A 72,089-nucleotide genomic window follows, 5' to 3' on the forward strand; every position below is an offset into this window, starting at 1 on the left:
GTCTCTCACTCTGACGATAAAACAGCGTGTTGCATTTAATTTTGTGGTGTGATATTTCTGACACCGTTCCATATAAGATTAGTGAAGGTCAAGGCAGCCAGACGTTTGGGAAGCAGAAGCAACTTGCGCATGAAAGCTGTCTCAAGCGGTACTCGAAATCACAATAGCACAGCTAAAGAACTGGAGTGTGTACAATAAAACATTCAAGTGTGTAAGTGCATGGCAAATAACCTGTCAAGTAGGCATGGACAGGAGAGCAATGTTAGAATCTTGCTATATAGATGCATCTGTTGAGTAATGCAAATTACAACCCATCATCACACTTTAATTTCAATATAATTCAGAGCACATACATTTGTCACGTCTTTTCACAATATAATCACCTGTAATATTTAAAATTTAAAAGCACACTTTTGCAATTTCACTGGAAATGCCAATGATTACACTACTGAGGGAATAAAGCACTGATGGAAATCTTGCCCAATGGCAGATTATACAAACTATAAATAAAATAATCTATTCTTTAGGCCTGGCTATAGGAAGGATTTCCTTTTTCAAAAAAGTGGCTAATCGAAATCACCCAAACAAATCACTCAATTTCAGGAGACTGGTGTGAATATAAACATTTCCATTATTTTCTCACACATTTTTGTGTGAGGATAAATCACAGCAATTAACTAATAGTTAACAGGGCAGGAACACTGTCAACCTGAAAAAAAAGGAAAGTAGAAATGCAAGTCAGTCTTAATGGCCTATATTTACTTACCGTCGATGTTGGAGATAACGGGACATATGTACAAGCCCCTATCGCCACGGGAGCGTCACTTTTTGTGACGTTCCCATGGCGATAGGGGCCTTGCCTTATGTACTAGGCAGCGTTAAGCCCCTTAACGTGGCTTAACACTGCTTGTACATAAGGCACCCTTTCATGCTAACTTAGCATGAAAGGTGGGTGTTGTGGTGGGCGTTCCACCGCAACACCCATTGTATTTGATGCTGCCCCTATTTACAAGGATCGCGTACATAGGAGGCAGCACCAAAATTGAGACCAGGAAAACTCTGGTCTTAAGTTGGCGAAACGAGGAGAAGTTAATTATTTCTCCTCATTTTTGCTTTTTCCATGTGTGCTGCCTTGTGCTAAACACATGTAAAAAGCAAAAAGCCATGGTTTGTTTATGTACAGGAAGGTGTCCCTTCCTGTACATGAACAAACTTTTAAAATAAATGCCATTTTGTAACTTTCATGTGTATTTCACAAAGCAGCACACATGAAAGTTACAAAATGGCATTTTAGGATTGTTTATGTGCAGGAAGGGACACCTTCCTACACATAAAAAATCCTCCCCTGCACACAGACACCCTTGCACTCTGCTGTAAGGGTGCCTGCGTTGGCACCATGGAGCTTAATATCAAGCAGCAGCGATAGTTATCGCTGGCCCCGCATAGAGTGACATTTTTTATCGCCGGCTATTGCTGTAAATTATGGCCATGCTAGCGCTGTATTAACAAAGCATAGCACAATGGCGATAAGTAATCCAGCGATAGCGGTGTTTTCCATGGAACACGGCGATAACCTTGCTGATACAACCCTGTGGTAGTATCAACATAATCCACCCCACTGTTAAGTATACGTAAGTCAGCATTTTAGCAGACATTACTTTTAGGCAAAAACTGCGGTTTTGGCCAAAAACTAACATCTGCTAAAATGCGTGGGCCTGCTTGTAGTATCGCGATGTGCACATCAGCGATAATTTACATGCAGTACTCCCCTGTGACGCCCACTATGCATCTCATTAGAGAGGCAAAGCGAGGCGTCGGGGAAGCGGGCGCTAACATGCGCTAATGCATGTTAGCACCCACTTGTAAATAGAGCAATAGTTTTATCTCCGCTTTTATGGCTTTTAGAGCCAAAAAAGCGGAGATAAGGCGCTTGTTGATATGCCCCTAAGTTGTTAAACTTCGCGCCATTGCAGGGGGAAACGCAAGGCTGCACCAATTTATTGAAAATATGGTGCAGCCTTGCGTTTCCGAAGTGGCATAGTGTGTCGTTAAGCCAAGGAGGCTAACGACACGCTCTGCCACTTCATTGTACTTATCCCCCTTTGTCTCTTAAACTCACAAAGTCATCTGATTTTATTTGACTCATTGGAGCAGCCAGGGTTTCTGTGGTGTGTTTTGTACAAGTAAGGTGAAACAAAATCAGAGCTAAGATCACCAGTACAAAAGAGCAAAGGACAACAACCAGCACATTGGACAACAACCATGGAGAAAGTTATTTTGTGAAACAGTCAGTGACTGTATTAACTTGGCCAGAGAAGAAGACAGAAAACGATGAGGCAGAGAGTCACACTACTGGATGGAATGCTGGATCAAATATTAAAAATTCAATGAGCATTAAACATTTTTGCATAGTTTTGTATTGAAAAAACAATATTTTATAGCAATCACACATTGTAACAAAAGTGTTTCTTTGTATGTGACCTAGGAGAAACAAGATAGATCTTCAAATAAAAAACAATATTAATAAATGTTTCTATAAATGTTTTACAGGTAGAACAAAGACATTCCTCAGTTTAATTTGGAACAGGATTTCAAGTCTGTCGCCTTGAGATTTATACTCCATCTTTGCTGACCACAGAGAAGACTAGAGTTGAGTGCTTTTTTCCAGTGGACCAGCCACTTTTCTCTAAAATGAAGATTCGAAAGAAGTGTGTTTAAAAGTATCCAAGCGTCAAAAATGGTACATTACTTCAGAGAAGAAATAGTTAATTATATAAATGAGTGACCATCATTTTCAATTGATTTAAAGCAGACGTATCCGTTCCGTAATTTATTTATTTATTTTATTTATTTATGTAAAAGGTTTTATACAGCGCTGGCTTGACCCGGGGGTATCAGAGCGCTTCACATGTGGACAAAAAAATTACAAGAACAAAGAAACAGTTATTAAATAGCACTGCATTGACAGATGAAATTAAAACAAAATGTTGAAACAAAAATGGGCAAAGAGCAATATACATGGAAAGCCGCTACAGCGGACTATTTTACACAGTAACAAGAAGAGCAGGTAACTTCGGTAAAGGTTGAAGGTGGGAGAAAAAAACGCAAAAAGCGACAACATTATGGCTCAAGAGTTTGTCAAACTCTGGAAAGTGTATGAGAATAAAAGTTGCCAGGCATGCTTAGACAAAGACATGTATTCCAACATTAGGGTCATTAGTCATTAGTCATTCTACTGCAAAAGTAATAATGTTTTTTTTTAAATTTAATTAGTAGAAATGAAAGTCACAAACCAAACCATTATGTGTATTTATTCGACTATTTAGTATTTTATATAATAAAGTTTACAATACATGTGAAAATATATATTTTTCAAAATTGTTCACAATATCTGTACCCCTTCTTTGTACCGTTTGTCTGTCCAAGTCAAACATGTGATGTGAATTGCAATCATTATTTATCATTGACTATTTCACAGTCATCATTAACTGGAAGTGACCTTCTCATAGTAGCAATATGTAGTATAGAGCACACAATGACCATCTTGCAAATTACTGTAGGACTATACAGTCGCCTTTCACCACACTGATCGAGGCAACAAAATCGTGACTTCAGTATAACAAGTGGGATTTTTTAGATAGATTTAGTTATTTTATGGAAGAATTGTATTTCTCTTCTGCCAACATTTTTGGATTCCCAACTGTAGTCATTAGGCATCCTCAAACATCATTGTCCTTGTCAACTATGGTTGTTTTTCTATAAATAATATTAAAGTAGACATTTGATGTTAAAGACATTCACATTTTAACATATGCGGTGCAATGAAAGCACACACCAAAACATGCACATTGAACAGCTTTCTATGCCTGTTTATTATGGAAATGCATAATTTTACAAATTAATTAAGATTTATCCATACATATATGTAAACATGCAGGTGGATATGTAACAACGTGTTTATGAATCATCAGCCACTACATGTTTATGTTGTTAATTCGTTATGTTGAGTAAACGAAAGCATGCCATCACATGTAGATAATAAAACATATGTTATTATAATGAAAGACTTAAGTGACTTACCTGTCAAATTCAGTTATATCATAATTAAGTTTATTTATCATGTGATCCTGTCTAAAAATCAACCAGGGCATAGTAATATTTGTCAAAATACTTCTATTTAAAAACACATTTTATTGTATTAATATAAGCCAGATTATAAATAAATATGCAACATAATCTTTTATAAAATTACAAGAGTAATTTTGGAGTAAATTTGAAGAATGGAACAAAATATTAAACTGACACATTTATAATCATTTTACTCAATAGCTGCAATGTTTAAACCATATGTTTATAATAATAAACATTATTCTAGACACACACCTTATGCTGATACAGAGATACATGATATGCTTTTATATAATAAGGAATTACCTTTGTTATGTTTTACAATAACAATCTATTCATAAATGTTTTTTTCTGAAAAAAGTTCTAAATAAAAAACAGTAAACCATCACTAAAAAATTAAATTCAAGCTTGTGATTAATGTTGGAGTTGAGGAAGATGCATCAGATGTGCACTTCAAAGGTACATAGCTACAAAATTAGTGAAGCAGGAGCTAGAATCAAATATGGACTGCACACTGAAAGAGTAGGTCTACTTCCAATTGTGGTAGAGGTTAGTAGTGTCTGTTTGTAAAACTTGTATGAAGTCTTTTTGCATCCGGTACATTTGGAAATTGTGTTATTCGGTAGAATCCTGCTTTACCTGCACTAGTTCAGATCCAGGATTAGGAAACAGAGGTGCTGAGGTAGGATTTTGTGTATTATGTTCTGTCCAGATGGTGGACATGATGAGAATACATTCTGTGCAATACCTAGAACTTTCAGAACTTTAGTACATGTGCACTAAAAGGACCTAGAGCCTAGTAAGTGTACCCCCCCCCCAATAGCTTCAAATGATGTGTTATGGCATGTGACCAGTCAGTGTTAGGGTCCAAAGCATACCCAATTTTATCCTTCAGAGTCATTATAATGTTTTTAAGTGTGCAAAATTTGATGATATTTTCAAGGTGACCTTATTCGCTGCCCTGCACTACTTTTTCATTATTTTGGCCCAAAGGCTGAAGGTAAAATCTTTGAATGGGACATCCAGCTTTGGATATCTGACCTCTGCTTCATTGCGGTTGGCATGAAATCATGCGTGGCCAACTGCGCACAGTGATTTCTGATTGACACTTTAATTTTTCTTGCCACTATTTTCCCTAAAGCATTAACATTTCTCTGGTCCTTTTTCTTGCATTGTTGAAAACCCCAGTGACTTGTTAAATATGCTTTTCAACAATGGATTGTTCTTGCCTGTTGGGAATTTAAATGAGTCAAATATTTCTTTCTCATGCCATGTTATTTGTTTGTAATTGAATTCCACCTCTACTGCATTTAGCTCACCTTTTGGATTCTATTATCTGCTGTCTTGTACTGATCTATAATTATTAAATTATTATTTATTGCATTATTTTCATATACTTTTTATTCACCCACTTATCATTAAAATATTTAGAACGTATTATCTTTGTGTTTCTTTATTATTTGGCAATTAACCAACATCTTTTTAAGGCCTCTTTGAAGGATTAAATGGAGATCTTCAATTCAGTAAAGGGTGAATTTTAAGTCACAGAAAAGTTGAATGTCTCTTCAGTGTTAACCATAACATCAATATCCTCATTCAGTGTTGTCTAAGTACTCAAATACTATTGAGGTAACTATGTGTGTCTTTGCTGTCCCTTCAGTGCTAAAAGCTTTAACTAGTTCTACATGTGCACCTGACCCATCTTGATGGGACATTTTCTCGTTTACATTAGAGCATTGTCCCATTTAAATAAGTGAACACTTTGCCTTCACACCTAGACTATATTATAGGCACAGGTGCAAATGCAAATGAGCTATCAGGTGCTCAAAGACTATACACCAAAATGATTTGGTGCACAACCAGTGCGTTACCTAAAGGCAACTCTTGAAAGGGAAGAAAATACGGTCTCCTGAACTGCCAGGCATCCACTTGTAAGCAGGTGCCATCACTCACTGCACCTGCTTTCAGGACAACTCCACCCATCTTTGAAAGGCAGGCCACACTGACACCTGAAAGTGAAGGAAGGACCAGTTACAAAGCGGGAGCAGAAAAGCGGGAGCAGTGCTTACCAGCTAACAACCCACTCCCCTCCCGTTCCCTGGACCGGTGGAGAAGCAACCTGCCAGGGCTGGTTGTTGTTGCCAGTCCGGCCCTGTCAACAACACAACACCAGAAATGTTATACAGATTTAAAAAGTGCATTATCACCAGGGAAGGGATCATGGCACTGAGCAGGTGTAAGTCTAGCCAAACATTGGTCTCGTTGGACAATTTAAAAAAGTCTTGTTACTCCTTATACTATTTTACGAGTTGAAATTCCCTCTAACACAGATATTTGTTGACAGCATCCTGTCGCCCTTTCCAACCATCATAGAGTAGAAGGTTCTTAGGCGACTGCTTTACGGAGAAAACGTGTTATCCTAAGTACAATGATACTTCTTGTTCTTGCACCATGCTGCTCAAGATGATATTTTGGCACATAGTAGGTAGAAGACGGAACTGACATCCCTTAGTATGTGCAGTAATGAGGCGGACTGAAGATTCTTGTCACCCCAGGCAAATTTCTTTTGGCTTCGAGTTTGTAAAGGTATCTCTCTCTCTCTCTCTCTCTCTCTCTCTCCTTCTCTCTCTCTCTCATTCTCTCTCTCTCTCTCTATCTATCTATGTATCTATCTATCTATCTATCTATCTATCTATCTATCTATCTATCTATCTATCTATCTATCTATCTATCTATCTATCTATAGTATTTGCCTGCACATCTGTCTACACTGTGTCTGTTAGTCTGCCTGTCTGAATGTATGTATGCAGATGTTCAATAATTTCATTTGATATACACTATCTATATGTTTCTATCTTTGAAAAGGGAGCTTTATCAAGAAGGGCTTTAAACATGTCTCAGAGCCAAAAGAAAGAAAGTTAATGGCAAAATAGATAACTAATTTAGCCTTATTATGTTACCCATCAAATCACAAGCTATTACTGTTTTACTAAAACCATGTTATAATTTGATAACATCGACAGACTTGAGTAACATCAATGCAGGTAAACACATGCCTCTGTTAACAATCGTATTTCCCTGTTGTAAGAAGGTGCCTCTTTTTGTATGGTCACCCTAGGTTTTTTACATGATGCTGCTGGTTTTTCCATTCTAAGAATGCACGGAGGCCTGCTGATCAGACCTCACTGCCAGTGCCCTGACCCCAAAACATGAATGTTACATTGTTGCTACCCAATTGGAATAGGCTAACTTACCTGTGAGTCCCTAGCAGATGGTACCCAAGGAACCCAGGGTCTATAAATTAGAGAATCCCCCTCCCAGGGATTGCAGCACTGGTTGTGCTATATTGGGGGTGACCAGAGTAAAACGAGGCACTCAGTCTGCTATTGGAGACTAGAAGAGCAGTTTTAAACTGCTTGTCTGACTTTGCCATTTAAAAGCCTACTGAGACCCAAGGGAGGGTGCCTGCATATTTCATGGCAGAACATGTGTTTTACATGTTTTGACTGTAAAAACGCAAAGCTGTTGTTTTTACTATGGATAGACTTGGGTTATACGCTGATCTCCCAGTTGCCCTAACTCCTTAATGGTGCGATCAAAGTTGATACTCCAAGATATTAAACAACTTGTTACATTAACATCAATTTGGTTCTCTTTTTAAATTTTTTTTAATTATGTTTCTCAGAAAAACAGTAATTTTAATTAATCGAAAAAAAGAAAAATAACCAATACACACTTTTCTATATATAATTCATTTATCATTTCGACCAAATAATTCCTAACAAAATGTACCATACTTAGATCTTATAAAAGAAAAAAAATGAGAAGAGAAAAATGGGAAAAAGAAAAGAAAAGGCCAATTTTAGCAGAATACCATCCTCATTAAATAGAAGAACAATACACCAAAATATCATACTTTCTAGTGATCCATCAATGGACCCCAAACTTGACTGCCCCTTCTCTTCCCTCTCTGACCTTTACATATATATACAAAGCCATCTCCAAGTTATATACATGAAAGAGTCTAGTGTACCAAGCTTGAAATATTGGAGGATCCACATCCTTCCATTTTGATGCAATCATTATAAGAGTTATTGGTGTTAGCATGAAACAAAAACATACTTGAGTCAATTCCAGCTGTAAGGTCTCATCACAACCTAGTAGCATCATGGTTGATGCTAGAGACACAGCCCGCCCTAAAGCTTGATACAAAAAGGTTTCGATCCCCTGTTTCAATGCATTTAGTTTGGTTGCAGTCGGAGAACATATGGACCACATCTGCAGGGATCTGTCCACACCTTGGGCAATGATCATTTTCTCTTTTTCCCCACGCAAATAATTTTGTCTGTGTAAAGTATAAACTAAACATTGTTTCAAAATGTTGGGCTTTCAGATTGGCGGATATGAACACCTTCGTTCATATAACATTAAAGATCTACTTAGATCAACATCCTGATTCTCCAGTTTGCATGCCCAGGCACTTTTGATCCTGACTATGTCATCAGAGTTGGCACATATCAGGATGGAATATAAGTCCTTGATTCGAGGCTGCTTATACACAATACACTCTAACAACCAGATGCAAGCCATATTGATGATTTGTGATACAACAGGTCTAATTGTCTCCCTCAGTTGAACATACTTAAAGAGCAATCTGGAGTCCACACTGTATAGCTCCTGAAGTTATGCAAATGACATAACTCCATTCAGATCAGTGACATATCCTAAATTACTAAATCCAGCCTGTTCCTAGGTTTTGCCTGTTTTGTTATAGAGTGAGGCCGAAAAAACTGGTGTTCGCCATAATAATAAGAATCTCTGAAACTTGATGATTACTAGAAGCTTACACACTTTTGTGCCAGACATTCCAGGCTGCTCTTAGAGGCTTAAAGCGTGTTTTATTGTAAAAGCTACCCTCCAGCTGACTCAAAAAAAACCCTGGCGTTGCACCACCTATGGCTAACTCAAAGGTGGAAGGGGGGGGTTTCACATTCCTGTCCTCCTGGGTTTGTTTATGCCCACATTTTTGGTTTAAATATTATAACTATTTCTGCAGCGTTATGGCCCAGTAATAATATAAAAGGTTGGGAGCTGCCAGCCCCCCATCTTGTGGTAGAGTCAGGAATTTCATCGATCTCCTAGTCTTCTTTTAGCTCCAAATAAATTGTGAAAAAATCCTGTCTAATTTCTTAAATAAAGCATTTGCTGGTTCCAGCAGGATGCAACGGAATAGATAAAAGACCTTAGGAAACATTGTCATTTCAAGCACATTGCATCTTCCTATAATAGACCAATGTAAATTATACATTCTATCCACAACACAACCTAACCCTACAACCTTTGAAGAAATTGTAATTTCCCCAGAAATGAGCGTAACACACAGTAATGAAAAATTTGTACTTTTTGACAATGAAAGCCTCACCTACAGAATTATCATGTTTGCAACTACTACAAACTTAAGGAAAATACAACAATGCGACCAATGGATGATGGATGGGACTTTTAAACCGTGTCCCAAACCATTTTATCAGCTATATACCATACATGGATTATACCATCACTACAATATCCCTTTTATTTACTGTTTGTTACCTAACAAACAACAAAATACATATAATGAAATATTAAATGTAATCAAAAATGAAATCAATAATTATTTCCCCCAGAAAATAATTATTGATTTTGAGCTAGCTATGATCAATAGCATTTTGAAAACATTTCCCCACACAGCAATCCAAGGTTGCTACTATCACTTCAATCAAAGTATATGGAGACATCTCCAAAAATCCACCTTAAGCATTCAATACTCAACTGATAGCAACTTTGCCTACCAAATCAAAAAATTAATAGCACTAGCCTATGTTCCAGTTACTGATGTAGCGGAACACTATAACTTAATAATTGACAGCACATACTACAAAAAGTATGAAGAAAAACTTGCCCCACTACTAGACTATTTTGAGGATACTTGGGTGGGAAGGTTACATAGATCTGGGCACCGACTCCAACCTAAATTCCACATACCTTGGTGGAATGTATATCTAAGTACATTAAACCAAGAGTCAAAAACTAATAACAGTGTTGAAGGATGGCACAATGCATTCAAAGCTACCACTAACAAAGCCAAACCCACATTCCAAAATCTATTAGAAGCTTTACTAAAAGAACAAAACTACCAAGAGCTAAGAATAGAACAATCTGTTACACAAATTGGACCTAAACTAACAAAACAAACCAAACAAATGTTCAGACTCCTGCAAAGCCAAGTGACACTATATCCTTCAACCAGAGGTCTAGAATACTTATCACTAATAGCTAAAAGCCTACTATAAAATATCAGACCAAAATTAACAATAGCTTCTGATAATTACTTAAAAGGAAAAAAATTCACCATTTGGAATTAAAAATAAATGATACATATTTGTGTAACATATTTAAAAAAATGTATATAACATTTTGTTGAAAAATATGCAATATTTATAATAACATCAAACATGGCAATGACATTTAAATCAACATTTCATACCCAAAGAAAATAAATTACAAACACTTACAATTTATGTAGCAGAAGAAGACGTCTTCCAGTCACAAAAAATCCATGCAATCCCTTACAATCCAGTACAAATTCAATTGTCGAAACCCTCAAAAACCCGAAAATAAATTACATTGGTAAAAAACGCTCCAGGAAATCCCAAAAAAACAAGTGTGGACACTTTTTAATCTACAGTGATATACACACACACTGTAAAAAATATCCAACGCATATTCTTCTCCCAATCCAATGCGACACCCTACAAAAACCCGAAAATTAGTAAAATATATTAAAATTCGCTCCAGGAAACGCGAACTAAACTAAGGGCCCCATTAGGATGCCGGGCGGGCTTTGCCCGCCCGCCATCCTATCGGAAATCGTGACCGCCCGCCCTAAGGGCGGGGGTCCCGCACGCACCATTAGGATGTGCCCGCCACAGTGGCGGGCACATCCTGTTTTTATAGTATTGTGATGGGCGGAGCTCTCCGCTCCACCCGCCACAATACTAAAAATGCTTAGCAGCATTTACGTAATCAAAGCGGCAGGCACCGCGCTGTGCCTGCCGCTTTGATTATGCAAATGCAGGGGGGTACCACAGGTACCCCCCGTGTGCCACCCTCCTTTGGCCTTCACTCCGGGGGCCCACAGGGGGCCCCCAGAGTGAACACCGCCTGCCTTTCCATAGCGGCATTGCCGCCGCAGAAAGGCATTGCACACTTGCCATTGTAATATGGCTGGCGGTGTCTCATAGACACCGCCACCATATTCATCATTTTCCGCCCCGGCCGCAATGCGACCGGGGCGGAAAAGTGGTGGGCGGTGTTTCCCTCCGTTGCGGTCCCCCCCGCCATTGTAATGTGGCGGGGGAAAAGGGTGGAAGGCGGTCATTTCTGTCGGGCGGATCGCCACTGCCACCTTGGCGGTGGCGATATGCCCGACATCCTAATGGAGACCTAAGTGTGTTGAATTCATTTAAAATATGAACATACACACACTTATGTTTAAAAAAAGCGCACTATGTTCTCCTAATCCATTCCAAATGAACAACCATAAAAACCTGAAAAATAGTGAAAAAGAAGAAAAATCGCTCCAGGAAATCACGAAAAAAAGGAGAGAGATGTTAAAATAATACATTTATGAGTAATACACTCTCCCCCCCCCCCCAAAACGCATCCTTCCATGGAATTATACAGCGAAGTTCCGGAACCTGTAAAAAATGCATACATAAAGTAACCCACCCACACAAACCCCCAAACATTTTCAAATACACATTAAAATTAATGTAAAACATTTAAAAACACATATCCTAAGCATAACATAACACTAGGGGGCCCATTAGGATGGCGGGCGGATTGCCTCCGCCAGGGTAGCGGTGGCCACCGCCACCCTGGCGGAGGCAATCCGCCCGCCATCCTTCCCTGCATTTCCCCCGCCATATTACGATGGCGGAGGGGACCGCAGTGGTCGGAAAGACCGCCCGCCTGTTTTCCGCCCCGGTCGCATAGCGGCCGGGGCGGAAAAGGGATAACATGGTGGCGGTGTCTATCAGACACCGCCAGCCATATTAGATTAGGCATTTCTCAATGCCTTTCCGTGGCGGCAATGCCGCCACGCAAAGGCATGCAGTGTTCACTCTGGGGGGCCCCTGTGGGCCCCCAGAGTGACGGGCAAAGGGGGGTGGCACACGGGGGGTACCTGTGGTACCCCTCTGCATTTGCATAATCGCAGCGGCAGGCACCGCGCGGTGCCTGCCGCTTCGAGTATGCAAATGCGTGCATTTCTTTTTAACATTGTGGCGGGCGGTGCAGTGAGCACCGCCCGCCACAATGTTACTTTGAGGAATGCGCCCGCCACAGTGGCGGGCGCATCCTAATGCCAATGTCGGGACCCCCGCCATTTAGCCGGGCGGTCCCGATCTCCGTTAGGGTGGCGGGCGGACTGTTTCCGCCCGCCATCCTAATGGACCCCTAGGTCTCAAACATACACGACGCTTTGGTGCCTACGATGTTTCACCTAAAACTTCCAAAAACAACGACTACATATACACAATAACACTACAAACTTCTAATATACCCTCAAACACTACTACTCTGTAAGAAATATTAGTTAAAATTCACCTTACCTTTCTCAACGCGAAGCACGTTCCAACTGCAAGCTTCTCAAGTCCTGAATGAAGCAAAATAACCTTACGCGGTAAAAAAATAGTCCCCTTAAACCGTATTAGAACGGTAACCATACTAAATACAATGTTCTAATAAGAAATAAAATACATACACACACTTATAATTTCTAAGTACATTTTGTAACACAAATTACGATTTAATTACCTTAAATATCATTTCATAATTAATATTAAATAATATTTTTCGGAATATTAATTAATATTAATATTACAAAAAATATATAAACATTATAATAAATATATATTAAAAATTTAATGTTAATGTATATTTATTAAAAATAATTATTCCTTTATTTAAGTGAATGTAGATTTTTATTGCATTTGTAAATTAATAATATAAATAAATATTAAATATTATTTATTTTTATTATTAATATCATTTAAATATGTCAATAGAAAATAAATGCAATTACAACTATAACATAGAGTTACTATTAGCAGAATTTATTTTTTTTAATTTGTAAAAAATGTTATTTTTAGTAAACAATTGTAAATTACTTTTAATAATTAATATAAAATATTAATTATTATTATTAATTATTCTAACCATATATGTACAAAATAAAAATGTAATCATAAACATTATATCCAACTAAGTCATTGTTTTACTATTTGATATAGTATTAGGAATAATGTTTTTTGCCAAAATCATTGTATACATATAACAATAATTAATGTTTATTTATTGTTTATTAAGAACATTGTATTTAATATCTAACAAAGTATTTTACATTGTTTTTTGTATTAAATCTTAAAAACATATATTTACTTTCTTATTAGTTTATAATAATTTATATATCAAACATGTATATTTAATAATATTAATATATAATATATTAACATTATTAAATAAAGATTCAACATGCTGTTAAAAAATGTGATTATAATTTATTAAAAATATTACTTATTGTTACCCAAATATAATTATGAAAACTATTCATTTTTTTCGTAAAAATACAGTGAAAAATATAATTTTTGAAAATGTACATTTATAAATCAAAATACATGTAATTCAATACATCCTATTTTCCTAACTACTTATATTAAATGCAAATTATTTCAAAAATTGTACTGTACATGTTATAAATACAAGTTGACAATAAACATTTTAAAAAAATCCATGTGTACTTATTTTCCTAAGATTATGACACAGTTATGTTAAAATTTCTTGGAGGGTGCTGGACAGTGACCAATTATAATGTAATATTCCAACTCCAGTCAAGCAAATATCAGGGAAGGTGCTGGACACTGAACAGTTATAATTTACTATTCCAACTCTAGTCAGGCAAATATCAAGGAAGATGCTGGACACTGACCAATTATAATTAACTATTCAAACTCCAGTCAGGCAAATATCAGGGAAAGTGCTGGACACTGACCAATTATAATTTACTATTCCAACTCCAGTCAGGCAAATATCAGGGAAGGTGCTGGACACTGAACAATTATAATTTACTGTTCCAACTCCATTCAAACAAATATCAGGGAAGGTGCTGGACACTGAACAATTATAATTTACTATTCCAACTCCATTCAGGAAAATATCAGGGAAGGTGCTGGACACTGACCAGTTATAATTTAATATTCCAACTCCAGTCAAGCAAATATCAGGGAAGGTGCTGGACACTGACCAATTATAATTTACTATTCCAACTCCAGTCAGGCAAATATCAGGGAAGGTGCTGGACACTGACCAAATATAATTTACTATTCGAACTCCAGTCAGGTAAATATCAGGGAAGGTGCTGGACACTGACCAATTTTAAATTACTATTCCAACACCAAGGCGTCGATTCTGATCCGGTAAAATGCGCTCCGAATCGTCGTACGGAGCAATTTTCCCTGTACGAATCGTCCCCGTACACGTCCCCGTACGTACGACGAAGTACGATCCGTACCAGGAGCCAAAGACCGTACGAGTCGTACAGGACTCCGTACGACTAAAATATCCGTACGAGTCTCACTCGGAACCCGCTGTACGTGACATCGCTACGGTTCGCGGCTGGTTTTTACGACCCAGCAAGTACGATTCGTGTCGGGTACGCAACGTACGAGCCTTTTTTTTATGGGAGCTGGAAACAGCCGTAAACGCATAGTTTGTGCCGAAACAAGTACAGAACGCCCCCCCCGGGGACGCCGCGTACCCCCCATGATCGCCGGGGTACGCGCCGTACCCCTGCGATCATGTGGGGTACGCGCCGTACACCCAGCGTACATGAGGTACGCACCGTACCCCATGTACGGTGGGTGTATGGTGCGCTCCCCATGTACGCTGGGTGTACGGCGCGTACCCCCCATGATCGCAGGGGTACGGCGCGTACCCCGGCGATCATGGGGGGTACGCCGCGTACGGTGTGTATGTGATTGAGCGCTTTTCCGTACGAATCGCCCTTATTTAACGCGGACCGTACGAATAGCGTCCTGATCACCCGGTCCGGATCGTACTCGCCGGGTCGTACGGTGTGTTTACGAGTCGTACGGAAACGGCTCCGGATACGAATCGTACGGGGGATTTTTTTTACCGGATCGGAATCGAGCCCCAAGCAGGCAAATATCAGGGAAGGTGCAGGACACTGACCAATTATAATTTTGTATTCAAACTCCAGGCAAGCAAATATAATGGAGGGTGCTAGACACTGACCAATTATAATTTACTATTCCTAATCCAGTCAGGCATATATCAAAGTAGGTGGTGAACACAGATCCAATATAAATGTTAGAAACATTATTTTTTTTAACCTTTTTTTAATTAAATTATTATTTATTTATATATATTTATATCAATTATTTAATAAAATTATACATTTTAATGTTTATGTTTAATAACGAATATAATTTTTAAATAACAATTCTAAATATGTGTTAAATATTGTAAAAAATATTTCAAATTTTATTAATTACGAAATTAAAATTGTAAATATGATTTTTAATTTGAATTTTTTGTTTTATTTAAAAACAAAATTACATTTTCCATAAAAAATGTATATATTTATATATTTTTTAAAATATATTTGTGTATTGGTCTATACTTTAAATAAAAATAAAATGTGATATTTTTTTGTATATGTATTTATTTATTTAAAAAAATTTAAAATAATTATAACATTTTGTAATATTATTTTTATAATCTACATTTTATAAAAATTAATAAAAGAATTTAATATTAAATGTTTAACATTTTTAAATTTTAATTTTGTTATTATTTTTTATGATGTAAATTTTTTTTTGAATTTAATATTTTTAACTCATTTTTTCCATTTTCTTTTATTTTTTATTTCTAAATTTGTATTAATTGAAAAAAACTTTTATTTCATAAATTGAAGTACTAAAAGATTATTTTTTTTTTCAAATTTTTTTTGGGGTGGAAATATCAAATTATTAGTATAATTATTTGAAATGTTATATCATATTTTTAATTTACTCCCCACCCTTATCCCCCATTAACCCAAAATCCAGCTCCTAACATAGCAATACATTTAATTTCACATTATTTTTTTAATTTTATTTCAACATTTCTGTTAATTTTTGATTAATTTATGTCCTAAATTTAAAAACTAAAAACATTTTTTTTTTATAAAAAATTCTTTTTTTAGCAAATATCTAAATATTTAAAATATATTTTAAAAATGTATATCATATTTTTAAATTACTCCCCACCCTTATCCCCTATTAACCCAACATCCCGCTCCTAAAACATATACATAAATTTCAATATTTATATAATTAATATACTGAACAAATATTAATACAATATTATTATTTATTATTTTTTTACATTTTTAACATTTATTAGAATTTTTTTTACCTATTATTTACATTTTATATCTACATTATCGATATTTCATCCTATTACTAAAACCCGATATTAATACTACTCAATATTTTTGACTCGATATTTTTGTTCTCTATATTTTTTTACCATTAAATATGACGATATTTTCTACCTCGATATTCTTACTGTCGATATTTACCTATACTCGATATTGTTTACTCGATATTTTACCCATTCGATATTTTGGATTCGATATTATGACTAGTTACCATTGGGGACATCTGTTCCCCTGAGGCTTCCACTATTACCTGACGAACATGATCCGTGGTCCCTCTCCCTGGGATAAAGCCATGTTGCCATGGACTCACCAGAGAGACGATAATTCTTGCTAATCTTAGCGCAATGATCTTAGAGTATAGTTTCTCATCTGCGTTTATCAGTCTGTATGAAGCTGGATCCTCTGCAACCGTACCCTTCTTCAAGAAAATAACAATGTTAGTCTCTTGCCAGAATTGAGGCGGGATCCCCTTCTGCTGTACGGCCAGGAACAAGTCTAAAAGAAGAGGGGCTAACTCTACCTGTAGAGCTTTATAGACTTCCTTTGGGGTCCCGTCAGGGTCTGCCACCTTACCCGATGGCATTGCCTGGAGTGCCTCAATAACCTTGTTGATTGCAATATCTTCCTCTAGCTCTTGCAAGATTGGGGAAGTTGTAGCAGTTTCCGAGCATACTACCATTAGCATTTCAAACCTAGTCCGATACAAATCCAAATAGAAATCTATAAATATTTTAAGTATATATGGGATGTCTGTCGCCATATTCCCGTTCTTCCCTTTTAGTCTCATTATGTTATTTACTGCAGCCCTTTGTCTTAGCTGAAGTGCCAGGTGTTTCCCTGTGGTCTTGCCATATTAATAATTATCTTTATGCAGGAGTTTGAAATGCTCCCGCCACTGATTTATTATAAAACCCATTAATTATAACCTTAATTCTTATAAATTCTAGTTCTAGCTGGGTTTGCCATTCCACCTGTTTTTGAGCAATAAATACTGTATGCTCTTCCTCACATTTGGACAAATCATCCGTTAGTTTGGTATATTTCCTCTCTCTGTCTTTTTGTACGTTGCCCAATGAAACTGACTATCTCCCCCCTTAACTCTGCATTAAACACAACCCAAACAATTTCTCTACAGGTACTGAACCTATTTATATCAAAGAACTGCCAGGTCCACCCCCTGATGTGTTCTATGAATTCTTCAGTAACCAATATTTTCCTATCTAAGGTCCATTTTGTACATGGTCGATCGTGGCCCTGTACCATGATTTCCAACTTCAGAGGGTTATGATCCGACAGTACTTTAAGCAGTTTCCTAATGTTGAGACCCTCGATAAGAGAGGCGGAGGCATAAACGTAATCGAGCCTAACATATTTTCTATGTGGACAAGAAAAATATTTGTAGCCTAAGGGCTCCATTATGATGTCGGGCGGATCGCCACCGCCATGGTGGCGGTGGCGATCCGCCCGACAGAAATGCCCGCCCGCCACCCTTTTCCCCCCGCCACATTACAATGGCGGGAGGGACCGCAGCGGAGGCAAACACCGCCCGCCAATTTTCCGTTCCGGTCGCCTTGCGGCCGGAGCGGAAAACGAGTAACATGCAGGCGGTGTCTGTCAGACACCGCCCGCAATATTACAAGGGGCATTATTCAATGCCTTTCCGTGGCGGCATGTGGGCCCCCAGAGTGACGGCTATAGGGGGGTGGCACACGGGGGGTACCTGTGGTACCCCCTTCATTTGCATATACAATGCGGCAGGCACCGCGCGGTGCCTGCTGCTTTATATATGCAAATGCAAACATGCATTTTTAGCATTGTGGCGGGCGGTGCAGAGTGCACCGCCCGCCACAATGCTAAAAATGAAGGATGTGCCCGCCACTGTGGCCGGCGCATCCTAATGCCAATATCAGGACCCCCGCCCTTTAGGCGGGCGGTCCCGATCTCCGTTAGGGTGGCGGGCGGACTTATTCCGCCCGCCATCCTAATGGACCCTAAGGGCCCCATTAGGATCCCGCCATCCTATCGGAAATCTGGACCGCCCGCCCTAAGGGGGGGGTCCCGCACGCACCATTAGGATGTGCCCGCCACTGTGGCGGGCACATCCTATATTTTTAGTATTGTGGCGGGCGGAGCTCTGTGCTCCGCCTGCCACAATACTAAAAATGCTTTGCAGCATTTACATAATCAAAGCGGCAGACACCGTGCGGTGCCTACCGCTTTGATTATGTAAATGCAGGGGGGTACCACAGGTACCCCCGTGTGCCACCCCCCTTTGGCCTTCACTCTGGGGGCCCACAGGGGGCCCCCAGAGTGAACACCGCATGCCTTTTTGTGGCGGCATTGCCGCCACGGAAAGGCATTGAAAAATGCCCATTGTAATATTGTGGGCGGTGTCTGACAGACACCGCCTGCATGTTACTCGTTTTCCGCCCCGGCCGCAAGGCGACCGGGGCGGAAAAGTGGCGGGCGGTATTTTGCTCCGCCGTGGTCCCCCCCGCCATTCTAATATGGCGGGGGGGAATACAGGGAAGGATGGCGGGCGGATTTCCGCCCGCCATCCTAATGGGGCCCTAAGTCTCCAGGCTTTCTAAGGGACCATATATCAACTAGCCCATGGCTAGCCACCCGAACTTTTAGCTTGGAAACCTGTGGCTTTCTCCCCTGATACTCCTCCCTAAAGGACCATTTGCATCCAAATGGATATTAAAATCACCACAGCTAATAAGGGGGATGGCCAGGAAGCCAGCTCTAGTTCTTGTTCTTCCAGCAAACCTGGGTCATCTAAATTCAACTCACAGAACGTGCATAGTGTTAAACCACTTGATACTGAGGCGATTGCCCACCGGCCTCAGTATCAACTTACAATGGATAGTATACGTTTTATAGGCGGCATCCGATTGGAAATGTGAATTGCGACACCTCTAATCATGGTAGTCTGGGATGAGCATATTACCTGGGTATACCCCGGGATAGTGTTGAGCCTTCTCTTTTGCCAAGGGATGTGGGTTTCTTGTTGGCAGATAATATCTGACCCCAAGGATTGTAATACCTCACTTACCCTACCTCTCTTACTCATTCAAGCCCCTGATGTTTACAGAACAAATAGTCAGCCTACCCATCCCTAAAGCTATCTAGGCACCGAATTTAATATCGTACCATTTAAACTTGCTTACTCTTGCCTTCCTACTTACGTTACACCACCATTCTGTTTTTCTGATTTTTTTTCCACACCCTCTACCTCAAATCTCCCCCCACCCTTTCCCACTCCTGCTCCTTACCCCCCCACCCCGCTCTGTGAAGAAACAGACTTATACCGGTATGTAAATGATAGTAGGTGGTGCCCTCCCAAATAGTGGCATCTATTATATTAAATATATATGTGACTTATGTAGAACCCCCCCAAGTGATTCCAATATCACTTCAAACTTTTTTTTAGTGCCTGACTGAGCTTGCTGGAGACCTTATTGTTCCCCTTAAATCTCCAAAATAAAAGTAGTAACACGGGAAGAAAGAAAAGACTTGGAAAGACAAGCAAAAGACTTGACACTTAAACAAGCGAGAGCCAATTAGTCAGAGCTTATCCTAGCTAATCATATAAATCTTAAAGTCATAGTCAAAGCCATAATCACAAGATCCTATCCCCCCTGCATTTAAAAACTCTTTTGCTTTAATCTCTGAAGTGAAGAATCTAGTATGATCATTCCAGATTACTTTCAATTAGGCTGGGTTTAAAAGAAAGGCCTGTGAACCTTTCTCCTGAAAGGGTTTAATCATTTGGCTCCGGCGCCAACGGGGGTCAAATGTGATATGGCAGAAATCTGGTCTAGAAAAGAATGAAACCCCATCCGCAGAACGCTGAGCTTCAGGTCTTGCCTTTTCAAACACATTTTGCCTCAGCAAAAAGTTTCCAAAGTAAACCAAAAATGCCTGTGGCTTGGCATCTGGGCTGACTGGTTGCCGGAAAGTAAACGGAACTCAATGTGCCCTTTGGATTTCATGAGACAAGCTCCAGCTTTCTAGTTCCAGTCAGGAATTCTGCAACAGTTGAACCATGTACATTTGCTCTTTTACCCCTCCTTTCCTTCCGGAATTCCCAAAAATCACTAATTGTTTTCATTCTCTTTTAGCTTCCACTGGATGTCTATTAATTTTGCTTCATGAGCTTCAACTTGTCCCTTCGAGCCTGCTATGTCCATCTCCAAGGAGGTTGTTCTTGACTCCAGATCTGTCATCTGGTCACTGATGGCATTACATGTTTTTGTGGAATTCCTTACTGCCCCCTGAAGTTTGCGAGTTGCAGTCAGTGAAAGTCTGCTTTCAAGACCGGCTTCTTCACCGGTGTGCTACTACACAATGCAGAATGGACTCCAGTGTTGGAGGCTTTGAGGGTGGATCATCACTGGGGGTCTTATTGATATCTCCAACCAGTTGTTCCCCAAGAGAGTAGTCCCACTTCAGGTCCCTTTGCCTCTGGTTGTCTGTTCTGCCAACACTGGCATGCATCTTCTGAGTTGTGGCAATAGAATCCTTACCGCTAGTACCAGGTGCACTATCCATCTCACTTGAATCTGAGTTGGACCCAGTGCCTGACCCTCCTTCTGACCAGTTGGCATCTGACAGTGAAAAAAAGTAATTAGCCTCCGAGTCCATTTCCTTTTCACTACATGCACAAGAGATCCTGAGGTTCCTGGAGTTTCCCCCATGTTTTTGCTTTCCTCGTAGCTCCTCCTTGGAGGATTCCACTCAGATACCCCTAGTGGGTCATGCAATCCCTTATTGAGACCCTTTTTTGCCCCTGTATTCTTCCCCTTCTTAGCTAGGTTATCTTTCACATGTTGATGATCCGGGTGACCTGTTTCCAGACAGCCTGACTTTATTTGCCCCGATTTCACAGTGTCTAACTTTTTGCCAATCATCTACTTTATCCGGGGCCTCCTCAGTAAGTATTGCCACCATTGATTCCTGGACTGGGTCGTCTCCCCCTTTGTGCTGTGTTTGTTCCTCTGCAGGATTCTCCTGGGACCTAGATTCCGGCAGCCCAGCACTATGCACACAAAAATTCACAGCCTCTGCGGAACTCTCAGGCTCCCCTAGACCCAATAGGGACTTACTGGTCTGTGTAGTGCACTGATCGCTTGCCTGGTCCGGGGTCTCGGTCCACTAAATCCACTGTCCCACTCCCTGAGCTGCGGAGCATCTTAATCACTGTGATGCTGGTCTGAAGTGGCTGCGGGTGTGCGCCCCTACCCTTCCTGTCAGGAAGGTTCTCTGCCCGGGTCTTTTGCCTGCGTCCCATCTGTGATGCAGCAGGTGCCATCTCTGATTCTGCCATGATCCTCTGTGGGGACTCCTGGGGGCCTGCATTCTGCATTGTACCTCTCCCTCTTGCATTTGTCTTCTGCCCCATGTCGACCGAAGGACTGACCGCTGCACTCCGCTTTGACGTGAGGACCAGCGCCCGCTCGAAACTCCTGCAGCCGGTAATCAGCTACTCGGCCAGCTTCCCCAACACCGTGACCCAGCACCGCAGAAAATCCTGCTATTCGGGAAGGCCGAAGCAATTTGCTCTCAGGAGTAGTGACCTGCCGAGCTGGGTGAAGCCCCTCCACCCAGGAGCTGGTCTAAGAATTTGGGTATCAGGATAGATGATAAACTATCTATGGAGGAGCAGGTCAAGACAGTGTCAGGCACGTGTTTTGGCACAATGAGGATGCTTAGGAAGATCTTTTCCTGGATCCCTTTGTCGGCGAGGAAAACCCTTGTCCAGTCGCTTCTGGTGAGCCGGGTGGATTATGGTAACTCGGTGCTGGTGGGTTCCAGGGAGGATCTACTATCACGGCTTCAGGTAGTGCAGAACACAACAGCCCGCCTTGCCCTCAACAAGCCGGCACAGACCCTGTCAGCCGCGTTGTTGAACCAGCTACATTGGCTCCCAGTGAGGAAGCGAGCTATCTTTAAGATGCTCTGTGTGGTCTTTAGATCACTACAGGGGAAAGGCCCTGCCTATCTCAGTAATAAACTCAGGCGATATCAATTAGATCAGCAATTAAGATCTAGCAATGCCAACCTTTTGTGTATCCAGAAGTAACAGGGGGTAAGGAAGGGCGGTAGAGCCTTCTCCTATTTGGCTGCGAGCCACTGGAATAAACTGCCACAAAGCATCAGGGCCTGCGGTGAGCTAATCAGCTTTACGAAACTTCTAAATACATGGCTGTTTTAGATGTGGGTGCCCAAAACTTACCTTCTCCTATAGCGCCGAGAGATCCCTTCGGGGATAATTCGTTTGCGCTTTACAAATCCACAAAGTAAGTCCAGGTAATGCCCAGCCGGGTTACTTAAGTCTACGAGCCACCTGGGGGTTCGTCATTCTATCTCTCCATCATATTTTTAAGGAGAATGCCGCCACCTTTGGGAGCCACCTACAGCCGACTCACACGGCTGCCATCTTATTCCCTGTGTGTCAACACCAACTTGGTTCTCAAGTCAAAATTAATGTAACAAGTTACAGTATGAAACTTTTGCATACTGCCACTTTTTTGCTTTGAATCTCCAGTGCCCTTAATGGTTGCAAATATGAGCCTTAACCTGAGTCAGCTTTCTGCCCGCTTGGGGAGATGTGCTAATGATTCCCAGGAAAGGAGACAACTGGGGCCTGCAGTGGTGAATAGTGTTACTCCAACCCCTCTCCATGCTGAAGTAAACCACACAGGTGTTGGCCCAAAAGACGAGCGTCAAAACGGAAGCTCTCTTTGAAGGGCAAATAGGGAACACTTGGGAGAGGGGCAACCCATTGTTTAGACAGACTTGTTGGCTCCTGTGAAGGAGAGATGAACCCTGTTGTCAAACCAGTTTTCCAGAGGTGTGTAGCTCCCTTGGTAGCCGCAACTCTGGGTTGGGCTAGGGAGCTCCGGATGCTGAGAAAAAGAATCTGCCATCTTGTGAGAGGGCAGAATGGTGCATCCTGGGAAAGCAAGATGCCACTCCTTCGAGGAAGTGGTCATCAGGAGAGAGGGAATCTGGAAGCTGATTGGCTACCATCCTACCCTGGTGGCATTTCCTGTGCATAAGTAGGGCAACCATGGCACCCAGAACTTGGATAGCCACCGGACTGGAGGTAGGACCAAACAAGGGCTGCCCTGCTGCACTAAGTTCCTAGTGAAGAGTAGCTGCACTGACGTGGCCTGCATAGGCTTCACCTGGTGACTGGCAAAGGAGAGGGACTGTGCCTCCTGTGTCCTGCCCAAGGTAAGTCATCTCAAGGGCCAGCCAGAGCAAGAGGTTCCAATGCCAAGCTGACTGGCCTCCTGTTTGCAGCACACTGACACAAAAACTGAAGGAGACTGCTGGGGCAAGTTAGTAGCCCAAAGTCTTCAACTTGCCACATATCTCTACCATGCAGCACCAGGGACGAGGACCCAATGCACAAGGTTCCACTGAGTTTGCTGAGTCAGGGAATGTCATGGAAGATAAACTGGGACCCCAGAGTCTGACTTATCAACCCAGGAAGGATTGGCCTGTATCCGCGATACTGGGTGACTGGTAGTCCAGTGGCAATTGGACTTCTGCCAGCACTGAGAGGACTTTCAGTGATGTTGACACTGTGTCCAGGACCCCCTCATCACCTCTGTGGACTGAGGAGTCTCTGTAGGAAGACCTCTCTCAAATGCATTGCATTCACAACATACTTGAGCATCTTCAAGAATACTGAATACTTTGGATCAGAACCTCTTCAATAGGGATCCACTGAAGGAAAACAAAGTGACTGGAACTGCTGATAGACAGCTTCTTCTGAGGAGGTAACTGTTTCTGAGGACCTTTCTGCTTCCCCTGACGTAGTCACTCCAAGTAACTTTAACCGACCGCAATACAACTTGCCCAACGTTGTTCTCAAAATGTTTCTACGTGTCAAATTCATTGAATTTGTTAATACCAGTTTGTGGTTGAGTGAAATGTTTTGATTTACTATATCTCGTAATTCTATACCTCCAGAATGCTCTGGTGGATCTTTCTTTTTTATTGTGGTGTCAAAAAATATCAAAAAAAGCAGTGCATTTTTTTTACATTGGTGTCAGATTTCTTAGGTGTCTTGTTTATTTCTTCTGTAATTGTTTTAATGCTGTAAAAATGCTTTGCAATTGTTCCTTTGTGTAACCCTTGCTAGTCAGACCCACATCTTCCCAGGGTGAAGCTGAAGGTTTGAGTAACTAAACATAGGGGTCCTAAAGGGATTGGTGAGAGTATTACAATGAGTCCACACAACCAACACAGAATATATTACACCTGATTTCCTCACACCTGTGCTGTGTCTAGCCTATGGAATTGTAAATAGATATTACGCTACCTTACACAGATCCCCTGAGGGAGTGCAAAAGAGAATATAATTGCTCTAGTATGCAACAGGAGACCTATGAAGACCCTTGTAAATCAAATGGAGGACTCTAAAAGACATTGAAACACCGGATAAGAAGAAAAAAGCAGGTTCCTTAGAAATGTGTAATTTATTCTGAATAATTATTATCTATAATCAAGCAGATGAGAGGATTCTGAATCAAATGGAGACATTTCAGCACAAATATAAGCTAATCTAGACTGAATACATAGTTTTAGTGCAGCACATATTTCAACATATTATAAATTAGAGACAGAGCAGACAAATGTAAGAGAATGTATAATCTGTACTATATGTAACAGTTGCAATCAGAATGGGTGTTGACATGTATTAACCAGAGATTTACCTACATATAGTCATACATTTCTGAACAGCGGAAAGGAAGTATTCACCGAGCAAGAAGGACTCCAAACACTGGACTTTGAGAATTCAGAACTTTTCCATCTATAGAACATCTTGGACATTTAGGTCTGGCTTGCCCAATTGGTTGTCTCTGATTACCGCGTAAGAAACCTGATGACACTCAGGTGACAAAATCTCTTACTTCATTGTGGCTATGTTACGAGTGCTTCAGCCTAGAGACATACTTGTTGCTAGATGTGTGAGAAGCAAACATTTTGTTTCAGGTGAGTGGTCTGAGAAGGAAAAATGAAAGAAAAGCACCCCAAAGCATGTCTGAGGTTTGCAACAATGGATCCATATCCCCCACTCTAGAATAAGTTTAGAAAATGGAGATCCAAACCTTCCCAAATTATTCCAGTTCCTAGCTCTTCATGGACAAGAAAGGGAGTGTTCCTCTTAGTACTGGAGGACCGGTTGAGTGACCAGGGCTGGAACCTGCCTGATGTTCAGCCTCTCAGAGATAAGGAGACATCACCTGAAGTGCTTGCTGATGGAGGTCAGTCATGTACCTAGAAACCTGACTGCCTGTTGAGGGTGTGAAGGACTGAGCCTGGCCCTGCATTGGAGGATAATGCCCAGGACGAGTAGCCTAGCATTGTCCTGTATGAGGAGTAGCCAGAGAAAGTGGGCTGCCTGAGAGAGTGAAACTATGAGCAATTTGTGTTGCAGTGGGTCTTCTAATCGCTGTTCCCAACAAGAATCACAAAAAACTGTGTACATTTAGGCATTTAAACCAGGCTTCACTACAACTGCTTTGCCATGCGAATTGGCTCAGGTTAGACTGCAACTAATAAGAAGGGGGACCCCTGACAAGATAAAGGAAGGTAAGCAGGTGTAATATAGAACACCATAGTCTGAAAAATACCTGCCCAGCACTTTCAAACAAGGCCCTAGGAAATTGTCCTTATGCTAATCCACTGTCACCAGAGCAGACCAAGGGCTAGGATAAATGATCACATCAAATTGTACAAAATATATAGTAATTTTATTTTTTCTTTAAGAAACATTTCATCAATTTATAGACAAACGTAATAAATATCAAACCACGCCATAATTAGATAGAACATAAATCAATAAATCAGGTCCCACACACTCAATTCATACATCGCAATCATACCATCATGCATTCCAAAATTCATCATAACAACTCCGACATCACTCACACAATTCACATCAAAAATGATATCAAAATATACATAGCAGCCACAAGATGATTGGATGACAGAATGGAAAAAATTATCAGGGGGGTAGGGGTAGATACAATCCAGCTGCCCCACACAGTCAACGCCAATGCGCGTTTCGGTGTGTCGCCCCTGCCGGGGCTACATCTTCTTCAGGGCAGAGATGGACAATAAGGTGTGGGTTCAAAACCCTTGCAGACATGAAAGAAGGAACACACATTTCAGAATAATTGCTAAAGCTAACAGGCTACTGGGACAATTATGATAGGAATTGATAGGAATTACATTTTCTGGTCCCTTGTGGCATGCTCTAGACATCAGGAGTGTAAATTTTTGGCGCTCTATCCATTTCTAGGTCTGGCAGGAGCTTGATTTTCTACTGCGTTCCCTTCAATCAGAGGGAGCTTCAGGGCTTCCCTTCTTACATTTATTTAAAATACAGGCTCTGGCAGTTACCACTAACAACCTTTTTAACAGAACTTACTGTGAGATTGACTTACTGTAGAAAGGTAAAAAAGAAGTGGTCCAAAAGCAAAAAATCTAAGGAGGCAAAATTGGTCAGAATCCAATACCTCCTAGTTTAAAGTGTAATTTATTGAACAAAAAAGTGCAATAAGTAACAATATGGTACAATAGCAGTATATATCACAATGCAAAAAACGGTAATGATAGAGTAAGGATGGAGAGGGAAACAGAAAATAGGGGGAGAAGGGAACAAGGAACGAGAGAGAGGGGGAAGCATCAAAATACAACCTTTGCTTTCAAGAACATTACCAACAAACTGATGAGAATCTTCTATTAAAATTGGGTATAAGAACTAAAAAAGAAATATGGTAAAGAAACAAGGTATGGATAAACATATCATGGAGGTTTGGGTACTTCCTCTATACAGGGTATATGTAATAGTATAGACTGAGCTGATAAATCCAAAATATGTGTAATTGGCAACCATAACAAATCAAGTTTATTGGCAAGTGTGATAGGGTAAACATAAGCTCTGTCTAGTCTATGGTTATAGCAAACACCATACCACCAAGCTTGAAAAGAGACATTTGAGGCATCTTTCCAAGATTTAGTGATTTGTTGAAAAGCCACAGCTAAAAGGAGGTCAATAATGGAAGTGTTGATGTTTAAGGAGGACCAGATTTCAGAAATACTACCAAGAAAGAGAAGAGTAAGAGAAAAGGGAAAATGAGTGGAACATTTTTTATTAATCTGCTGCCAAACTTGGGACCAAAACGTATGAATTTGTGGGCAAGTAAAAAGCATATGTTTAAGGTCTGCTATTGCAGCTGAACAAGACCAACAGGTAGATGGAATAGAAGGGTCTATTGCATGTAATTTGGCGGGGTAATCAAAAGTCTAATAAAAATAAAGTTTGAGTGGTATATGCTGCTCTAGAAGACTTCCTTATTTTGGTCCATATATCATGCCAAGTTAGGATGGAAAAAGATTCCTCTAAATCAAGTTCCCAATCTCGTTCAACTTTAGATTTGTCCCTAGTGATAGAGATTTCCTGTGTTTTTTTATAAATTTGAGATGCGGAGGAAGAAGATAATAAAACAGGAATAGTAAGAGGAGAAGAGTTACTGTAGGAAACGGAAGGTGTAAGGGAGTCATAACCTTTTTGAACCGCTACACTCAATAATATGTATTTAGGATAAAAAGATAAAGGAAGAGAGAAACGAGATTGAAGGGAAGGAAAGGGAAGACAAACCCCATCTTGAAAAAATTGATGAGTCCATAAGAGACCCGATCTCTCCATTCTTTCCAGAAAAGAGTTCTATTACGAATTTTAATAGGAGGATTATACCAGATAGGAGAATATAAAAATCGTGCATGATTATCCAAATCATCTACGTACAATGGACAAAAGAGTTTTCTCAAATTTTTAAGGATAGGAAGAGACATCTTTTGTGGAATATTTGACAATGAAACAAATTCTTTAAAAGAGAAAGGGTAAAAAAAAAGAGGATGAAATATTAACCCACAATGGCTGAGAAGTATTGTCTAAGACGTGATCTGATAACAAAGGGGTAGAAAGCATAAGAAAAAAAGAGTTATGATAAGAGGAAAAGTCCGGAAAGTTAACCCCACCTAAATGTTTAGGACATTTAAGTTTGGAGAGAGACATCCTAGGCTTTTTGTGTTGCCACAAGAATCTTGATAGAATGGAATAGATATGTTTATAACAGGATTTCGGAATGTTGACCGGAAACTTGGAAAGATAGAATAAGATCATTGGAACTAACATCATTTTAATAGAGTCCATTCTACCCCACCAGGATAAAAATAAAGGATGCCATTTAGTTGTAGAGTCAATGAGAGTATTTTGTAAAGTTTTAATATTAAGTGGAACCGTGTCTTTAATGGAGGGAGTAAACCGTAAACCTAAATATTTAATGTTAGAGGGACTCCAATAAAAGGAAGAGGCCAAAAAATCAGTATCACAGCAAAACTTATTAAGAGGGAGAATTTCACACTTATCAACATTGAGTTTATAACCTGATACTTTAGCAAAGGAGGAAACTTCAGAAAGGAAGGATGGATTAGATAATTGAGGGTTAGAGATCAATAAAAGAATATCGTCTGCATAAGCAGAAAGCTTTAAATGTTTGTCACCATATTGAAAACCAGTAATATCTTTATTTAATCAAATTTTTGTTAAAAAGGGTTCCAATGCTAGAATGAAGAGGAGGGGAGAAAGAGGACAACCTTGACGGACACCTCGGAACAAAGGAAAGGAAGAAGATACAAGACCATTAGCAAAGATAAAGGATCTAGGAAAGGAATATAATAACGATATTTAGGAAAGAAATTTTGGGCCAAATCCAAACCAAGTGAGAGTAGAGAATATAAATTGCCAATTGACCCTGTCAAAAGCCTTTTCAGCATCTAATGCAACGGCAGCCAATGAATGTTTACAAGAGTGGGATTTACTAAGGACATTAAAGAAAAGACTAGTATTATCAGAAAGGTGACGACCCTTAATGAAACCACATTGTTCCCTACCAATTAATTGAGGTAAAATGTTATCTAGACGGAGAGCAAGGATTTTCGCGAATATCTTATAATCAAGATCGATCAAAGAAATGGGTCTATAATTGTTACATAAAGTATGGTCTTTGTTATCCTTGGGAAGGAGACAAATCAGAGCCTCCTGGAAAGATCCTTGGGATATTTTGGAAGTTATAAAAAAAATAGATGATGGAGCTTGGGAACTAACAAAGTGGAAAAATGTAAGTAGAATTCTATTGTAAAGTCGTCTGGGCCAGGAGCTTTTTAAGCACATGAATGGCATCTAAAATGTCTTTAGGAAGAATATCCTTATCTAAAGAGGAAAAATCCACATCTGGTAATGAGGGTGAGGGAATGGAAGATAAATAATTATCAATGTCAGTTGATGAAGGTGAGGATTCTGGGGTGTACAATTTTTGATAGAAATCAGAGAATTCAGAGAAGATATCTTCATCCTTATGAAGAATACTGTTGGAAGAGGATATGATAGAATCTATTTTCGTCTTTTCCTTTTTAACTTTGAGATAATTTGCAAGGAGATTACCAGCTTTATTTTGAGCGGAGTAATATTTGGCACTAGCTTTAAGGAGATAAAGATTCACAGAATCCATAGATAATTTATTAAAAGAGAGTTTAGCTTTGATAATATTAGTCAAATCAGATTGATTTGTAGATGAATAATACTTATATTCCAATTGTTTAATTTGGGAAGTCAGTTTTGCTAAAGATTGAGTAGCTAGGAGTCTTCTCTTGGTCACAAAAGAATAATGAAGTCTCTAGAAGCAGCCTTAAAAGTATCCCATAGTATTTGAGGTGAGGTCTGAGGGGATTCATTTTCTGCAATAAACAGGGATGCAAAATCAAGAAATGCTGTCATGAATTTTGTGTCTAAAAGGAGAGAATTATTAAGTCTCCATCTCTTAGTACCTTTATGAGGGGGAAGTAAATCTAAAAGTAGGGAGACAGGAGCATGGTCAGAAATTAAAATTGAACCTATGTCAGAATGAAGAATATGTTGGGACAAGGGTTTAGAAATAAAAAGGTAATCAATCCGTGATTGGGAAGAATGGGGAAAAAACCTTTACAACACAACTTTTACAACGCACTACCATTACAACGAAACTTTTACAACGCAGCATCCATTACAACTCATGCATTTACAACGCAACCATTACAACGCATGACACTACAACGCACACCACTACAACGCATGCCATTACAACGCAGTCATTACAACGCATACCATTACAACGCATAGCATTACAACACATAGTACCCTTACACTGTCCAACACTTACCCTACTGTTGCACCCCCTGGAGTTAGAATAGTAATTTGTACCCCTACACTATCCAACACTTACCCTACTGTTGCACCCCCTGGAGTTATAATAGTAATTTTTACCCCTCCACTAACCAATACTTACCTTACATGCAATGTAATCTTATGCGTTGTAATGGTATGCGTTGTAAATGTAGTATGCATTGTAGTGGAATGCATTGTAAACGTAGTTTCAAAGAATTTGTTGTAATGGCATGCGTTGTAATGGTATGCGTTGTAATGGATGTTGCAGTGTAAAAAATGCGTTGTAAAGGTAGGCGTTGTAAAAGTATGCGTTGTAACGTCATACATCCGGAAGAATGTACAGGAGAGAAATATGTATATTCTTGTAATGCGGGGTGGCAAAGCCTCCAAGAGTCAACAAGAGATCTTTGAGATATAGTGGAAGTAAACTGAGAATGAACACGGGAGGGTGAAAAACGAGAAGCGGATTTTCTGTCTAGAAAAGGATCCATAATCATGTTACAGTCACCACCTAAAATAAAATGATCATCGCTATAGTGCATAAGGGAAGAAAGATTATGAGGCCAAGATATTTTATCATATGTGGTAGGAGCATATAAATTAAAAATAGTTATAGGAATTTTGTTAACTAACAAGGAAACAGCAACCCATCTGCCATCAGAGTCATTATCCTGATTTATGAGCTGGATATTCAGTCGCTTATGACAGAGAATTGCAACACCATTACTTTTCCCTCAGCCAGGAGATGCAAAAACATGGCCTACCCAATTACGAGTTAGTTTAGAAATTTCGACATCTTTGATATGAATTTACTGTAGTAACACTATATCTGCTTTTAGGTGAGCTAGATGAGACAGAACATGTTGACCTTTAATGGAAGAACCCAACCCTTTAACATTCCAAGAAACTAAATGAACTGCCATCTAAAACTTGAAATAAATGAATAAACATAGAATAGGTATCCAATGAAAATATAAATGCAACAATAAGAGCAACTATATGCAAATAGGATAAGAAAAATAAGAGGAAGCAAAGAGAAGAAGAAGGTTGAAAAATAGAAAGGTAAGTAGATAATGAGAATTGAAAAGAAAGCTGAGATAAAAGAAATGAGAAAAAAGGAATTAGAAAAAAGGGAGAAAAAGGACAGAGAGGCGAGAAGAAAACAAAGAAGATACAATTAATGAAAAAACATTGTAACCAAAGACATACCACGGGAAACAATATGAATGGGGATGGTGAAGCCACATGAGGGAGGTGGAACGCTGAACGGAAGACTCCAGACGAGATAGCAAGGAGGGAGACTACCACCAGGAGCTCTGAAGAAAAAGGTGTAAAGAACCACAGAGCCTGCAACCTGATCAATAAAAAGGGAAAGTATCAATTACATACGTACAAAAAACATTTCAAACAAACAAAGATATACAATATCATCCAACACAAAATACAAAGTACAATGGGGAAGAGAGAACAAAATAAGAGAAGAAACGAACAACAAAAGGGAACAAAAGGATGAATCCATCATGGCTGAGGTATGTCCATGGAGTCCACTCTGCAACTTTTCAGGAACTGTTGTAATAATGCAGGATCTTCATAGGTAGTTGTCTTGTTGTTATAAGTCACTTTAAATAGACAACCCATATCTAGCATTTAAATTGCGTAGAGCAGGTCTCATATCCAAGAATTTTTTCCGACGGTCTGCAGTTACTTTGGTGTAATCTTGGGCAAAAAAGAGAGAAGAACCATTCCAAGTGAGTTTACCACGTTTTTTGGCAGCATGTAAGACTTTTAGCAACTCAGCATACTCTAGAAAATATAGTATAACCCATCTGGGTTTCGTAGAAGATGAAGCAGAACGAGGGAGTTGACCAAGCCGATGTGCGCGTGGAATATTCAAAGATGGGCTGTATGGGAGACCCAGAAGGGTTGGCAGAAAAGACTGAAAAAAGGAGGTGGGATTAGGCCCTCAAGTCCTTCAGCCAGACCGTAAATGCGTAAATTATTACGCCTATTGAGATTCTCCAAATTTTCAGTTTGTTGCTTAAGCTGCACAATATCCTTGATCAGTAAGTCCTTTGCGAGCAGAACTACCCTCGGAGCTCAGACCTTATCTAAGTGGATTCCCTGCACCTGAGGACGCCGCGGCGGAAAGCGTGTAAAACCTCGCAGGACCCGCTTTGCGGGTCCCGCAGCGCTTTGTCAGCCAGAGGCGGCTGGTTGTGTGGGAGTGTTCCAGAGGAGGCGCGGGCAGGTGAGAGCGTCGGCGGGGCTGCGAGCACACAGGCAGGGACTCCAGTGTCCAGGAGCCCCTGCGCGCCCATTTCACCACACCTGGGCTGCTCTCCCCGCTGGCCACGCCCCCGCCTAACGGATAGAAAAGTAGCCTCCCTCATCTGTTCTTTGGGACCCTTTGCGAGCAGAACTACCCTCGGAGCTCAGACCTTATCTAAGTGGATTCCCTGCACCTGAGGACGCCGCGGCGGAAAGCGTGTAAAACCACGCCGGACCCGCTTCGCGGGTCCCGCAGCGCTTTGTCAGCCAGAGGCGGCTGGTTGTGTGGGAGTTTTCCAGAGGAGGCGCGGGCAGGTGAGAGCGTCGGCGGGGCTGCGAGTACACAGGCAGGGACTCCAGTGTCCAGGAGCCCCTGCGCGCCCATTTCACCACACCTGGGCTGCTCTCCCCGCTGGCCACGCCCCCGCCTAACAGATAGAAAAGTAGCCTCCCTCATCTGTTCTTTGGGACCCTTTGCGAGCAGAACTACCCTCTGAGCTCAGACCTTATCTAAGTGGATTCCCTGCACCTGAGGACGCCGTGGCGGAAAGCGTGTAAAACCTCGCCGGACCCGCTTCGCGGGTCCCGCAGCGCTTTGTCAGCCAGAGGCGGCTGGTTGTGTGGGAGTGTTCCAGAGGAGGCGCGGGCAGGTGAGAGCGTCGGCGGGGCTGCGAGCACACAGGCAGGGACTCCAGTGTCCAGGAGCCCCTGCGCGCCCATTTCACCACACCTGGGCTGCTCTCCCCGCTGGCCACACCCCTCTGTCCTTCAACCTATTAGCTAGCAGCATCTGTCTTTAAAGGCGACCACTGCCTCCGCTTCGCGGGAGCGTACCGGGAGAAGCCCGGGACAAGGGCGGGACCATCTGTGGCCGTCAGGGGCCGAAGGAGGCCGAGCTGGGCCACCCCACTGACATTTACTGGACTGGTATTCTGCTTTGTTGGTTGTGTTAGAGACCTTACTTGCTTTTTATTTTCTTGAGGGGGTAGGAGGTCCTATAGTATGGCTTCTTCTATAAATACTCCTACCTTGTTGCCCTCTTTGAATGAGACAGGGGCTGCTATCATGGGCCCCCTAGATACCTATTTTAAACGGCTGCCTCAGGATATTGATAGGGAAATTGCCCTGGCAGAAAGACGTGCGGGACGCAGGTTGTCCATTGAGCTTCTAAAAACCTCTGTTGATAAGCGGCCAATCCAAAGTTTTCCATCATTGGTCATGCCTTTATCATCTATCACGCTGCCTGTTGCACAGGAAATCCCACATCTCTCTCCCCCAACAATTGAGCCATTGGCTATTTTTCCTTTGGAAATAGTAACCTCTACTTTGCCTGTAACCCCTCCTAGTGTTCTTACCAATCCATTCGCTGGGCAGCAGCCTACAGCTCAACCCAGTGTTTTAATACATGTTGCAAAACCCAAACCCTGTTCCAAAAGGAAAAGGAGTGTAGTTCCAAAGAAATGTTATGCTCCAAAACCTCCAAACAAATGCAGGAAATTAGGAACATGTACACGACCTCGTGATATTACTGGGAGTAATCCTAGTGTGCCACCAATGGGCGAGGGAGAAGCTTTTCCATCAGGCTTAGATCCCATAGTAATAGCATCCCCTGGGACACCACCATCTAACCCGCCACTGTTCTTGGAGTTGGAAAAATTAATACGGTCCCTCCTAAACCCTTTTGAAGACAGACTCAAAAAGCTAGCTGACCAGCTAGACCACCTAGAGCAGGCCAGTCTAGATAATTTCTTTTCAACAAAATCACTAATCAAGTCCATTCTTAAGACGGGCGAGAGTAGGAATCCCCAGCAACCTGCTGAGCGAGTTGGAAGCGCCCCCACGGTTGAATTACATCCTCCCGTGGCTAGTATTGCAACTGGCCTACGGGGGAAGGGACAAAGCAGTAAGACTACTACCGAATCGCCAGCTATCCCAAGCAAAAACAATGGTGGGAAAACTAAGCCCCCTAGTACGGTGGTCAAAGGTAGCAAGGAATGCCCAAAAAATGTCACCCCTGCAAGTAATGTTATTCAACCCCTACCAATTACCCTGATAGCTTGCCAGGGTCCTTTGGTTAGTGATGATAGAAATTCCTGCAAAAATAGTGTTAAAACAAATAAGTCCCATGCTTCTCAAGTTCAAAACAGAGTTGGTTATGTAACTGGTGGTAATGACAGCATTAGGAAAAATAATGCTTCCTTGGTGTCAAAAAATGTTCCCCCTTCACGCCCTGTTGTTCCGGAACAAAGTCGACCAACACCCTGTGTGACAAAACCTCCACCTAGGATACCCCCAATAAATCTTACCCCGGATTCTTATCCCTATGTGGCTATTCTTACCAATGTTCCACCTCTATTTGTAGGCCAAAGAGAAACCTTCCAGATGTTAAAAAATAAGGTTATGCACTGGTATAGGGTTAATAGACCATTGCCCGGGGAAGTGGATGGTTTGATTATCGGGGTAAGAAGGGTTAACTGGATAGGATGTACCCCGAAAAACCTGGGGGGAGAATGTATTATAATCAATTTTCAAGATCCAAGGGTGGTAGGATTGATCACGAGGCCAGGTTGGAGCACTAGCAGTGGTGGGATTGGTATTGTGGATCTCACCTTTTTTTATCCAAGACCAGTTGGCGCCTATCTTGGTGGGAGTAACGATCTAGGGAGTTTCAGCTTTCCTCCACAGGCAGAGACCATCCCTTTTAATGTTCCTTTTCCACGATCAAATTTTTGTTATGATCAAGTTTATAACTCTCATGATGGGATGAAAAACTTGGGGTGGGGATGTTGACGAAAATCGGGCGATTTCCAGGAAACTGGGGGCAACATGGCTAGGGGGGATATATCCGAGAATTTTGTGGCATCAACTATGGACGTAATAGCAAGTCCAAAGTCCTTGCACAAGGTCAACACGGGATTCCAATGCACCAACTCGTTGATCTGTGAGTGACCAATTGGCTTTCAACTTTTGTAGGTGCGTATTAGTCTCCTCCATATGTGGCTTAAAAGCACGAATTTCATCCAGGAGAAGCTCCATAGATATTGAGGATGATAAATCCGTAGGAGAAGGAGGATTCACTTTTACGCGTTTGCCAGGGGTAGAGGTCGACACAGAAGGAAGTTTTGAACCTTGCTTTGTCCCTGAGCGAGAGTTAGAAGAGGCAGAGCCCTTAGAGCCAGCAGAGTCACTCATAATATCATCCACAGGTTCTGGTAAAACACTGAAAGGGTTCAAATCAGCAATATTCGCCTCCTTGGAATGAAGGGAACCCTTTTGGTTGTTGCGAGATGTCGCCATGACGGAAAGTAGAAAGAAGCACTTGTAGCCCTTCTAAAACCAACAGGAATTCTTATTGCCAAAAAAAAAGTAACTGGAGCAAAAAATCAGCCACACAAATAAATTAGCGAATTGATAGAACAGATGCCACAAGTTTGTTCAGAAACATCAAAAAACTGACGGCCGCGATGTCACATTGAGACGCGGCATGAAAAGGATCAAAAGAAAGATACTGGGCTCACCCTGAGTTCTCTTCGAGCCCTCATGGGAGGCAGCGCTGGTTCCGCCCACCGAATTGATAGGTTCCGAGGTCCGGGGAAGGATATGAGCGCCTGGAGCCATCCCGAAACCTCACGTCTCGTCAGAGCTGCCCGGCACAGCGGCCATCTCCCAAGGCTCCGAAGCCACGCCCCAAATGCAATACCTCAAAGTGGTGTAAATATACTCTGCAGCCCACATATAACATATAACTTTCTCTGCTGTAGGTGCATTAGGGAAGATAAATAGGCCATACATGGAGTTCCAATTGCACAGCACATAGTTTGGGAGAAGCACTGCCTCTTTAGTACTGTTTATCACTGGTGAACAGCTCGAAAGCCAGCAAGAGCAGAGAGAGGAAAAATGGGCGAGACTTACCAATACTTATAACATCCTGGTGCCTTAGTAAAATAGACAGTGTGACCGTTTTTCTCGTCGTCTGTGATATTAATGATAACCTCTAGGGAGAAATTAATCTAACAGAATTAGTAGTTCAATGCATTCAATGTTATATATAATTTATTTAGTAAGTCCCAACACCGCATGTCTCCGCTGACTATCTTCAATAGTGAAAACACTACTTTTGTTTCATCCATCTGAATGTGAGCAGAACCTTTAGAATTTAAAGGGCACTGTGCATGATTGAAATGATGCACTGCATTAAAAGTGTTTTTTTTAACCTGGTGCATAAGACTTTCTAGAGTTGCATGAAGAGTTGTGTATGGCGTACATGTAAACAAGACACATAACATGTAGTCAACAGCTAATAAAGTAGTAAGAACAACTAAGACAAGAGTCCCATTTATACACTAGGAAACTCCCCCAGTTGTGTTTTAGACGGAATGAAACATATTAGAGTAAAAAACAAACTCATGGGCAATGATGAATGTGCAGTTGGGGTGGTATACAAGACAAGTGCTTGTTGAGCCAGTGGTGGCAGACAATTGAATACAAATGATTTCATAGGATTTGTGGAACTGCCTGACCTTGCATCGCACTGGACATCTGTGAATTTTGCTTTATGAACTATTTTTCAACAGCTTTGTTTAACACACAAAGAAATTATTAAAAACAACACCTGCGTCTAGATGCACTCAGTGATGTGGACTAAACATTTGAGGTTAGGTGTGTGCTTTGGTACAATAGATCGACACTCAAGTTCATCACTGGTGAATCCCATGTTTGTTAGGAGGAATTGGGTCCCTGCTCAAATTTGTATCAAGTCTGGTGTGCGAATGTCATCCCTTGAAGCCTTTATGCATAAAGTAAAAGAAACCCAGATTAGTCAAGCATGGTAATGAAACATGGTGGCCTCTTTTGATGTGTTTCGTTTTTTATCTGTTGATTTTCAGTGAAGGACCTGAGGTGTGGTTGCCAGAAGAATGGTCTGACACACACCACTCTACATCATTATGGGAAAAAGTGCATGAAATTGGCCGTGGAAGCACATGCTGGTCATTGATGTTTGGTCTGTGCTGCCAAATCCTTACCTACCATTCCTTTCTCTTCTAAATGTGTCACTATATTTTGCAATACCATCCCCGTCTTTCGCTAATCACCAGCACAAGTGTAAATAAAGCAGAGATGGAAGTTGTGTCCTTGTATTCACAGACCCTTTGATTGAGCCTCACATCCAATTGTCATCAGATAAATATTAATGTGGTAACCTGCTAATGAATCAATGCACAGAGAACATTTGCACTGAACTTTACTAGTATATCCATTGTCCTTCAAACAAGTTGTCAGATACTGGTGCTACTGTGTGCTGAATTCTCTGCTGAATGTATAATCTGGTCCTTGAAACTGTTACTGTTCAAATTCTGCCTCCATTCTTCCTTCAAAAGTGCTTCAAGTAAAATTTGAAGCATATATGTAACCACACATCCAGGCTCTTAATCTTCCTCCCTGAACTGCCACAATAGCACATTTTAAAATAATCTGCCATAGTATCTTAATTAGGAGGAATAGTCCTAGTATCTCTTTGTAATGACAAAACATATTGGTGACTTCTGGTCATTGCGGATCTCACAATCAAATATATTTTGTAATGTTGCAGGTATTCTGTTTGGAAACAGAAGTATGTGTGGGATCGCTGGATGTCAGAATGTAGGGAGCGAGTTACCATTCCTATGGCTCAAAGCAAACTAGCTCATAGTGCTTTACATGCCCTCCAAACTTTCCAAGAGTAACAGGTAAATTGGCAGCCCAGAACCAAACTCTCTAGTCCCCAGGGGAACCATGGAAACAGTTTGTAACCTTTCGTTTTCTCACTCATGAATGTCCATGGTAATTAAAAGAAAGACACGAGAAAAGTTTACAATATTTATTGGAACTTTTGTGTTCTATCATGATGCAACTGTGCTGCAAATACATATAAATCTGAGTAATCAGCATTATGAGCAAACTGTGTGCAATGAAAAGTCCTAGCATGGCAAATTATATATTTGCATAGGCCTATCTTCGCTTTATCAGCACAAGGATATGTCAGAGATCTCTAGCATTAGAACCGAACCCCTTACCTGGGGTTTGTATTTAGATGGTCTGTATCTCAGATTGCATCAGGCTAGTGCCTCCGTTCCAGGACCTTTCCCTCTGCTAGTAATCCTCCCCACTGTTTTCAAAAAGGCAAGTATTTGTTTATATGATAAGAAGTGCCATGTTGGAAAACAGCAGCTGCACTTCTCTACTGTATCTAAATGTTAGAATATGTTCCTGACTGACCACAGAAAAGCAGGGCATGATGTTATTCGAGATTGTACAAAATGTTCAGACTTAGGGCCTATTACGATTGCGGTTTTTCCGCATCCTCCGGGCCGGCGGAAGCCACCGCCGGCCCAGAGGATGCAGAAAAACCGCAGCGGACCCACCAAAGACCCACCGCCACATTAGGATGGCTGGTGTGTCCTGGTTTCCGTCCGCAGCTTTTCCGCTGTGGTTGGCTTACAACCGCAGCGGAAAAGCCCTAATATGGTGGCGGTGTCTTTCAGACACCGCCAGCCATATTAGGATGCCCCAAAATAAATGCTTTTCCACGGCGGGTTTTCCGCCGTGGAAAAGCATACGGATCTTCACTGCGGGGGCCCGTTGCGGGCCCCCTAGGTAAAAGGGGGGTGGGGGGTGCACATGGGTGGTACCTATGGTACCCCCCTGCATTTGTATGCAGAAAGCGACAGGCACCGCGCGGTGCCTGCCTCTTTCTGCATACAAATGCAATGCATGCATTTTTAACATTGCGGCGGGTGCAAAATAGAGGATGTGATCGCCAGGGTGGCGGTCACATCCTAATCGCACAGGAGGGAACCCCGCAGCCCATGCGGAGGTTCCCTCTTCCTCAGTGATCGCGGACGGATGCAAGTCCACCCGTGATCATAATCGGCCCCTATATCCAGGGAAGAGGTACATAAAAATAAAAACATGTGCAGCATATTTCGAAAATAATGTCTGGCTCAAAAATAAATTTGTTATGTTTAACTGTGCAAAGCAAAGCAGTCTACAACATACAGTTAGGTTAAAATATGGGAGACAATAACACCAAATGAAACTCCTGAGTCTATAAGAAAGGAATAGTGCTACCTGAGTGTCCCTTATAAAGGATGATTTCCCTCACCCACCCGAGTTTCTAAAAAAGTAGGGTTGTAAAAAGGGGGTGGAAGAGGTTGTAAGTGTGGCATCCGTTGTTGATAAGGGACCATCAGATAGTTCCATGGTGCCAGGGCCAGCACTGCTGTTGTGGTGGTTTGAATATTAAAAAATCATGACATGACAATTTCAAAAACATAGCCAAATTAAGATGTGCTGGATGAACCCACAATTTCTTCCATAAATTAAAAGGATAGTGAATCCAGAATGGATCCCATCTCTGCACACAATGACACCGCAGTTGCCAAGTGTAAAAGTTCCATAGAACAGACATGATCCTCGTATCAGCTAATGCTGAGAAAGGAGTCTGATGACCAGCATCTACGTTATTAGAGCCAGTGTGCGATAATTATGGTGATGTGTCATCAATATCCCCATAGGGAATGGCTCATATCTTACATTCTGACGCAGTCGTAAGCCCATGGGACAGCTCCAAAAATGGATCATTATAGGACTCATCATCAGGGTCATGTCCACAGGAGCCGGCACGCAGAGAGCACGGCAAATATCCACTGCTCACTTGAAGGGGCACCATAGGCAATGAAACACTGGCTGTGCACAGGTTAACCAGCAGTTCGGAATGACAATGACCAGTCAGTATCCAGTTCCTTGAGCAAAAAGATTCTGAAGAATCGTACCAGGTTTTAAGACATAGCTGGACCCGTGGTAGCTTCAGTGGGCTTTGAGATGGAACATCGATTGCGATGGAGCAAAAATAGATTCAAAATGCCCCAAATGAGGAATAACAGCAAGGGCATGCCCCGAACACACTGGAAAAAAGGAAATGAATAAAAGCTGGTATTATTCCAAAAAGTGCTTGGAAGGAACTAGCCAAGCCATTTCCCACAACTTTAAAAAGTGAGCAATGCCTGCAGTATTAGATGCATTAAAAATGGGGTGGAATAATGTGGACTAATTCTTCGAAATGAAATGGGAGTTTGGTGTTTAATAAGTGCTGTATTTCACTGGATGTCCTTGCAACTTGTAATTTAAAAGTTTCTCAAGCAGATGTTAGTGCTACATCGTTCTGAAACAATAGTGCTTGAGTCTCTTTAGCTTGTTCAAGTCTGCCTTCAAAGTTGAAATGGAAGGCCACAATGAGCTATCGAAACCCCATGGAGTTGGAGGGAAGAGCACATTATTACAGCAGGTCCCTATTTTGGAAACCAATAGAATATATATTTGATCATGGCCTTCATTTCACAACAATCCTGAACGCTTAACATTAAATAACTTGAGTTCAAAAGGACGTGGATGAGGTGAACAATTGAAGGCGCTGGTATTCCTTTTAGAAAACAGGCCAAATTTGCTATTGACACATTGCATGCACCGTGAATGGTGACATGTTCTAAAATAAGGAAATGTCTGACAGAAGAGTCAATTTCCTTTCCAATAAGGAAGACCTATTTATTGGCACAATCACAATGTTAAGAAAGTTGGAGTGACTATAACTCACGAATGAAGATGCTTACTAGGGGTTCATATCTACCAATAGGGAAATGTTTCATACAAGCTGGGAACTGGAATGACGAAATTGGCAGAGATATTACGCCATGTATTAACCAGACAGCCGAAGGGTTTTTCTGCTTTGTGAATGGGAGATATTCTAATATTTCAAGGTGTAACACAATGTATGTGGCATTTGTCTTAACCATGAGATGTTGTTTACGTGTTAAGTTGAAATGCATGTATAGCTGTGCTGAATTAAGGTAACGCCAAGGCACGCAACCATTCTTAACCCCTTAAGTGCTGCTGACGGCCAACGGTCGTCAGCAGCGCTACCTCCCCAGTGCTGCGCACGACCATTGGACGTCCATTCAGCACTGGTTCCAATGGACAGCGCAGCACTGGGGAGGGATGTTTACACGTAGCTAAGGTGTTAAGGGAAGCTAAACTGCATATTAGATCTCAGCTGACTTTGCCCATGGGATAATGTAGATATGTCAATTTACATGATATTAATAACAGATGACACAGTTATTCAGATTGCAAATGCGAGAAGACAGTGTATTAATACTATTATCAATAACAACAGGCACTCCAAATTATCTTGATCAGTTTGTCTTAAACGTGTGGCAGCTTCCAAATTTCATTATATGTGACATTAATAGATCTTTGTAAACTCAGAGACTTAGGCCATAACAAGAAATCAAATAGGTTGATGTCTTCCAACAGGAGATACAAAATGTTGCTTTACTGCAGATGTTGTGGAATGTTCCAACCATTGTTGACAGAATTTCTTCACCAAATAGGTGGTCGCAATACCTGAATGCTGAGAGTGGAAATATTGGAGGTAGGATCTGCTTGCCTTAAACCCAGGTGTGGAATTTGAAAAATGAGCATAATAAGCACTTGTGTTCACTGGCCACAGTAATCATCCATGAAGACCTGAAAGATTGGACTCAAATGTAACATTCTGCAACATACTATTGAGTTCTTCCTAGGGGTAATTTGTTAAATGGCGTCAATTGTTTGATGCATTCATGTCTTTAATTGTAGCTAATCCTAGACACAATGGCCCCCCTTAGGATGGCAGGGGAATCGCCCCCCGCCAGGCCGGCGGTAGCCACTGCCAGCCTGGCGGGGGCCATCCACACGCCATCCTAGCCGGAAGACCCCCCCGCCATGTTAGTATGGCTGGGTGGACCGCGGCGGGCAGAAAGACCGTCCGCCGCTTTTCCGAGCCGTGTGCACACCCCGTCCCCCCAGAGTCCATGGGGGCCTGATGCGGGCCCCCATGGAATCCGGGGGGTGCACTTGGGGGGTACCTATGGTACCCCCCAGCAGTGCACAGCATGCCTTCCTGCCATTGTGGCGGTCGGTGCTGAGTGCTCCGCCCACCACAATGGTAGGAAAGCAGGATGCGCCCACCACACTGGCGGGCACATCCTGATGCTGGCCATGGGACCCCCGCCCTAATGGCGGGCAGTCCCTTTCACTGGTAGGATGACAGGCAGACAAAGTCCGCCTGTCATCCTAATGACTCCAATAGTCTGATGAACTGTGTCATTCAGAAAAACCATTTGTGTTGCAATTCAACAGTCTCAGAACAAGGTTTCCCTCCCCGAACTTGCAAAGGTTTTGTACTCTAAATGGATTTCACGTCCATGTTATCCTTCCAATATTCATGGCCTTTTAGAGCTATTTGAGCAAATGAGTTTATATATATTAATTTGGTTTCTGTAAGCATATATTTCTTTGATGTTGTAAGGAAGAGTTTGAAATAATATGATTTGGGGTCTGATATATCAAATCAAGAAAAATATGTGAATTTATCCCTATATGTTTTTGAGCTCCCTGTTGGGAGAGGTGTACAATGTTAGCATTGCGTGTAATTAAAAAGTGTGCATTGAACACCCGCTTGATGTAAATAGTGATGGTGATAATGATGGTAATAGATTAGTTCACCATAATGTCAGAATTAAGGTGCAGATTCTCTAATTTGAAAATGGTGTAATGTTCCAGCTTCGAGAGCAGGGAGTTTACAGTTTCAACATCGCAATCATCAGAATACAACCCAGTTACAATTTACATCACCCATAGATACCCTAAATACATATGTTTTCTGCAGAATGTCCTCATAGCCAAATATATTCTAAGGTACTCTGACCCAAACAATTCCATCAGTTACTGGAACAGCTGAAATAGTCACACGGGACAAGACCCTTTTTAGCTTATGTAAAGATGAACTTTTCATTAACCAGCTCTGTGGCAGAGCATTATGGAAGATAATGGTTATTAATCAGCAAGTAAAAATCAGTCACAAATCCATTCGATAGGAATAGAAAAAAAAGGAAAGTGTTACACAAACATATATCCGAGGAGAGACCAGATAATAGTGTTTCAGCCATGAAAAGAAAACAGATCCATGTAGGAGGAATGTATAAAATAGAAAAATCATCAAAAGAGTCAGAAGAAAAATAATTTTGACCAACATAATACCTAAAAGCATTTTTTCACAAAATTGGTTCCTCAGGTACACTAACAGGACCAGAAAAATCAAAAAAGGCGAATCTGTAGAATGACATCAACTGCAGAAGACACAGCAGTAAGCACAGTACTCACATCAGTTGTGTTACTGGTAGTTGTAGCGGATGCAGGAATGAACTGCAGTGCATTTTCCTCCCCACCCTAGCTGGGGAGGAACAGCTTCAGCTGTAGAGAAATTTCCTGTAGGGTAGCAAGAGGAGTTAGGGAACTGCCAAGGGCTCCTTGTGGCCTACTGTTCAGAATTTGCCACATGATGTAACTGTTGAACACCCTAAATATCGATTCAGTAATATCGACTGCCCAGAATATGGAATAAAAAATATAGAATGGACAGAATATCGAATGACCAAAATATAGTTGGTTAGAATATTGAAATTAGGGTAAGAAATATCGATTCGAGAAAACAACAGAGAGAGTAAGGGATTGTGTCCACTTGTGATGGACGAGGAATACTCCTGTTCCCCTGGTCTCGGATATTGAAAAACAAATGAAGGAGTATCACCCGATGTATAGGCTGAAGGTTTTCCAAAATTGGAATAATTATTCCTTTTCTAAAAACCCCTCACTCACCACCTAGTGGTGACATGCTTCATCATCGGGGTCCACCCTGGTGGCCTAGCGTCACCAGGGTGTGCTTGGACACCTGTAATACAGTGGAGCAGGTTGTGAGGTGTAAGTGCAAAAAAAGTGTTAAAAATTGTCCTGGTTCAACTGGACAATAATAAAATAATAAAAGTGAGATACTGGAAGGGGAGTTACGACCTAAGTATCTCAATATGTGTTCATAGTGCGTTAGTCAACATGTTTCTACCGTGAGGGAAGATTCCCGGTATTCATCAGGACCAAGGAGATGGATGGTATGGGCCCCCTAAAAGACCCACCCTGTCCTAAATCCTGAAAAGACCAATGGTTGGGTGTACCATAGGTGGTGTGCTCTCAAATTTGAGAAGCAATGATACAAAAACTTATCAGATTATCCTATTAAGTTTCGGCGGGCAGGGGGTAGGTGCTTTACGCGGTACAACGTATTAGTTTACTGGCGTGGCGGGAGGCCCATAACCTACATCTACCATCCGCTGCTTTTGTAATGTTTTAATTTAGATTTGGACTGGTTATATTTTAAATTAGGCAATATTTATTTGTATGGGTTGATATTGTGTGATATCCAATACTGTAGGTAAATCCCATGATTTAAAGTAACTGTCCACCAAGGGATAACTTTATATCTACTCGATAATAGTACTCTACTCCCCCGAATGGTGAAAGGGGTCTCTCTCTTCCTTTTTCAAAGTTTAAACTACACATACAGATTCTGAAATGGCAGGCCTTAGCCATGGTTAGAAGGCTACTTAAGTGGGTGGCACAAAGAGTGTTTCATGCCCACTAGTAGCATTTAAATGACATGCCCTGGCCACATGCAGTGCAGTTTACTAGGGATTTATAAATACATTAAATATGTCTATTGGGTTAAGCTAATTTTACCATGTTTAGAGGAGAGAGCACAAGCACTTTAGCACTGGCCAGCAGTAGTAAAGTGTGGGGAGTCCTAAACCCAGCAAAATTAAGATCAGTAAAATGGAGGGAGGCAGGCAAGAAGTTGGGTAAAAGCCACACCAAGGCTGTCCGGTCTAAGCACTCTTCAATTTACCTCCCTCACAAAGTCAGAGCTGGCTCTAAAGTTCCACACATTGGTTGGGCTGAAGGATCGATGACCAATGTGTGCAGAGATAACAGGACTTCAGGTCCTGCAGATCAGAAGTTAGGGTACCTCCTCTGTTGCCCACTGGCCAAAACATCATCACATTTCTCCTTCTGGGAAGGCTGACATCATCAACTGTTCTGAGTCTGTTTGCATTATTTTGCAGAAGAGTGTCAGATTCCATGCCTCAGGGTAAAGCCCAGGCATTTGCTGGTACAAGGATGCTCCAAGAGTGTGGCGGGCAAGGGCTGGGAATCTTGGCATGTCGCTCTACTCATCAGCATTTGTTAAGGCTGGATATCCATCACAAGGTATGAGCCCAGAGGAGCGTGATGAGAGCCTTGCTTCCTTCCAACTCATGCGACCTCCAGTTGCTAAGCAATTCATGCAATTACTGAATTCAATTTGTTCAGAAAGCAACCAGTGTTTTGCAATGCCCTTTTAATGCTTTACTAATGTACTAGGTAATCTTTGCTAATGAAAGGTAACCACATGAATATTTCTGATAGTGGCACATGTAGAACCTAGGCACACCTAATGTTCCGTGGCAGCAATGTAACCAGTTTTTGACTTGCTTTTTTGCTTGTCTCTTCAAATGAAATTTCAGCCTCCTTTGCTTCTGTGCTCCATGCTACTTAAGTATGTACCTATTTAAAGAGTTCTGAATCTTTATTTCAAGATGGGAGTAGGTAGTTTCAAGCTCGGGAACTCAATATTCACTCAGCAGCACAACAAAGGAATGCTCCCCTCAGTGCTTGCCTTTGTTCAAAGAAAGTATTTTATTGTACACAGAAAGCGTAATACTATACACTACAGGTCATGGATGAGTTGTAGAGTTGTGTCTGCATTAGGGATACTCAGCATGGATTGTCACCCAAACACCAGATTTAAACAACAGCCTTTCATAATAATAATAAGGTAAAATATTTGCTCATTGAAGCAACATCCTTTGAGCAGACTCCAATGAAGAAACTTCCTGCTTTCACTTCTACTAAAAACCCTGCTTCTCAATCATATCCCTTTGTTCCAAGACTACTTGCTTACCAGTGGCTCTGAAAGAAAGCTGTTCCTAAACCTTCTTGCCACCTATCCTCTCTCCTCCCTTCCTTGCATGACAAACCTCAGCTCACTTAACTTTTCTCTCTGTATCATGTACCAAAATTTCACCGCCTTCCACAACCATCCACTCCCTTTCTATCCCTCACCAGTGACTAGCATTCCTAACAACCCAAATGTATACATTCATTCCCTTCTTGCTTAGACTCTGCCATATAGTTTTTCACACAGCACTCCATTGTTTTACATCTAGACTCCCAGTCTATAAATGTCATACATACATCAATATATTTGGAAATGCAATAACTGTGTCTCAAAACATTGTCCTCCCATTTACAAAAAATATATTTTGCTATCTAAGGAAAAAGTTGTATTTTATGGTAAAATATTGCCTTTTTGGTTTTGGTAACTTAATTTTAATGAAAACACATGTTCTGATGTACATGTCCTATATTCTTATCTCACACGTCAATGATGGCAATCATAGGCCAAGGAATTACACCACTATTATGTCAAGGGAGAGCAAGGCCAATATTAATGCACTATTGTGCAATGGATGTTTACACTGTGCACAAATTACCACTATGCTGCCTGGATGAGAACTATTTTGAAGACAGGCACTATGGTACAATGGATGCTCACAAAATTGCAGGAGTTACCATTGGTAAAAATGGAACCATAATATGCCAGGCAATCATCACTGTGAGAAATTGGGTTGTTGGTTGATTAAGTTGTGTGAGCCCTGGTCAAGCAGCAACCACAATCCTTGACAGGATGCGCACACACCAACCCAAATTTATCCTGTGCTCAACCTTCTGATAGCTTGGCATGGAGGAGCCAGTCTAAGCTTAAGAACAATGTGTAAAGTATTTGTGCAACACTTCAAACAGTAATAAAGTGAAGACACCACACAAAAATAATCCACCAAGTTAGACACATAGGACCTGATTGCAAAGTCAGGCTGAGTTTCCTCCGCTCAACATTGTCTCGGTCAAGGGAACGACCGACACGCAGTCGGTGGTCCCGACAATCTATTTAGAATGCGGCTGAACACTGTTTGGTTGCATTCCTATGTTTTACAATGGGAGCATGTATTTGGGCCGGAATGCATGGTCCCATTGTAAAATTGGAGGGGCAGTTCATCCCTGCACCCCATGGCAGCCACCTCAAAGTGATTGCCATGGGGTGCAGGGATCAACAGCGGAGCCTCCTAACAGAGGCCATGCACCCATGAGGGCCATGCTAGGGCCCCCTAAAGTCAAGTTCTGCAGTCTTTCTGTGTCAGAAAGACCGGCACAGAAAGGCTGGCAAAACCAGACATCGTAATCCCAAGTGCAGAAAGACCCACCCTTGGGATTACTGGCCACATTCCGACTGGCGAACAGGGTATCGAAGCCCATCAGAAACCAGTCGGAATGAGAGCTCAAATTCCTTTCCGACTGCCTTCGTCATAATGAGGCGATCAGAAAGGAATCCAACCAGCATATTACTATATTGTCAGAAAGGCTCCGACCGACGGATAGAGCCGTTTCCGACTGCATCATAATAGGGTTAATAGTGTTAACTTTAATAAATAAAACACAACTAAAATGACAAATATCCAATCAGTAGAACTGGAGATATGTCACTTTAAAGATTTTAGTAAAAATAGTGCTAAAAAACACAAAACATAAACTGTGCATATCTGGTTGTGACAGACAGGGTTAAACTCACAAGTTTAGGCTGACTGCGATGGAGTGTGGGCTAGCTACATGGACCCAGTTAGGCCACCTGATCAAAGTACATTAAATCCTGGTTTGCTGAGTGTTGAGAGGATCCGTGTCAAAGACGCGCTACACAACTGAAGCAATGCATTAGTTCCGAGATGCATCATGGCTGCAATGTGAGGACCTGCTTAGTCTTTGAGGATCCTACTGAGGGGGCTTGCAGAGCAAAGCTATGTGATCCAGAGACAGGCTGCAGGCACCAAATGGCTAAGGCAATAAAATGGCAACTTTCTAAAAGTGGCATTTTCAGTATTGTAATTTAAAAAAATCCACTTAATCAAAAGTTAGGATTTTAAATTCCAATTTCAGAGACACCAAATATAAAGGGGGTTACCAGTTCCCATTTGAAAATTACACTTATAAAATGTAATAAGGTGATTCCAAAATTATCCTATGAAAGAGGTAGGCCTTGCAGTAGTGAAAAACGAATGTAGGAGTTTTTCACTACCAGGACATGTAAAACGTGAAAAGTACATGCCCAACTTTTTAACTACACTGCATCTAGCCCTTGGGTTTGTCCAGGGCCCACCTTAGTGGTGACTATAGGTATTAAAAAGGAAGATTTGGGCCTAGCAAATGGTGTACTTCGTACTGTTACTAGTGGGCCTGCAGTACTGCTTGTGCAACCAACTTAGGAAGCGCTCTAACCATGGGGCAGCCAATGCAGAGCCTGTGTGTGCAGTTTTGCCATTTCAACCTGATAAAATACACCTTTTGAAATGTTGCACAAATACTTTACACATGGGCTCTTAGTTAAGTGTGACTGCTCTCTGGCACAGCTACTTGAGGGTGGGCACAGGTTATTTTAGTTTTTTTAAAAGACTGTACACTTTACTGCTGCTAATCAGTGGTAAAGTGTGTGTGGTCATTTTACAAACATGGCAATAACGGTATACACCTATGTGTCCCTAGTAAATGGTACTGTATGTTCCCATGGGCTGTACATTAAATACTCCAAGTGGGCTGCAGCACTCATTGTGCCACCCACTAACATAGCACTGCAAAACATGCCTAAGATCTGCCAGTACAACATATGTGTGCAGTTGTAAAACTGACATTTTGACCTGGCAAAATCAACTCTTTACTGTGACCCGTAGGTTCTTTAACAAATATTTGCTGAGTTAAAGAAATAACTATTATTCAAAGTAGTTGATTACATTGCAATTTATTTATTTATCCTGGATTTGTTCATTAAGTGAATTTACTTCATTTATATTTGTATACACTCCAACAATTGACATATCTTGACGTTATAGCCAGAAAAGCACATTTTCTTCAGTTTACGATGAATTCAACTGCCCAAAGCATCAGGGGTTATTGCTGTCTATGTGCACTGAACGAATCACAACAACAAACCAAATGATCTGATACCTGTTACGGCTCCCAGTGTGTTTAGTGCATGTCACATTGCCGTGCTGGAAATCTCATTACATGGGCCTAATTCCAATAGCGTCCAAGTGGTTAAGTCCATGTACAAATAAAGATTTGCTCAATCTACAAAATGATGATTACACCAACCACCAAGAGCACCAGTGAAAAGTGTGATATTCTGAATGAAACCAGAACGTCTCTTCTATGAAGCATCTCGGTGCTATTCATGCTCATAAAATTATGCCCCATCAATGTAAAAATGAGAATCCAATTTTGTTGATCTGTGTGTTACACATGAACCTTCAGTGGATGCGAGTGTATGTGCATCATTAAGTATGCTGAAAGCTGCTCCGTGCCAGCTGATTACAAACAAATGCTGACAGATATACCAGGTAGTTCAAAACTATAAACTGTATCGTAGTTTGCTTCTTTGTCTCAATTTATCAGGTTTAAAATAAACATTTCAGATCTTGAAGATCTTTCCTTCCCATGTGAGTCATTCATTTCATTTCATAAGGCTTTATTCGGAACAAAAAGCAAGTCCATAAAAGCACAGCATAAAAAGGATTACAATATAAAACAGCAGCCACAGTTTAAGAGGTTAAAAGAGCATACTTTTCCTAGCATTAATTGATTTGAGAATAAAAGTAGCCGTATAAAAACAAACATCCGGATGATGTAAATTAAAAAGCAGGCTCATGGAGTCTCGTATTGTCCTAACACCAAACTTTACAAACAATGGCTTCAAATAGGCAATCCGCTGATATTTGTACAACTGGCAAAGCAAAAGAAAGTGCATAGTGCTTTGTGAGGTAATATTATCATACAAACAAGGGCCAACAGGATGTGAATGCAGGGTGGGGAAGGCCACGAGGTGATGTACTACTCCAGTTCTCAGTCTAGCCAACGCAAACCGATGTGCTTTCCAGGTCACTTGTGACAAATAAGGTTGAAAACCTACAAATTCATTATAGTCACGATAAAGAACACAGGAAGAAAGTTCAGCATTATTTTGATGTCGCCTTATAGATAACTGTTGTAAAAAACAGCCCTTAAGTTCGGTTTTAGACAACTCATTGGCCCCGCATCGATCCACAATGATATTAATGTCAAAGATCTCACGGAAATTTTCCACAATATACTTTAACCATGGAATCTTTTGATAGTGATCCAAAGAGAGACAGTCAGAAATAATAGCTCTACATAATGAGGTCTCTTCTTTTATCCAAATAGAGCGCCATAGCATCAGAGGTCTGAGGAGAATCAAGTCGGCAAGATGATGAATACCCAATTCATTATGCACTAAAATGTTTGAGACAGAGCTTGGCAGGCACAGGAGTCTCTTCAAAAAGACGTTCTCCTCTACCTGAAGAGACCCTGCCGTGGCATGGCCCCAAATGCCTGCTCCATACAGAGCAATGGAGACACAACGAGATTGGAAAATTTTTAACATGTCATGGACCCGCCTATCTCCCAGTTTCGTAGCCATATTGAATATTCCATGAGAACTCCTCGCCATCTTAGCCCGAACATTCCTATGCTCATTGGCCCATTTGTTGTTACTAGAAAACGTGATCCCCAAATAGGAAAATTGATCAACAGCTTGGACCTTTTGACCCTCTATAAAAAATGAGAAGTGCTTCTTTCTATTCTTTCTCCCGCATTCCATAACAAAAGTTTTGGATTTATTTAACACCAATTTTCTACTGTTAATGAATTGCGAAAAGCCATCCATCAGTCGTTGGAGGCCAATAGGGGTGCGTGAAATTAGGACCGCGTCGTCCGCGTAAAGTAACACTGGGACGCTATCTTTATTAATTTTAGGTGCATCCACTGCCAAAGATTTGAGAAAGGAATCAATCTCATTGATGAAAAGAGTAAAAAGCAGTGGAGCCAACACACATCCCTGTCTAATTCCCCGCCCAATTTTAAAGCTAGTGGTGCATTCCCCGTTTTGGCCGTAACGAACACAGGCACGTAGTTTGGCATAGAGACGTGCTAGAAAGTGCACAATACCCTCAGGTGCCCCGATTTCAATAAGCTTTGCCCAAAGGATGCCGTGGTCCACCAGATCGAAGGCACTACTCAGATCCGCAAAGCAGAGATAAATAGTGCCGGTCTTTGCCTGGGTATATTTGCCGATGAGCAGGTCCAAATTAAGACACTGCTCGATCGTGCCACGGCCCTTCCTAAACCCAAACTGGCTCTCTGCTAGAATGCCGGTTTCCTCCACCCATTCTTCCAACCTAACTAAGAGCACTCTACTCATTACTTTTACAGAGGAGTCCAACAAAGAGATTGGACGATAGTTCTTGACATCCCCTCTGTTTCCTTTCTTGTGGATTGGAATTAAGATTGACTCTTCCCAGGTAGGGGGCACCTCGTTACAGACTGCTGCGTTAAAAATATTAGTTAACAGAGGCCCCCAAACTTCGGGGACCAGTTTATATATATCAATTGGTACCCCGTCTGGTCCCTGTGCTTTTCCTCCTTTACTGGCCCTTATACCATTTAAGACTTCTTGGACAGTGATATCAAGTGGCGTATGTGGCCACGAATACCCTGAGTCACCTAATGCACTATCCGAGTCAAAAATTTCGGAAAAATGAAGGGTCCACTCATCCTTCAAGACATTCGAAGTTAATTCGGGGATCTTATCATCCTCGAGGAATGGGGAGTTGACAGTTTTCCAAAAAAGGGTACAATTATTCAGTTCGGCAGCCAGAGTCAAATTATCCCATGCTTCCTGTCGGAGTTCCGATTTCCTATGTTTTAGGGTTTCTTTATATCTAACTCTGAGATCCAGGACCAGACACTTATCCCTAGGCTTTGCTGATAAGGCTGACTTTAATTCCTTTAGGGCCAAAGTGCAAGCCGGGTTAAACCACCCCCGCAGGCGTTCTTCCTTATGCTTAGATGTGATGGTAAGCTTGGAGTTGATGACGGCGTTAATACCAATAAAAAGCTCAATAGAGCTAGTGGTGCCTTGATCATCTTCTAAAATCCGCGTAATTCCAGCCAAACAACTAGAAATAACAGAATTGGATGTGCTTTCCGCCCTATCCCCCTTCCACCTAAGTCTAAACCCATTGGGACGTACTGCCTCGATGTTGTTGATGTTACGCTCCATAATGGCAGTCCCTTTGGTCTCCCATAACAGTGCCTCTACTGTCAGGCAATTGTGGTCACTAAGTTGGATATCTATAACTTTTGGTGCCATAATCCAGGCCTCAAGGCTCGACGAGATGCAGATAAAATCAATTACAGAATTAGCTCCCCGCCCTGTAAAAGTGGGGTGAATTCCCTCCTGTTCATTTTTCTCGTTTCCCATGATATGCATGTTAAATAAATCCATGAGACTATTTAAGGCTTCTCCATAATTGTTGTGTTGAAAGTGGGGGACACCTTCCCCATAACAATCCATCACCCCACATACGTTAACATTTGAAAGTGGGCAAGTAGTGGTATTAAAGTCCCCTGCCATAAACAAATCAAAGACTACGTTGGAATCATTTATAATAACTTCCAAAGCACTTGAAAGTGCTCTAACCACATGATCCCTGGTGCCATCAAAAACATTGTTATAGAAGTTAATTAATAAAATATTCCTACCCCCTGTATTGTGCAACCATAGAATCTGGGAATGCTCTCCGACTTGTACATATTTTTTAACTAACAGAGGGGTTTGGACAGAAATCAAAATCAAAAGGCCCCCTTTCGCTCTTCCTGATACAGAACCGGTAGCAGGTAACTGGTAGGAGACAAAGCCATTATATCCTTTAAAGTCCCTACACAAAGTTTCCTGGAAACAGATAATGTCAAAGAGGGCTAAAAATTCTATCCATCCCAGGCAATCTGATTTAGACCTAATGCCCGCAATATTCCAGCTAGCAATATGGCAGATGGAAAAACCGGAGGGACCTGACCCCACAAGAGGACGGCCGCAACCCTGTTGGGAAGGCGCGATATTGGTAATATCGGGTGCTACCACTGGGCAGCCTACTGTGTTACCCTCCTTGCCCGTAGGCGCACAATCTACAGTAATCCCCTGTTTTACAGGCAAAATTCCTGATGAACAAACATATTGTCCCATACCAGACAGAACCTGTCTCTCAGGGGTTTCTGAGGATACCGTACAGGACTCCAGTCAATTATTTTGATCTAACCCACTAAGACATTGAAAACGATTAACAGTGTTCACCTGGAAACTACTTGGGAAACTATACGGGGCCTCTCTCCTCATTTTCTCCCACCCGTAGCTACTAGGATGATGGCTGGTATGTTGTCTGTAGAAAAAGCCTAAGGGACGGAGTGAGATGCCCTGCTCATTATAGAGGCGGGATGTGGCTCGGATCAAGGCGGTTGTAGCCAGATGAGGATTACTAAAATTAATAATGACACAATCCCCGGCGATGTTCTTCGGAGACGTGCCAATCCAACTGGTTCTGGTAGTAGTCAAAATCTGGTCCGCCAGATCCACTGGAAAGCCACACTCCCGATTCAGCCATGCCACGGTTTTACATTTAAGGGAATCATGCGATTCGGTAGAGCGGTGAGACCCGTCTTCCCTGACAGGTGTAACATTAGTCAGGACTGCCACATAGGGTGCGCAGTCAGGTGGAAGGTTCGGTCGGGAGAGGCCACAATTATTAGACTTCCCCCTCTCAATGTTCTTAGTCTGACTCCCTAGGACCGGAGTGGTGGAAGGATTCGAAGGGACAGGTGTAGAACATACTTGTGTTACAGTGTTATTGTTAGTAAGGCCCTCTACCAAAGGTAAATTTGTTTTTCCAGTTACACCCTGCTGTTCAACAGTTATCGAGGGACTACTGCTTAACTGTGCAGGAGTGCTAGAACCTGCACGGTCTCCACCAGCTCCGGGTGGGCCTTTGTTAGATTGCACAGGCTTACTGGTACTGCCCCCGGCCACAACAGCTAGTTGTGTACTATTATTAAGACTCAGACAGGATTGCACCATCTCACCCAATCTAGTCACTTCCTTAGAGACAGCGTCAAGTTTATCTAAGAGTGGAACAATAATGTTGTTTAACTTGCCATCAATCATTCCGATAAGCAGCTCAAACTGATCCGGAGCTAATTCCATATGGGTGGGAAAGACGTCGTTGTAAGGAGGATTTAGATCATTGGAGCCCCCTTTAGATACAGTGACATTGTTCTTGTTAATTTTACGACCCCCCCCTTTTTGGACAAAACAGGTCTGTTTAGGGGTTTCCCTGACCTCAACACTCTATGAGTCTTACGGGCCACGGAGCTCGATGAGTCAGAGTCATTAAGAGGCTCATCGACATCCAATGCCTTATCGGGATCATTAACGTCAAGGACATCCTGCGAGGACTCAATTTCAATGATGCCCTCCCTAGGTTGACAATCCAAAGAACCAGTGGCACAACTGTTATCAATGGACGTTGGTAAGGGGTTTGGTAAAGGAACAGGGATCTCAGTAGTAACCAGTATGGGGGTAGGGTCTGAGGCACTGCCTACTCCCAGGGACAGTCTACGTTCCTTATTAATCTTGTCAACTACTTTCACTAAATAGTTGTCAAGTGTGGAGACAATAGGGCGGGGAGTCCCGCTGACTGTTTTAGACATAGTGCCTTATATTAGATATACACTACAAAGAATAGATCCCAGTACAGTATTAAAAAGTACAGACTTGACAAGATAAAAATAAATCCGAATAGCACTCAATATGTAACCTCGTAAAACCACAATTAAATAATCATGGGTAGTACCTTAACAGACCCAGTATTTGGGACCTGAAGTTAAAAGAAAGTGATTGTTACCATGGGGAAACAATAGAATCCGTTAATCCAATAACAACAAAGTCAAAGGGTAAAGAGGGCAAGATGACAGGGGTTTGGGCCCAGCCCAGCCTTGTCCGGTCGTGGACTGTCGTAGACTGTCCCACCCTTGTCCCAGCCTTCTCCCGGGCCGCTCCCGCGCGCGACTCGCGGTTGCGAGAGGCGTTCCGGCCTTTAACGCGCCTCCGTCATTTAAAGCAGGGTTTAGGAATTGAGATTATCCTCAGTTGGTACTTGATCAATCGATCAGTTGGGCAGAAAATTTGTCAGGAAAAAACTCCAAAAGCAGAGTCCAGGAGGATATTATGCTTGTTAAAATAGTCCACCAAGACACAATCAATAAAAAGATCATAAACAAAAGGTGAGAAATTTTTCAGAATGAACCTGACCTTCATTTTCAGTTTAATTACAAGCCATTGTTTGCATACAGCAGATTTAGGAATATCAAAGAGATTTTATATCTAAAAAGCCAAAATCAGGAGAGTAGACTTTGATTCACACAAATATGTTTGAACTGAGTACATTGTAACAATGTCATAACAGGTGATACAGTGACTCGGCCCACAAAAGGATACGCTATTGGGTTGAAACAGTCAGCAGATTGTAAAAGTAACAATGTAATATACATTAAAATGTCCATGTGGAAGAATGTATATAGGTATGACTGTGAGGAAAATCAAGGTACTGATCACTGAACATAAGAGTAATATCCGCAAAAAAACAAAATCTCGAGCGTAGCCATGCATTGGATGGAAGCAGGTTACAACATTACACAATTGAGATTCCAGGTTTTGGTAGTAGCTACTCCAAAGAAGGGCATGGATAATTGAAAGGGGCTTTCATATTCAGAATTCTTTTGGATCAGAAGATTAGACACCATAAAACCACATGGGATGAATGATTAATTGAATATGGGTGATTTATTTGATCAAATCCTTAATAACTGTCTAATGCATTGCATTATCTATTTTCTTAATTCAGGTTTAGTTTTTCTTTTTTTTTGGTTGTATTTATTGTATTAGTGACACAGAGTCTAATTACATGATATCATGTTTGTATGTCATGAGATATAGTTTAGCTTTGTAGCATATTGTTAGGGATCCTGTAGAACAGATGGTTTCAAGTGCTTATATGTGGGGGGTCACAATTATTGTTTAGTTATATTCAATACAGTAACATAACTCTCCTGGTAGCTGATGCATTCGTCAGTGTTCGCTTATAATGGGTGTGAAACACATAATCATATACATTTGCCTGGTTTGAGCAACACCTTTTCAGTTTATAATCCTACATTATCTGGCATACTTAATGAAACAAATGCACTTGCATTCACTAAAGGTTTGTGTGTAACACATAGATCAACAAAATTGGATTCCCATCCTTAATTTGGTTGGGGCATAGATTAAGGAGCATTATTAGCACTGTGCTGCTTCTTAACAGACACTTCTCGGTTTCATCTAGAATATCACCATTTTCAAGAGTGCTCTTGGTTGTTGGTGTAATCATCATTGTGTAGATTGAGCACATGTTTCTTTGTACATGCACATAAGCAAGGCAAAGTGACAAGCACTAAACACATTTGATAGGTGTGATAGGTATCACATTGATTTGTTGTTGTTGTGATTCATTCGGTGCACATAGACAGCAATATATTGTTTCACTGCAGAGACCCCAGGCGAAGGTTCATAAGATCCAAAATGCATTGGGTAGTTGTAGTCATCATATAATGAAGAAAAATAGTTTTTCTGGATATGACGTCAAGATATGTCAGTTTGTTGAAGTACATACACATATGAATGAAGTAAATTCATAAAATGAAGAATAACATGCAATTTAATCAACCACTCTCAATCATGATCATTGTTTCAGCAAATATTTGGCAAAGAAACTACGGGTTGCAGTTAAGTGCTTCTGGGAGTCGGTTATTGCGGTCACTACGAGCATGTATGCCATACTTTTATACAGCAATGCAGTACAAGACATTAGACATACCTAGACAGCAAACGGTGATACAACATTTGTATTCACATGAATTGAACTTTCAGGAATAAGGAGACTGAGAACAGAACATTGAATACAATAAACCTTTTGACTGGCCTAAGCCTTACTTTTTAATACTTATAATTCACCACTAAGATAGGCCGTTTCTTCATCTTGCTTCAACATTCTTCGTATGCTCAAAAAAACATTTCGCTGGATCCCCACCGAAACTAGAAAAACAGTCACCCACGCTCTGGTCACGAGCCGACTGGACTACGGAAACACCCTCTGCGCCGGTACCACCGCAAAACTCCAGAAAAAACTCCAACGCATCCAGAACGCTTCAGCCAGGCTCATATTAGACATCCCGCGCAAAGACCACATCTCCGGTCACCTGAAAAGCCTCCATTGGCTCCCCGTCAATAAGAGGATTACTTTCCGGCTCCTAACCCACGCACACAAAGCACTCTACGAAATCGGACCCGAATGCCTCAACACACGACTGTCCTTCTACACCCCCCCCCCCGCCAGCTACGATCCTCCAACCAGGCCCTTGCCACTGTACCTCGCATCAACAAAACAACCATGGGAGGTAGATCCTTCTCCTACCTGGCAGCTAAAACCTGGAACTCACTTCCCACTCACCTTCGCCTTACTCAGAACCACCTAGCATTCAGAAAGCAACTTAAAACGTGGATATTTGACAAGTAAGTCCCCACCCTTCTTCAAGCGCCTTGAGACCCTCTGGGTACGTAGCGCGCTATACAAATTTATTGACTTGACTTGACTTGACTCATAAGGAAGGGTGCTGGGCGAAGGTTATACCCGGCCCCTTCCTGAGCTTCAAACAATGGCATGGGGTCTGTTCTCACCAGTTTCTGACTTTGGAAGATGCCTACTCTGTCACTGGCAAGTGAAGCTGATGCCTAGGCCTGCCTGCCCTTTACCACCCTAGACAGGTTAAAACCACACCCAGGGGAAGTGGAAGAACTGACCAGAACCAGTTAAAGGGCAGACAAAGAGAGAGATGTTCACACACTGGCTTGCACTAGGTATAAAATAGGCACCTTCACATCTCATAAGAACAGTCCTGGACCTGTGGGAAATTCAGAAGAAGGACTGTCCTGTTGTCTAAAGAAGAAAGAGTAGACCAGCTCACCTTTTCTCCTCGGATCTCAAGGAGTGACTCCAAAGAGTCAGATGGCAGACCTTCTCTTTGAGTTATAGAGAAACACCAATAATCTTCCAAAGGTCTTGGCTCATTTCCAGCTGACCAGATCAAATTGGGCATGACCTGGTCCCCTCTGTCGGCAGCTGTGTCTTGACCCTCCAAGTGCTGTCTCCAAGGCCCTTGACCCCTGGCTAGTGTCAGACTTTATCCCTCCATGATCAACTGAAGTTTTAACCAGGTCCAACACAATGTGATGCAGACTAACGTAAAGGCTCACATCTTAGCAGCTCCTAATTCAACAGCGCCCATGCATCTGGCGCAGTGCAAACTGAGTCAGGGCATCGCAAGGTAGCACCTCACTGCTCATGATTGGTGGCTTTACCAGACCCAATGCAGAGCCATTCATCACAGCACTGCGCAGCTCCTGATTGGTGGCTGGATGGAATTGACGCAGCACAACACAGAGCCTCACATTGCATTGGCACTCCATTGGAGTTGGTCTGAACTTTTGACTTTGTCATAGTCTGGCGTGTCCAGATACCTGCAGTTAGAGCTTTGTGCTTTCTGGTGCTATTTTTACATCAACCTTTGAAAATTCATATCTTCAGTTGTATTAATCGGATTTTCTTTAATTTTATTTATTAAATTATTTTCTATTTTTCAAAATTGATTCGGAATTGTTCCTGTGATGTAGTTTCACTTTGATAATGTTTGAGTGCTTCATAAAAACTTTACACATTGCCTCTAAGTTATGCCTGCCTGCTTTTATGCCAAACTACCAAAGGGTAGGCGGAGGTATATTTAGCTATCCTTGTGCTTCACCCTGACAAGGATTGTGATTACTACTTGAACGGGGTTATCACCCCTCTCAACTAATATCCTTGCAGAAGTCTTAAGCTTCCTCCTAAATCTAAAGAGGTCCATTTAATCTTTGAGTGCATCTGTAAGCAGATTCCAGTTTTGGAAACTGTGAATGGAAGGCTCTACCACCTACTATCTTACGTTGGAATTTGGGGATTACAATGTTCAGATGGGAAGCTGATCTCAAAAACCGGACAGGCCAATTGGAAGCGGATCTCAAAGTATGGATGGGGTAATACAGCTTAAAAGTAAACCTAGCAGGACAGTAACTAGGTAAATAAATAAATCTGTGGACCAGACAGAATGATTTAAATGCATGGCTGTCCTTCACTGACAAGCAATGGATTTGGGCCAAAACTGGAAAGATGAGAGAGCTGTACTAAACATTACTGGCTAGCCTTGCTGCACACCTTTGAACCAACTGTGAGTTCTTTATGAGTAATGAAGGCAACACTATATAGATAGAGTTACAGTAGTCTAAATGTGGAAATATGAAGGCATTAGAAATATGATATTTTGAGACAGTGTAACTAGATAAAACACTCACTTAAGATAGTGTAGTTGGAACAGGTAGGTCTTCACTACAACTTTCATGTCTTCTGTTAAGGTAAGTGTAGCGTCGATTTTAATACTCATGTTTTTACTACCATATCCAATGATGTAAAGGAACCTAGGCTGAAAGGCCAGAAATTTAACAGGACGGATGCTACAGCTATCAAGGGATCAGAATCTCAATTTTAGATCTGTTTAACTTAAGATTATTGGACGTCATCCAATGATATGCGCAAACGGATGCTGCTTTATTATCCCCCTCTTTGAAGCCGAGATATTATTTGTGTATCACCAGCGTAAAGAAAAAAATTATGCTGAAAGACTCAAACAGATGGGCTAACAGAGTTGAGTAAAAGTTATAAAGGAGTGGTGCTAGAATAGAATCTTGAGAAATGCCACAGGAGCAGCATTGTCTAGGGGAACTTTCAGAAGATGGTAGCTGTACTTGTAAGGATCTGTTGGTTATAATATCCTTGAGCCAGTTCAAAACTAGACCTGAAGCCCAATATCTTTAAGTCTGGAGGATACAGTAGTTTACAATGTCAAACTCCTTTGTTAGTTCCAGCTGTTGGTGTGTCTGAGCCTGCCAAGTACCTCAAATCATTCAGAACTGAAAGAATGGTTTGTTCAGTACTGTTACCTTCTCAAAAGCACACCCATGCTGCATAAAAATGGTTATTGATTTTACCAGAACACCCTTTTCCATAAAAGGTAGGTGAGAATCTGGTCCATGATTAGACAAATTCTAGGGCTTCAATTCTGAATTTTTAGTAGTGGAAAAACAAAGCTATCTTTAATACTTCTGAGAACAAACCTTTCCTCTGTAAAGAATTCAAAATAGATTAAGCCCAACCCGGATAGGCCAATATGGGATTTGTACAAGCTAGCTGGAAATAAATCTACTTGGAGTCCAAAGCTCTACATAGTTTTACTAGAGACAGAAACTTCTTGTTTCAGAAGAGGGAAACTCGGAAACTGTAGAGTACGCAGGACTGCTAGTTTGGCTTGCGTTGTAAAGGGCTACAAAGAGGCTTGGGTATCATCAATTTTCTGGCGGAAAAAAATAGCAATCTCACTGTTTCAACTTTGCAAATTCTTAATCAGGATATTCATGGCGAAGAGATGTGGGCATGCTGTCTACCATAACATTGATACTGGAAACATGCCCTTCCAATACATAATTGTAAGTCTTGACTCAGTCATAAACATTGTGTTCATTGTATGTGTTCTGTACATGCAGATCACACGCAATGTGTGGAACGTTAGGAGTAAATAAAATATGTTCTCATTGTTAGCACCTTCCTCAAGGAGGTGTTATGTTTTTATGCAAAACCTATTCTGGCTATCTTAATAGATCAGGCTTTGCTTCAACCTCTTTGAGTAATTACAGTGATCAGTGCAAGCAAGGGGATTTACACAAGTAGCATTTCTTAAGGTGACTTGACACAGAGCAGCACAAATATAAACAATATTTGTGCTGAGAAAAAGGAATCTTTCAAGTGCAAAATACCTGTTGAGCTGGAAAGTAAATAACTTAGCAAACGTTTGCATTGCTTTGCATCACTTTGTGTGACTTTACCCCAGCACAAATCTAGTACATGCCAAACATAGGACCACATTCATTCTAGTTCTCAGGGTCTTATCCAGTTTGTCCTAAGCAGATTTCTTAATGGTATCCCATTAGGTGTAGACTAGACTGTCCGGGTGTTGTGAGTAATCCATCTCTTTGGTGCAGTAATTTTAGTTATGCCCTCCTTAGCATACAGAATGGAACTGCAGAAAGCAAAAGGATAATGCCGGTCCTCTTCCACTCTGATTCAACAATGTAGACCTCTATTCAACTTACCCCAGCACTAACTCTCCTCCTCCTTCTAAAATATTGTAACCCCCTCAAACTGCACAAAATCTGATTTAACTTCCTAGCTGCAGGTTGCACCTTAAGAATATCTTCTAGCCACCCTCACACTAACACAACCTTGAATCGAGCACCATCCTGGAAGTTTCCCAATTCTTCAATCCCTACTGGGGAGGTGATTTAAATCTTGCCTCTGATTTATTCTTCCCTACCACCACTGCCAGTGTTTTTGGGTTTCTATGCATTTCATCTTTTTTTAGGTCTAGCATTAGCCAATACCTTTTAATTTTACTAACATCACATGTGTATTGTATTACATAAGAGGGGTTTCAGGCACCAATCATTATCCATTGGTCTGTTAATGTGCCATTCACATGTTGCTTCCATCCATCACAGCATACAGCATGGTGCAATGGGTCAACTTCAACCACTGGCTAACTTTGCTTTGAGTGACTGCATTTAGCCCTTTCAAAAGGGAGCACATTCACACACAAGGTAATTCCCTTCAGTGTCAGTATTTTTATTTTGACTTCATTATTAATCTATTTTGCCTTGTTTGCAGAGTCTGATGTGATAGGAGGGTGATTTCTATCAGATGAGAGTACAGGGCACAAACCAGCTTTATCAGTTCCTTTCTCCTGCCATTGCTGTTATAAATTCCTTTTGAAGTGGCGTTTGATTATCTGACTTCTGCTTTTTCTCACCATATTAGCAACTCACATGAAATCTAAATATAAGCTCATGAGGGTGCTCTATCTTTGCAATCCTTCCTTCCTTCCTTCCTTCCTTCCTTCCTTCCTTCCTTCCTTCCTTCCTTCCTTCCTTCCTTCCTTCCTTCCTTCCTTCCTTCCTTCCTTCCTTCCTTCCTTCCTTCCTTCCTTCCTTCCTTCCTTCCTTCCTTCCCTCCCTCCCTCTTTCCATTCCGTCCCCTTCCCTTCCCTTCCCTTCCCTTCCCTTCCCTTCCCTTCCCTTCCCTTCCCTTCCCTTCCCTTCCTTCCTTCTCTCTTTCTTTCCCAAAGTCAAGAGGCTGGCAGCCCGTTTGTCTGTAGTTCTGTCATTCACATTTTTCTTCCACTAACTCCAGCATGTATTAAAGGACAGTGTGACAGCCCACTTCAGGCATTGTCTGACTTCACTGTGAGTTATGACTTGCTGCTTTTTCATAAGTAGCACATAAACAGACAAAGTAGTTACCTGCAGTGCCAGGGAACACTATTGTATTCTGTACTTTTTTTAAACCAAATTAACATTTTTGCATGTAGCCAATATTTTTGTGTAGATTGATGGGGCCCCAGCATCTTCAAGAACAATAACGTGTGGCTCAAGCACTGATGCAACAGAATAAGAATTTGCCAAAAGGCTGATGGCCAAGGCCAGACCTATGACGCATCTAGGGAGATGCGTCACGTTGTAAAGCCCTGCGCCACATGTGGGCGTTTGGGAGCAGGGGGGCGTTCTGGCGCAGGAACGCCTCCTAATAGTGGCCGAGTGAAATCTACAAAATTTCACTTAGTCACTTTTACGGCCATGCTGTGTCAAAACCCTGCGCCTGCTTGAAGCAGGCGTAAGGATTGACGCAGCATGTTAGGTATAAGGGCACCCCGAGCCTTCCTTGATCTGCGTCGTGCTTGCGACGCAACTCCAGCAATGCGTCACCTTTACGGCAGCAGATGAGTCATGCCCCATGGTGCACCGCATTGTAAATGCGGCGCATCCATGGTGGCACAAGAGGTGTCTGCCATGACGCAAAATAACTGGTGCATCCCTGCTGATATGCAGGGATGCGCCAGTTATTGTAAATCTGCCCCAGAGTATTTAAGTACCAGGTACATCCGGTGGATTAATTTTCAACATTTCTTCTCTTTGCTATCAACAAACCTATCAGGGGCCTATGCATTTCCCACTTGCAATTAGCAATCGTGCTGGTCAGGGCCTAGTCATAAAACCGCCTTCGTGGAACACTCTGTACAGAAAATTTCTTCTCGTGTCTTCTGCCAAAGAAGTCTTTCATGATAGGCCTAAAAATATTTTTCTCTTAAGCACTGCCATATTACCTTGAATTTATCTGTATTGCCCAGCAAACCTCAAGTAGTCAAGCAGGCTCCCTTAATTTAGGTCTTAATAAAGAATAAAACAAACCAGATAGTCTGAATTTGGTTTTAGAACTGTCTAATTTTGAAAGTGTATAGATAATAACATTAATGGTATGACTCTGGGCTGGTCTAGGCATATGCATTCCCTGTATGATTGGCAGATGTGATTCATGGGAGATGTCCTGTTCAAAATAACTTAACACCTGTTTGGTGCGAGAGCTATTGTACTTGAATTCAGAGTTGCAATGTCTAGTAAACAAAAATAAAAAAAAATCTATTTTTTTGTGCAAAATGTTACAATACATTACCTTGAATTTTCTTTCTCCCCATTAATTTTTGATGGAGAATTTGCAATATTGCAAAATAATGTGTATTGAAATCACATATTTTGAAATTATGCTCGACTGTAAGAGATGTCTCAAAGTTTAATACACCATTTGATCATGTGGTCATTGCTTTTGACTATTTCCTGGATCTACAGAGTTAATTACTTTCGTTGTTGATATGCCTGTAGATTGAGCGCCAACCCTCCAGTCATTAAAGAAATCATTTATATCATGCGGCGAAGAAGTGTTTATGATTATACCCAGGGCTGGCACTACACCCAGCATAAATCACAGCCCAAGGTGCCGAAAGATGCGCATATGAGTGTGTGCATAATTTCATCTGACATTTTGTTATAGCTATTTTTGCAAGCCGTTAATGGCTGCGCAGGCGGAATGAAGTTGTTTATTCATCCATGTACAGTAATAATTAGATTACCTGTTATGTCTATGTACGTTATGTGCCTCAGTGCCACCCACACAGGTAAAAATGGATTTGATAATCTGCAGCTCATGCAGAATTCTAAACATGGGAAGTAAGAAAGGCCTATTTAATCAAAGAGGAACAGTGCATACATAACTTAGTAAATACAACAGAACATTACATAAAATTGGTGATACATTCTTGCATGGGAAAATTATACTTTTTAACAGCAGTATTAGATCATTTTCATAGGTTAAGGTCTGAACATCCCAATGACAGATGCAATTTACTCCGATTCCTATTTGTGTAGCTCATGTTTCTCATACTTTTAATTATTTTACCAGGGAAATTATAAAAAAGCAAATCCTGGAAATCTCCTAAAATGTCATGTGTTTTTTCCATTGGTCAGACAAAAATATTCCTTCCACTTGGGGGTGCTAAAACGCTGATTGGCTACAACGCAAAACCTAATAAAAGTGTCTGTCACCTGTCCCACCTGCACAACAACTCTGACTTCCTTTCAGCTCGAAAGGAGCCAGGCCTAAAATCTCAGAATGTGTTATTTTTCTACGGTTTGTGCTTAGGAATAATCTTATTGTTACCAATTTTAATTTTTTCTGTGTGTTATATGATTTAATAAATACATGTAAATATCCATTTGGATCTTCTGATATAGAATTTATTTTGCTTTTATGGTTTATGCTAAAGAATATTCCGCTGTAAGTGACCCCTTGTTCCTTTATAAATACTTTTGGGTTCCCTTGTTTATCAAAACACTAAGGGGCATATTCTCAAGAGCTATTGCCGAGTTATCGGCACTTCATCGCAGCCAAAGTAGCGATAAAACTATCGCCCCATTCCCAAGCTGATGCTAACAGCCCATATCACCAGTTTACCTGCGATTGCAGCCGCAAAAAAACATTGCCACAGATGACCCCGGCAACTATTGCTAATGAGATGCAGAGTAGGCGTACCCATGCCAAAAGCTGTGACAACACCACTCCGCAACATTCTCAATGACCAGCCAGATTTGGTGATAAGAACACAAAACATGTGATAAGGCGCGTTAGGTGCTCTGACCTAGTCTAAAGTCAGACGACAGCCTTCACCAGAAAAGGGAGCCCGGCCCACAGCCACACATGAAGAACAACATATGCCATGGAGCCACTGATCAACCAGCACAGAGCCCCAACAGGGCCACAACCCCCACCGCCACCACCCCAGGATCGCCCCCTCCCAGCACACCCCCATCACCCCCTTCCCCAGACAAAGACATGCCACGTCAACTTCACGAAATCATGTCCGAAAGAATCTGCCTGATGCCACTCAATCGCAACAGGGAACATGCATGTCTTGTCACAAAAACGAGCATCACACATTCACCTTGGAATTACCAAACAAAAATGTATTCAAATAAACTCAGAAGAACATAAATGAAGACACAAGGCGGCTCTCCTCGAGACAATCTGTAGGTCACAGCCTGCAAGACAAAAAACCAGATGAGAAGGTGTGTCATGCGCTCATCAAAGGATAAAGAGAGATAGTGAAGAAGAGAGACACAGAGAGAGAGAAAGAGAGGGAGAGAGAGAGAAAGAGAGGGAGAGAGAGAGAAAGAGAGGGAGAGAGAGAGAAAGACGGAAACAGAAGGTGAGAGAGAAAGACGAAAAGAGGGGGAGGGAGAGAGAATGACAGAAAGAGAGGGAGGGAGAGGAAGATGGAAAGAGAGGGAGGGAGAGAGAAAGATGGAAAGAGAGGGAGAGAGAGACACAGAGGAAATAATAGAGGGAAAGGGAGAGTGCTGACACTGCGCACCCAGGCCTCACTGCTCACCTGCTGGCACCCGTGTGTCTCCAACTACGAGCTGGTATGTTGTGCAGTCCACCAGATCCCTCATCTGAAACAGATCCAGCATCTGAAACAGAGTCCGGATACATGGATGGCAAAGTACATACAATTGCACATGCCATCATTGCCTGTCTGCCCCTGCACACCGAGGCAGCTGCACCCAGCCCCTCCCGCCGCCCAGTAGTGCATGCCCACCCCTGTGTACCCAGGCCTCACTGCTCACCTTCCGCCACTGGAGTGTCGCAAAGTGGGCCCACCAAGTGCCTGTGCAAACCCCATGCCCTTGGCCCACCGACATGGCACCCTCCACATCAGGCAGCCCCTCACCGTGGACCGCCGGGTCCCACATTTGATTCTGGGTCTTGATTTTGCTATGGCTGAGGTCATACCAGTGCACACGGCATCTTTACAGGCTGACCAACCACTCAGCCCTTGAGGTGCCCACCAACTCTGTGACCTGCAAGGCACGCCCCTTGGTGGTGGGCACGCACTGCCCGCTGGCTCAGGCCTACGGTGCGGTCTAGCAGGGCTCACAACGATCATCACCAGGATGGGGCATCATTGCAGGCTGCACACCTTCTCAGAACTTAAGGTGCCACCACCTTAGTGCACTGAAAGTCACCGTCCTGTGCCTGTGCCAGCCGCAGTGTATCCGGTGCCACCAAGTCTGTGCCCCACAAATCATGGACCCTTTATGATTGGGTCTCATGGTGCAGACTCCATCATGTCACCTTCGGCTGTGGGGAATGTGATGTTGCAGGGCCCTAGGCCATCATGCCTACATTAACACCACACGGATGCAGCCAGATAGAGAGTGGAAATTGTGACGAGCACGTGCGCCTGGCCCTTTTTATTGGTAGGGTCACATTTCCTGTGACACGTATGCTGGATGAGTGTGGTGTGGGTGTAAACCAGCAGTGAGGGAGTGGCTGTGGCATGCTGACAACTAGACCTGTGATCTGCAGATCACTGCAGGGAAGACCTGGCACATGTAGCGATGTCCCCACCTGTGAGCGTAAGCAGAGTGGGCTGGCCTGGCATATGCCAGTCCAGCATACGGGTGTGAACAATGACCCCGGGGCTCTGGGCGTGGTTCTGTACTGGGCTGGACAAGGAAGTAACTAATGCTTGTGTCCCTGATGTTGTGCCGGGTGCACCCGGACCACATTCGGCAATGTGTCACCCTGTGACCCAAGTCCAATGACATGAGCAACATGGACGTAAGGGGGAATCACTGAGCCTACATTCATCCATACTTCCACACTTGAAAGATCATAGACATGACACATCTGTGTGATTATGAATGTTTAATGCACATTCAGTAGGTTGTTGCAGCTGGAGCAGTACACAGCCATGCTAAACCCAGTTTACAATGTTGGCCCGTGGAGGGCCAGCCAGAGTCCTTCAGGGAATGACAAGTCCAAAGGAAGAGGAAGAGTTCAGTCTGCAGTCTGATTGCTGTGTCATTGGCGATCAAACAGATTATGGCAGTCCATGTCGAGGTCCAAGGTGAGTGTCGCAGAGTGTATCGGGGGACAGTGGAAGGTGAAAATGGAGAGTGCAGAATCAAGCAGATCCGGCCCTATGGCGGAGATGCATGCTACTGCATCCTTCTCATCACAAAGGCAGATTTATCCGCATCTTCATCCTCTGCTGTTCCATGTGCCTCACGTGTGGGTGGTGGTGTTCTGTCTCCAGCACTGTGTGGCAGCGATACCTCAAGGGCTGAAGGTGGAATGTCTGCCACACTGTGTGGCACTGACACTTCAGGGGGCGGAGATGTGGATGTAATGGTAGCAGCAGCATGCATCAGCATCTGGCCTTGTGGCAGCAATGCCATGAGGATAGTCCTGAGGTTATTGAGAAACCCAGCTACCTCTCGCTGGTGTGCAGCCATGGCAGCCGCCCTTTCTGACTGCATTCGCTCCCTGGTCTCTATTGACCTCCACATGTGTTCCAACACCTGTGTGACATCGCTAGTGCCACTCTGACTGGACAGTTGTTCTAGTCTCTGAGTCAGGGCTCCAGCGATATCAGCCATGGTCTGTTGGAGAGCATGGAGCAGACTGTGGGTGTCCGTTAGGGACCGTGAGTGGTCTCTGATGGGACTTAGACACCCACGTATGGCATTCAGTTTGGCTGCCATGCAGTCAAAGCCCACCGGCACCTGTTCAGTCAGATTCTTCTGGCACCCCAACACACAGTGTAGGAAGGCCATGTGTTCTTCATGGGGGTCCTGGGTGGCAACAGTGGTGGTGGGTGCTGCCTGCTGTGTGGTCTGTGCAGGTGGTGGAGTCTCCTCATAGCAGCTGGGCTGCCCTGCTCCTGGAGGTGGGGTACAGAGGCTCTCCACAAGCTGTTGGAGGGCTTTGGAGTTGAAGCTGTGGTGGTCCTCTTCGTCATCAGAGAAGGGAGGTTCAGGCTGCTCTGCAGGAGGTGTTGATTCCCCCTCTGCAATTTAAAGGGGAAATGCAGTTTAACAGTGTGTTCATATGTATGTTGTCACATTGTACATGTTTTCATGCAGACTGCATGTCTGTGTACATTGTGGCTGTTTGGAGGGAGCTGCCTATTTGATGGTGGACAGTGGAAATTTCGACAATATCACAAATGTGTGTTTGTACTTGTAGTTTATCAACTCACATTTCCCTGCAATGCCAAATGTGATTTGCCAGTTTCTACACACAAGTGGCACCAGTTGTGTCCTGTGTCCTGTTGTGGACGTGTTGCGATTTGTACCACATCGTTGTCAATGTTGATGTGCTCTGCATGTTATGTGTGTGTGTGTGCAGCATTTTGGGGGGGTCGCCCCTGCAGCTCTGATTTTGCTGCCTCTTCTCCCTTACATGCGGTGTGCCTTTGACTTCTGTACTTCTACATTGCTGAGATGTTGCATACTTGGGTTCATTGGTCTCTTGGTGGGAGTTGGGGTCTTGGGGATGGTTTGTCTGAACATATGCTCTACTTCATTGTGCATGTGTGCCATTGTGCCCATCTACTCCCGTCTCCCCATTCCCTGGTAGTTACTCACCCTGGTGCTGTTGAGTCTGGTCATGTTGAGCAGTGTCTAGTCCCCCAACTCCTGCCACCGTCTCCCCACTGATGACTGTGGACACCATTTCCTTCATCTCACCTAGGTCCTCCTGTGGCGTAGGACTCCCACCACCAGTCTGCATTGTTGCCTTCCGGTTGTTGGCGAGTTTCTGCTTGGTTTTGCGCTTGACATCACTCCAGCACCTCTCGACCTCTTCCATTGTCCTCTTCAGCACTCCGACTGCATTCACCTTGTCCACGATAGACTGCCATAGTCCATTCTTTTGTTGCCAATGACACAGTGGAGGTGACAAACAGTTGTTAATGGTGTTCGACCACCTTCATTGTCAGGATCCTGTTTTCTTGCCGACTGAACCGCTTCTTCCTACTCTTCTTCTCCTTGCCCTTCCCTGACGCCGAGGTCCCTGTCTGGTCATCCAGGGGGCTTGTGGGGTTCTAGTTGTCCTCCGTACTTGCTCCAGCAACACCCATTGTGCTTCGCTGTTGTTTGGCATTTGTTTGTCTGTTTTTTTTCTTCTTTTATGGTGATTTTTCCTGCCTGACGTGTGTGAATTGCAGGCCTGTCACTGGTTTTCGCTGATTTTTATATCACAATTGGCCTCATTGCAACTTTTTTGTATTAGTGTTTCAAATTTTTGCGGTGTTGTGAATTATTAGTTAGCCCGGCATTATTTTTCTGCAATAGACTGCAATATGTAGAGTTGCTTTAAGCTAAAATTTCGGTAATTATCACACATTCTTGAGAATATCCCCTAAAATCTCACATGGCATTAACCAAACGCTACTAGTGTAGCCACAACAGTCTTTCCTGTGGTCCATGCAGACACTTTTTTCTTGACTAACCCCTCAATAATATTCTTGAAAGCATTTTAATTTGAAAATGTATTTATTATTGTTATGGGGTCTGTTTCTTTCTTTGATTTCATTCATTTTTAACATTTCAACTTGTTTCTACCAAGCCCGAACATATATTTTTGCATGCGTCTTTTTGATCTTTATGCTTCATAGTGGGATTCATTGTTAGAAACTTCAACATACAGCATCCAATACCAATACTTAGGGCATTAATTTCCATATTATACATAAGACATCCTCAAGGTTTCATAGTTTTTACCAATCATTAGTAAAGTTTGCAAGAAAGCATATAATCTTTTTGGGAGTACTTACTTCCTGCTTATTTATGACTGAGGTTAAATACCAAACTAAGGGGAATATATAAAATGAAATGTCGGAGCACGAGCTACACCACATTAAGCAGTGTCTTGCTCTGACATTTCCAAGATGCAGGGATGCACCATATTTACTACAATACCGCACACATCTGTCTGTTCCCTAGCTCTGGCACTAAAATGATCTGCCTAACGCCAATGCAGGCAGCCCAAACACAAGGGGGTGATGGACAGAGTGCTGAAACGTTTCAGACACTCACCCCCAGTCACAGATCTGGGTGAATCCATCATCATTCTTTAACTAACTTCACCACCTCAGTTCAGACCCAGCTATATGCAAATCAGTCTTGACCCTGTGCCTCATGGGAACAGTCCAGCCCGAACTTACAAGCCAAGTCTTCCCTGAACCGGAAACAAGCATCATGGGACCAGTTTCTGGGTAATACCCTTCATCAGCGAGGCTAGGTTGAATCCAGTGGCAAAGTGAGCAAGGGACCCACGTCTGGGCATACCCTGCTAACTTAGGATGAACAAAACAATCAAAAGGGAATGGTGGAAGGAATGCTGAAACTTTTCAGACACTCACCCCCATTCACAGATCTGGGTTGAATCCATCATCATTATTTAGCTCAATTCACCACCTCAGTTCAAA

Source organism: Lissotriton vulgaris, chromosome 11 (assembly GCF_964263255.1).
Source record: "Lissotriton vulgaris chromosome 11, aLisVul1.2, whole genome shotgun sequence".
NCBI lineage: Eukaryota > Metazoa > Chordata > Amphibia > Caudata > Salamandridae > Lissotriton > Lissotriton vulgaris.